We start from the raw sequence: 72,089 nt of genomic DNA, 5'->3' as shown, positions 1-72,089 counted from the left end.
AAACTGGGACGAACACAAATATGCTCCTTGATTGTTTGTTCTTTGTTGCCACAGACTATGCATCACCCCTTCATACATCGGTAGATGCACATGGTGCTGGTGCGTCCATTGTCCCGTGCAACTCTATATCTATTGTTAATCTAAGGCCCTATTTTGTTAAAAACTCCCTAGTCACTACCTGCTTGGTTCCAGGGACTAAACATGGACTAGAGGTTATTAAATGACATGCTAAAAGACCATGTTACCCCTAGTAATGAACTAATAGAGACAAGGTGCGATGCGGGGCAGGGGCAACTATTGGAAAAAGTCCCAAAAACACTCTCCCTTGGGGTCTTATTTCTTTAGTCCCAAATGCCCACTTTTATTTTTAGTCCCTAAAAGTCCCTCAGGTTTGGTTTAGATGGGACTGACACGGAGTTTTTTAGTCCCTACACCAAAATGTCCCTATAAACAAACACCCTCTAATAATGTCGTTGGAAAATTGATGCAATGCCATAGTTAAACGCAGATTACATGTATAACAAATTTTATTGTTAATATAATCTCTCTGTTAATATTAATCAATGCCACCATTTCAGAAATGCTACTGTCTTTCTTTCTTTCCCATTTAGATAAGTTAGATGCTTCTTTTTGTTGGCTTCTATGTCATCCACCATTATTAACCACTAGTTGTTTCCTTTGCACCTCTGTGTAAACAGGGTTATCTACTTCACCTTGTTGCTATTGTGACCTTTTATTGCACTGCACAAAACACTTTTCTGTTAAGAGTCTTTTGTGCAGTTCAATCAAAATGTCACACCGACAATGTTGCTTGATTGCTTGATCTTAGTGGAACTACACAAGAGGAGATCTTACTTCCTATCTGTGTTGGCAAATTTGGTTCAGATCTTCTTCTTGTGAGTTGTTTGAATTCCGCGTCATGAGAGGTCAGTACTAGCCTTCTTTCACATGATTATGCAGTGTGCTTTCATATGTTGTGCTACTTGTACGGTAATGTTGTTGGATTTTAGTGAACTGCACAAATGGAGACAAGACTTCCAATCTATATGTGCACCGTAATATCCCATTGAGGTAAGATAAGGATATTTCACAACTGTTGGCCTGTATTTTGCCACTTTCATCAGAAAATTAATGTCATTGTTTAGTGCTATACTTGTGCTCCCTAATTGACATGCCAAAGTGATGAAGGGGAAGAACAAGCGGAAGAAAAACAAAAATCAACTCCTGGTGCTGTAATGAAGCACTGGAACTGTGATGACACAAGTAATGATATAGTTTTGCATCTTAATTTATTGCTATGGCTGGAATGAGCAATTGTTTTGCCACTGATTTTATGCCACTCTTAATGTAATATATAATTATCTTTACTTGTGCAAACAGGGATCTTCTTTGAAGATACCATATTTTAGCAGAACTGCACAATAAGATGTTGGAAATAGTAAACTAATCGAGGAGTATATAGTAAGCATGGCAACCACAGTAGATAGCAATAGATGGTTCCGGAGAAGTGCTTGATCTGTATGCTCTACACAATAAGCCTCCTGACAAAGGTTGGTACTCGCCCACGGATTTCATCCATATGATTGAGCTTTGTCATCTCTATTGGTGTTGTGCTACTGTTTAGATACTGTCATGAGAAAGTGGTATTGTCCTTGAGAAGTGCTTCATCTGTGCTGTTTTAAATATTTTCTTTCCTTTTTTCGAGCAAACATGGATGCTAGCATTTAGTTGTCCTCTTGTCTTTGCACAATAGGATCATCCTTTTCTGAAGAAGAATATGGAGTACGTGAAGTGACTAGTTCTAATTATGCCAGGATGAAGAAGCCATGTCTATATTCTCATCAGAAGGAGCAGTTGAAGGATGGTTACATTACTCCCCACAAGACCAAACTAACTTGAGCTCAGAAGGACTGACAGATCTCCATTTTTTTGGTGTGATGCGCAAGTACAATATTGTTCTAGGATTCTTTTCGGTGAGTTCCATTTTTTAGAAGTGTGATGTACATGGACCATGTAGGTGCCTGTTTAAACTATCAATTCCTAGTACAATTTCTTTTATACTGATCAATTTTTTGTATTTGTGCAAACAGGAGTGCTCAACTTGATTTCAATGGGAACTGCACAAAATGTTCATGAATACATCAAATCATTCATTTCCACCACAATAAAGGAGGTGCCGATAAGTTCAAGGCGTTGCAACATATAAGGGCGAAATCATACAAGCTACGCGCGAATTTGGTTGATTTTGGTGGAACTACACAAAAAGAACAGTTGCTTTATTTGGCACGAGGTGCCATGTCAATGTTCGAACTGATGGCAAACCCTGCCCATTCCACAATCATAGGCATTTGATATTTTGGAATGGGAAAACTTTGTCAAAGTTTGCTCATTGATGTACACAAAACAACAAGCATTTGACATTTTGGAATGTGACAACCTTGTGAAATTTTGCTCATTGATGTTAGCAAGAAGACATGTGTTTGATATTTTCTAATGGGACGCCCTTTGCTGTCAGCAGCGTCGATCGATTTTTATTTGTTCTTTAGTTGTGAAGTAAATATTGACTCTGACATGTGAATATCTGAGATGCATAATAATTGATTGTTTTGAATGTTCTCTATGAATTTCTAGGCCTGTGTGTTTAATTGCAATGTACAGGAACGCTAAAAAGCAGCTCAAACTCTTTGTACTCCCTTTGTTCCTTTTTACTTCGCACATTGTGAAAGTTCATACTTTTTTCTAAAAGATTGGTCAAAGTAGAGATACTTTGACTGCAAACAAAACTTGTATGCAGACTAAAAAGGACCCGAGGGAGTACATGTGAAACTGCTGCAAACAAGGTGATCACCCTGGGAATTATGCTAGTACGTATTGTTTTGCATGTTCATCCAATGCCAGTGATACAAGAATTCAAACTAATCGAACTAAATTCATTCATACATTTCATATAAACATGCCGGATTTCATTACATTTCATACATTCTTCAACTAAAAAGGGGTGCACTAGAGGTATAACTAATTAACTGAAGCTACCCACCTGTGTGTGGCTGAGCCGAATAGAACCTTCTTCTCCAGCAGACTAAGCTTCAGTGACTTAACTGCAGGTGCAGTTGCATAACTGACATGTGGCCCAGATGCCTATTGGGCCCACTTGTTAGTCAGCCAACTGCACGAGCAGTTTAGTAGAAGCAGCGTCCTTCTCCAACATAGCTCTCCGACTCCATGTCTCCGCCAAGAAGCTAATCGGCCGTCAATGGTCAACCTGCCTAGCTTGGCTTCAACCGGAGGGTAGTAGTGGTGGCCTTACTTGGACCTGAGCGGTGGCGACCTACCGTGTTCTACTCTTCTTCGTTTTATGTGTGGCGCGGCGTTGTTGGCAGCGGGGCGGGGCCTCAACCTAGCCAGCGATATCCTCTATCTCATTGCCGGTGGGGCGGCGCCTCGGCAGAGCGGGGTCCTCCCGCTCATTGCCGGCAGGGTGAGGCCTCGACTCAGCCGGCGATGTCCTCTACTTCGTTGTTGGCGGGGCGGGGCCTCGGCGGATTAGGGCCTCTGCCTCGGTGCTGGCGGGGCAGGGCCTCGACAGAGATGGCGGTGTCCTCTGCCTTGTTATTGGTGCCGCGGGGCCTTGACGGAGCCGGCGATATCCTCTATCTCGTTGCTGGCAGGGTGGCGCCTCGGCTGAGCAGGAGAAATCCCCCCCTCGTTGCCGGCAGGGTGGGGCATCAGCTGAGCCGGCGATGTCCTCTGCCTCGTTGTTAGCAGGGCGAGGCCTCGGCGGAGTAGGGCCTCCGCCTCGGTGCCGACGGGTTGGGGAGGCGGAGCCGGTGGTGTCCTATGCCTCGTTGTTGGCATCGCGGTGCCTCGGCGGAGCAGGGCCTCATTGACGCAAGCGGAGCGGGGACTCGTCAGAGCCGGCATTGTCCTCTGCCTCGTCCTCGGTCTCACCAAACAGCGCCTCGCCAGCTTCATCACCCTCTTTGTAGGCAGCCGCAGCCTCCGCCACCCGCATGCGGTACCGCCAGAGCTCGAGGCGTCCCTCACGAGCGGAGTGGTATGAGTCGAGCAACGCCTCCCGCTCCGCCCGCTCCACAGCGATGTGCTCCTCCGCCTGCAGGTGCTCCAAGAGGAGATGGTGGTTGTAGGCGGCGTCGGCCAACGCCTCCCAGAACTGCTCCTCACATTTCTGCCTCACCGTGTCCATGTATTGGGCATGGGCCTCGCTGATGGTCATGGTGCAATGCACCGGCAAGGATGGAACGGAGGAGGGGTTGGCATTGGATCGTCGACTACCATGTTCTCCATTGGGACGTCATCGTCCTCCGGCTGCCTGCCGGCCAGCCAGTCAGCATCAATGGCTGCCATCTCCTTGTGGTCCGTCATCCGCCCGTCCCGAAGAGCGCTGAGCGCGAGGAAGCCATGGTGGGCAGTAGTGGTGTGGACAGTACAAAGGGAACGGAGGCGGATGACTGTGGCTATGGCCGGCGCAACAGTTTATATAGCAATGGTGGGCGGTGGAGGGACGGACGTGTGGCGCCGGAATAGCCGCCTCGGCAACCGCATATCATTAATGTGGGCGGCAGACAGACGGACAGACGGCACTTGTGTCATTTGAAGGTGGAGCAATCGCTTGCACCGGGAAGCGGGGTGGGCGGCATTGACCGTTTTGGGCGGAAAGCGCACACGGGTGAGGGAAGTGGTCCGGGTGGGCCAGGGTAATCAGACTCATGCTTGGCAGCGGGCCAGTCCAGCAGCCAGACATGCTGGCTCTCCAGCGAGCTCGCCGAGCTGAGCGACGACAATCAGACAATGGACGTAGCTTCCGACCAGGAGCCGACGCCACTGTCCAAGCCGGTTCATGCCGTGTTCACCATAGAGCAGGTGCGGCTGTCGTGGTTCTTAGCCTGACAGTAGAAAGGGGGTAGGTATGGAGAGGCAAGATCTTAGCTATGATGAAGGTGTACACACGATGTTTACGAGTTCAGGCCCTTCTCGGAGGAAGTAATAGCCCTACGTCTTGGTGCCATGAGGCGGTCGATTGGATTATATGTGTTGGATTGCAGAGGGTGCGAACCCTTGTGCCAGAGGGGGGTGGCTTATATAGAGTGCGCCAGGACCCCAGCCCCACTCCATTACAGGGGAACTAATGTACATAATGTAGAGGCGTTATTGGTAACGCCAGCATTAAGTACTCTTAGTGCTCATGAAGACTAAGTAATAAATATCTAGCCGTTGCGTGCTCTCCTGAATACTGGTCTTTGATATGGTCGAGTGATCTTCCTTGTGGTCGAGTGGCGATAGGTAACCACTATCGAGTGATCGGACTGTAGAGTGGATTGCACTCGACATATGAGACTGGTGCTCTTCTGTCGACTCTTAGTCTTTTCATCTTCCATGGTAGTGACCTTGGGTAGGACGTATAGGTCGAGCCTATGACCCTACCCCAGGTCTGTATCCTCGTCAGTAGCCCCCGAATGGATTAAGGTGTGAGAGGAAAGAAAGACAATGTTGGACCTGTCTCGTGTCTCCGCGAGTGCTTTCTGTTAGACTGAACGCCTGCGTTGGTACTTCGGGGACGAATCAGTTGCCTTGATCCATTCAGTGATTAGCCGACTGAATTGATGACATCATGTGTCGAGTGTCGCGTGGGGGTGCGAGATCTCGGGCGCGATTGCTTGTGGGGAGATCCCGGATTCGCGGGATATGAAATTTCGGGGGCGCGCGCGAACAGAGGGGCGCCGAAAAAAGGGGGACCCGGATAAGCAGCGACGCCTTGATCATCACACTGCCTTTTTCGCCACATTCGCTATGCGCACAACTGTAGCAGGATTTGACGGGATTGCCCGGCCCCACGCGTCAGTCACTCGGAAGTGAGCCTTTATAAGGCGACGGGGCCGGGGTGCTTGCACTGTGCACTCCTTCCTCTACTTCTTTCTCCTCTGCTCCTCCACCACACCAAGCGCCTCCGCCTCCACCGCCGCCGTCCTCAAGCCATGGTGAAGGACAAGACAGCGGCACTGGAGCGCGCCAAAAAAGCAATAGGGGCGGTGAAGGGCAAGAAAACAAGTCGCGGATCATCGTCGTGCTCAGAGCTGCCGCCGGGCTGGATCCAAGGCGATTGGATCCGGTCTTCGATCTGGCAAGACGATCTGATCGATCTTCAGGAGTCCGGGCTGATTGCGGCAGGGGCGGAGAGGCTACCGAAGGGAGAGACGGAGCCACAACCTCGACCGGGTGAGTGCGTCTTGCTCGCCACTCATGTCGACCGGGGGTTCTCGCTTCCTCCGCACCCTTTCTTCCGAGGGTTTCTAAACTTCTTCAGGGCACAACTCCACCACTTTCCCCCCAATACCATTATGTATCTAGCCGCTTTCGTGTCGATGTGCGAGAACTTCTTAGGGTGTCGACCGCACTGGGGGCTCTTCAAACATATCTTCACTATTAGATCTCAGTCGGTTAAGAAGGCGAAGTCGAGTGACTCGAAAACCCATGTTATCCAGATGTGCGCGGGCTTAGGCATTCAAAAGAGAAATAGGAGCGCTTTTCCGGTCAGGACCCTTCCTGAATCCGTTAGGGGTTGGCAATCGTCCTGGTTCTACTGTCAGGACATTGGGACTCCAGGTCATTCAACCGGTCTTCCTCCTTTTTCATTCGACCTTGTCCAAACTCCTGCTCCACTGAAGGTTACTGCCACCGAGACCATGGAGACGAGGATGTTAGTGGACTGAGTGGTCCAGCTCATCAATGACGGAGTCACTGGCCTGGACTTGTTAGAGGTATTTCTCGCTAGGCGTATCCAACCTCTCCAGGCCCGTGACCATTAGATGTGGTTGTATTCTGGGTCGAGCGACACCACTCGGGTCCACCCGGAAGAAGTGCCGCTCGACAACCTGGCCTTGTGGTTGAAGAGCATTACGGGTACTCAAGATAGGGACAATTCCATTTCTCCCCCTAACTTGAGACACCACCTGGCATTTGCCCCTAATTTCCAGGTATGCTCAAATTTACCCCTCTGCCGTTAGATGGTGTTATAATAATACCCTTCCGCTCTGTTACCGTCTGGTCAAAGGCCATTGACTGTGACCGAGGCATTCCGTGGACATTTTTGCCCTTCCCGACAAGTGGACCCATGCAAGAAATAAAGAGATAGGAATAAAATAAAAATGGAAACACACACACACACACACTCTGTCCCTGCTAGCACGACCCCACCATGCCCAATCCCCTTCTTCCTCCTCCCAGCCCTGTTCACCTAATCCGGCAGGAACCACCGCTGGGCGCACAACCACACACGGTGGTGAGCACGCGAGTGCATGGGGGGGGGGAGGGTCCAGGAGCTTCTCATCCACGTCCGGTTGCCGAGGAACGCGAGGAGGGAAGCCGGAGCTCGCTGGAGCAGGAGATTCGGGCGCGAATGTGGCCACCCAGAGGCGAAGAAGACGACCATGGCGTGGCTGAACGGAGGCTCCCCGCGTCAATTCGTTCCATTGGGAGGGAAAGGAGATACTGGCGGAGCTCCTAGACATGGGGGATGGTCACGAGGAGGTCGTTGGCCTCGCGGTAACAAAGGAAGCGGCGACAGATCTTTTTTTGTGCGGCGCGGGAGGCGATCTAGAGCAGCACCTCGTCCCTGTCTCAGTGAAGCCCTTGCAAAGCTTCCTCCGTGGTCCCCAATCAGTGCCTCATCCCGGAGCTGGTGCCCCCATGTTAACTTGCTCTGGCCGCTGGCTGAGAAACTTGTCGCCGGCGAGCTTCCTGGTCGCCCCGTGCGTGCTCACCACTCCAGGACGGTGCCAACTCACACCAGCAAGCCCCTGCGTCCTGCATAGCTGCCTGCCTCTGCTCGTCACCGGCGTTCCAACTTAGGGCCGTGCGTGCGCTCGTCGCCGGCGTTTAAATTGCCGCTGAGACATGTGGGGCCTGTCATTAGCCCTTATCCTTTTTAGTGTATAGGTGACTAGTGGGCCCTTCTTTGGCAATAGATCTAATTATAGTGCTCAAAACATAGCTAATTATTACGGGAAACAACTAATGAGTCACTAACATGTGGGCCACATCCTCTCTTGACCTAGTCAATGTTGACTACTTTGACTTGGGATAGTTTTTTATTTTTATTTGAATGGGTCCCACCTGTAAGTGGCATGCACAAAGAGGGGCAAAATTGTCTAGAAAATGTATGTGGATGGTCAAAGGCCTTTGACCAGACGGTAACAGAGCAGAAGGGTATTTTTATGACACCACCTAACGGCAGAGGGGTAAATTTGAGCATACTTAAAAATTAAGGGCAAATGCCAGGTGGTGGCTCAAGTTAGGGGGAGAAATGGAATTGTCCCCTCAAGATAACCCCTAGAGGATCCAGGCGAGTCATCCCTTTCGGAAGCGACAACCCACCCGACAAGGTACAATCTTTGTTCCGACTGTTTCCGCCTGCATTCCGACTGAACTCGACATTGGCTGACTCTTGTCCTGCCCAATTTGCTTCGCGGGTATTCACTGAGATTTACTCCATTCCCAATGGTGAACAGGATTTGGTGCAGGACCAGGAGGGGGAGGACAGCGCCGAGGAGAGTGGCGAGTGGGAGTCTCCGGAAGTTGAGAGGAGGAGGAGAGTGAGGAGTCAGACGAGGAGGAAGAGGTCGACTCGCCGCCACGCTCTGAGCATCGATCCAAGCAGCAACACGATCCATCTGGTGGTCGTGCGAAGAGTGCAGCTCCAAGTGCCACCGCCTAGAAGCGCGCTCGGACGTCGACTCTGGAGCCAACGGAGAAGGTGGCTAAACAGCCAAAAGTCGCTCCCTCCAAGACCCCAAAGACATTGCCGCGAATCACGATGGACGTCCCCGTTGCCTCAGGGTGAGTATCTCATTTGAGTTTCTTTGAGTCGACTGAAAGTTCTCTTGATCCGATTGATCAGTCTTTGTGCCTTTTCAGCCCCGCCTCTCCTGCAACTAGGGATGCAGAGCGGACGGGTTTGCGGGCTACACCGTAGTATAAATCAATCTCTAGTTTAGTGTTAATTTTCCGGCCATTTGGGAACTAATTTGTTCGTTTCGAGGGTTATGCGGGGCGCCGCTTGCATCCCTAGCTGCCACTGACATGGACGTTGATAAGGGACCAGAAGGTGAAGAAGCCACCTCACGAGCTGGTAAGTTTGTTCAACTCGGTTCTATTTAACTGAGTGAGTGGTCGATTGACTGAAAATTTCATATTACTCTTCTGGTGTAGCTCCACAAGATGTCGTTGTGCTCCCCGATGACGAAGAAGAAGAAGCGCCTCCGCTGGAGAGGAAGAAGAAGAGCGGGGGTTCGACCAGAAGGAGACTTGAAGTCCAAATCCCTCAGTAGACACCGGCACCGGAGGCGATAGCTCGGACGAACGTCACATTTGCTGACCCGTTGATGACTGATCGTCCGTCGGGGTCGACTGCACAGACGCCCGCCGCACCAATACAACTCCACTCGTCTGACCCGGCGTCTGCTTTGACTCCTTTGGAGCCATCTCTCTTTGCTGCATATCAGACTCCAGATGACTCACCGAGTGCCGCTGGGGAAGCCCTTCGCCAGGCGAATCTTGTCATGGAGTAAGTGAAAGTGATGCATGAAGCTAGTCAGGTAGCTTACAATGCCGGCACTGCCCTTCAGACGAATGTTCAGGTCAGTACTTCCAACTGAATTTTTGAACGTTGCTTTATATCTGATCACCCACTGGGTGTTCTTCCATTTAGGACTTCAGAAATCTCTGATTTTGCACTTTCTGAATCAGTGGGGGCACGTCGAGTGCACCCACTGGGTGTAGTCCCCGAGACCACGGTCGGCTGCTGGCAGTCGACTGGGGTCTGATGAGTGCTTTTTTAAGCTCTTTTGCTGAGTGTTCGTCTGATCCAGTGGGGGCACGCTGAGTGCACCCACTGGGTGTAGTCCCCGAGACTACTGTTGAATATTTGATTTGGTAGTAGTCTGAGAATAAATCTTTCCCTTCACTATTACTTGTATGTGTCGACTGACATGCCTGTCTTTCTGGCTGCAGAGGTCTTGTGATCTTGGAGGTCGTCTCACCGAATTAAAGAAGAAGCATATCAGTGTTGAACTTGATCTTGAACTGGCGAAGAAGAACCTAAAGAAAGCTCAAGAAGAAACAGCCATCATGGGAGGTAACCACTCGGTCATTCTGTCTGCTTTGTAGCTTCACACTTGGTGCTGGCTTTTCTTTTAGTCTCTTGAACCGAGTGAATTCGCAAAAGCAGATGTGCGTAGTGAAAATCGCCAACTTCAGTCTCGTCTGAAGAGTGTTGTTTCTTTAGAGAGGATGAAGGAAGCTCTGGAGCAGAAGGACCTGGACTTGGCAGCTGCTCAGAACGAAGCGCGCGAGAAGACGAAGCTTGTAGACGAGAAGCTGGCTTCAGTCGGCAAGTTGGAGGATGAGAACGCAACACTGAAGACGGCTATCTCGGACGCTAACCGCAAAGTCGAGCGGCTGAGGAAGGACAAGGAGAACTTGACCGCTGAAGTTGAAGGTCTCAAGACCAGGACCGGCAAGCTAGAGTCTCATTTAGAACAACTTGCAGCAAAGCTTGTCCTAAAGCTTGAAGGTATGTCCATCCAGTTAAATAACCATTGTCGACTGGGTTTTGTAATTCTGTCGACTCATTGTTCGTTGTGATGAAGCAGAATTCTGTCACGACTTCGAGGCTGAAACTAGACGGGTCGAGATAGGTCTCGACCCTATCAATTGCCCCATGAGAGATGAAGTTGCGATGAACTTGCTTCGACTGGAGTCTCGCTTGGATGGTGCAGTCGACTATCTGGCTCGGCTGAAGGTGGCGATGATCCGAGTGGACACCGAGCTCTGGCCCCAGGCGGAGATGTCTCGAGATCTCGAGTCTTTGGTGACTCAGCTGAACCAGATCGCGGACCGAGTGCAATAATGGCAGAAACCCAACTGCTAGGTCCCTGATCGTCCCAACTGGGCTCCACTATTGATCAATCGGGAAAAAACATAGCAACGACCAAGATCTTCGTTGAGCTCCCATCTGAGCTCGGTTACAACACCTGCACTGGTATCATCGGCACCTGCAACTGTTGTGATAGTATCTGGTGATTCACGAGGACTCAACAATCTCAAAACCCGCGAGATCAAGACTATTTAAGATTATGGGTAGGAAGTAGTAATGAGGTGGAGTTGCAGCAAGAACTGAGCAAATATGGTGGCTAACATACGCAAGTAAGAGCGAGAAGAGAAACAACGGAACGGTCGTGAAGCTAGAAGTGATCAAGAAGTGATCCTGAAACTACTTACGCACAATCATAACACAAAGACCGTGTTCACTTCCCGGACTCCGCCGAAAAGAGATCATCATGGCTACACACGCGATTGATGCATTTTAATTCATATCTGGTGTCAAGTTATCTACAACCGGACGTTAACAAATTCCCGTCTGCCACATAACCGCGGACACAGCTTTCGAAAGCTTATACCCTGCAGGGGTGTCCCAACTTGGCCCATCATAAGCTCTCACGGTCAACGAAGGATATTCCTTCTCCCAGGAAGACCCGATCAAACTCAGAATCCCGGTTTACAAGACATTTCGACAATGGTAAAACAAGACCAGCAAGACCACCCGACTGTGCCGATAAATCCCGATAGGAGCTGCACATATCTCGTTCTCAGGGCACACCGGATAAGCGAAGCATACAGGTACTGACGTAATCCAAGTTGCCAAGGAATGGTCCCGCACGGTGCTCTAGTTTGGACCAACACTCTGAGGAGCATTGTCCCGGGGGGTAAAATAAAGATGACCCTTGAGTCTGCAGAACCCAAGGGAAAAAGGCTTAGGTGGCAAATGTTAAAACCAATGTTGGGCCTTGCTTGAGGAGTTTTATTCAAAGCGAACTGTTAAGGGGGTCCCATAAATCACCCAACCGCGTAAGGAACGCAAAATCAAGGAACATAACACCGGTATGATAGAAACTAGGGCGGCAAGAGTGGAACAAAACACCAGGCATAAGGCCGAGCCTTCCACCCTTTACCAAATATATAGATGCATTAATTAAATAAGAGATATTGTGATATCCCAACATAAACCTGTCCATCATGGAGCAATCTTCAACTTCACCTGCAACTAACAATGCTATAAGAGGGGCTGAGCAAAGTGGTAACATAGCCAAGCAATGGTTTGCTAGGAAGGGTGAAAAATGTTAGAGGCTGGCATGGCAATTTGGGAGGCTTGGTAAACAAGTGATAGGTAGCGCAGCATAGCGATAGAACGAAGCAACTAGTAAGCAAAGATAGAAGTGATGTCGAGGGTAATGGTCATCTTGCCTGAAATCCCGCTAGGAAGAAGAACGAGTCCATGAAGAAGACAAACGGACGTAGTTGAACGAATCCTCACAACTCCGGAATGAAACCGAAGCTAATGAGAGAAGCAGACCGGAAAGAAGCAAGCAACATGGTAAACACACAAGAATAAACATGGCATTATGCACAATCAAGTATGATGCATGTCCGGTTTAAAAAGGCATGTCATGGCAAAGTACGCAAACAATACTACAAGATAAGTGGAGCTCAATATGCAACTCGTTGCATATTGATGAAACACCACAATCAATCATTTAGTTCGCTCTCGTTTATGCTACTCATCAATATTAAATGTTATTAAACATGGCAAGGGGTGAAGCATAATTAAACTACCCATCTAGGCAAGTTTAAGTGAGGCCGGAAACAAGAAACAACAATTCCGGTAAATCCCCACATGCCAATTAGCAATTTTAAAGCAAACAACAATTTTAAGCATTTAAAAGTTGTTATCATGATGCGGATGACATATGCAAGTTTTATGCAATTTTTATGAAGATGCTGACATGAGCATGTTATGAAGCATTTGGTCACCATGGCGTAACGAAACGGGTGCCACGGCAATGAATCCGAAAATGATGCCACGACAACATTCCGATGATCCAACAACTCAACAGGATGTCGATGCAAAAGAAAGTGTGGAATTATGGGACATGCAAAAGATGGTGGGGTGATCCCGGATACCAGGTTCCCACGTGTCGGTGGCATGGCAAACGAGGAGCGTGCAAAGACCTCTCTCGGATACGGTGCAAACACGAGCATCTCATACAACAAAGCATTCGGTCCAGGGTGATCATCTCATTGGTTATACCTTCAAAGCGTGCATTCGGGGCGGAACACGTTTCGTAGAGGGAAGTAGACATTCTCGCGATGTAGTTGAAGTAGTTGTTCTTGCGACGGTAGTGGAAGTAGTCGTACACTTCGACGGTAGTTGTACATCTTGTAGTGGAACTTGGGCGTAGTGGTACATGTTTCATAGAGGAACTTGACGCCCACGGGGTCGACGGTAGAGGTACTTGACGCATCACCGGGTGTAGTCGTACATGAGGGTCTTGACAAATCCGAAGGGGTACTTGACGGGTCCGGTCTTGGCGATTCAGGTTTCCGTAGTGTCCTGGTACTTGACGCTTGGGATTGATTTCAGGGTTGCATGCGTCAACGGCAACACAGCGCAGATGCAAAGAGGCAGCGACTTGGCATGGTTCCGGTGGTCGAACAAGGCAGGGGCAGCTCGGTCACACGTGCTGCGGGCGACAGAGGATGAAGCAGAGGAGCAGCAGTGTGAGGGAAGGCAGCTATGCAAGCGAGGAGCAGCCCCAGTGGTGGAGCTCCATGGGAGGCGACAGGCGAAGCAGTAAGGAGGAGGCGCTCGGGGACGGCTCGGGTGCGGGACGAGGAAGGGAGATGCGAGGACGCAGCGGGTCGACGGGGCGGCATGGTGCAGAGGCGAAGCAGGGTCAAGGCAGGGGTGGCGTGGGGTGGCCCTCCTGGTGGTCGCCAATGGCGGCAGGTGGCGATGGGTCACCAGAGCGGGCGGTGGCCGGACGGGTCATAGCGGAGATGGCCTGGAGGTTGAGGCCGAACAGAGGGAGGAGGAGGCATGGGCGCTAACGAGGCTGGGGGCGCCGGATCACGGGATGGACAGCGCGGAGGCGAAGAAGCACGACGATGGCGGTTTCAGGACGGATCGAGGAGGAGGGAGGCAAGGGGATTGGGCGCAGGGAGCTCCTCTCCCTGGCTCGATGCGTGTGTGTGTGTGGCGGCGGGCGGAGGGAACGAGAGGGATAGGTATCGAGCAGTGGGGTCGGGCTAGGGTTAGATAGGGTTGGGCCTCAAGGGGTTTGGTGGGCCGGCCTGGCCTAGTGGCATGCTGCTACTAGAAGGTGCAGCTGGGCTGGGCTCTCTCCTCTCTCTCTTTAATTTCTATAACAGAAAAACATTAGAGAGAAGGAAAATGAAGAGGGGGTTAGGGAAAGAATATGCGCATAGGGTTAATTTTTTCGGACTCCTAAAAATGAGCTTGATCCGAGAAAATAAAAAAGGCCATGATTGAAAGATTTAAATTCAAACTCATTTGATTTAAATTCAAATGATTTTAATAGGAAGTGAGGGTTGGGAAGGTCCAAAAATGTTCGGATTTTTGGTGGAGCTCCGGAATATGATGAAAGAATATATGGCAAGGTTGGAGACCAAGAGTTAAGATAACAAAGGCATTGGGATAATTTGCAAGTGTGTTATGGTGATTTCAAAATTAAAGAAATATTTAATATAGCTCCCTAATATTGGGACGATATGTTATAAAGAGAAGTCAACCTTCCCTCGATTTAAATAGATCAACCATCTATGCAATTTATCAGTTGAGTTGAGATGCAAAGGTTAATGACATGATGGCATGATGACATGATGCAATGCAAAAATAAAAGAGCAAGCACAAAAGAAACACACGGCAAAACTCGAAATAGCTGGAAGTCTTCTGGAGCGTCGGTCTCGGGGCGTTACAACACTCCACCACTACAAGAGGATCTCGTCCCGAGATCTAGGATGGCACCGGAGAGAAACGGAAAAGGAAGAGAAGAGGTAAAACTAAGTTGCTTCTTCGAAACGAGTGAAACCATGAACCTTGAGAGGTTGAACAAATTGAAAGAAAGAATACAAAGGAGATGAACGAGATTGCAAACAATCCGTTAGAAAAGAGGAACAAGGAACATTACAAGAACTTGAAGGTTGCAAAGACATGAATCAAGAGTTTAATGGACAAGATAGAATTCGAAACCACTCTGGTTAAAACAAGATGAGAGAGGAAGAATTCGGGCAACACTCCGGTTGAAAATGGAAGGGATAGAATATGAACTTGGCAAAATGAAAGCACTTGGATGAGGCTCCGATTAAAAGAGGAATGATAGACACAACACTCCAGTTAAATGGATAAGCAAGAAAAGAACACGATCCTCACAATTCGAGATGATGAGTGAAGAGAGCAGCATTACCATGCCTCCGAAAGAAAGAATAGAAGATAGATCATTGGAATAAAGGAATGGAGAAGAAAATGCCAACTTCTACCACAAATGATCTTGGAAAGCACCCTTCCAAGAAGGTTAGAACGGAGTTGTTGGAAAACCAACAACGAAACGAATAAGCTTGTTGTGGGCTTATGGAAAACTTCTCAAAATTGAGGCGAAATTCTGCCACTACAGAAACAAATAATATAATTGATAACACCAACGAGATGGAAAAAAAACTTCTTCCAACAAGATGATAGTGAGATAACTTGGATCATTGATAAGCACCACAATAGCAACATTCCTTAGGGAAGGCTTTAGGTGAAATATAACCCAAGGCAACTCCAATGAAGAGATTGATGGGTTGCAAAGGATCTCCTGAACGAAGAGAAAATGATGGGTTTAAATATCTCATTCTTAACAACTTGCGAATCATGAAACACGAAGTGAAATTGTCAAGAATGACATAAGACCACCTCAAAAGGTAGAAAGAATTGCACTTCGGGATGCACGATGAAGAATGCTTGAACTCGTCAAAATAAGACATGTGTTGAACACCATGTTTAATTTTGAGTATAGCTTGGCAGATCATAACTTCGAGAGAAATGTTGAAGAATGAAAAGAATCCTTGACGAACCACCATGTATATCCTCCAAGAAAAACTCTAGTAATAAAAGGATGATAAAAATAAAGAGAGGTTGAAAACACAAGGTGAAGCCTTGCAATGATTTAGATGGAGCTTCACGACAAGATAATGCGGAAAACTTGGAACTCCGGAAAAGAAAAGATGAAGCATCTCGAACCGAGAAAAATGACATGATGAACAACTCTGGAAAGAAGAAACTAGATTACCTCGATGAAACAATAATAAGAATTACGTTATGCGTATCCCTCACCATTTTAAATTGATGACAAGCAACGGATTTGGCATACTACTTATTCTCGTAGAAAGGATTAAGAGGGATATAGCGTAAACTTGAGAAGGTCTTCAACGAACCACTGGTAGGATTGAAACAACGAATGAATTGATATGATAACAAAGGAAGAGAAATCTTGAATGAACCACAGTAAGAATTGAAAATGAAAGTAACAAAGGCACAATTCACCGGGAAGAATTGGGAAAACGAATGAAGATGCTTGAGAGAATTTAGATACAAGAGAACGAAGAGATCATGAACTGATTAGAGGATATTTGAATGATTCACCGGTAAGATTTGGAGAATGAGAGTTGAATGCTAAGAATGAATAATTCTGAGATGATGGGCTCTGGAGAATCAAACTGAAGAGACTCCTGAATTGCTCTGGATGGGTGAAAAGAACTCTCACAATCGAAAAAACAATTATGAGAGGATGGCGGCAAGCTTGAACTATGCATCTTTGGAAGAAAGGGTAAGGACTGAAGAGAAACTCTTCTTCGGTCTTCAAATGCAGAGAAAGACAAGGAGAAACACCACCATGACTTGTTGAGGTACTCCGGAAGGAAGAGCAGAAAGGTTGAACCAGCGATGAAAAGAATATGAAAGCGAATTTGGAGGATACATTTGACTGTTGAGAAATCATTCTTATGTCAAACTTTGAAATAATTTGAGAATCGCTCCGGATAAGTTAGAAGAGTCAGGTAAGATCTTGGAAAAAAGACCTGTGGGTTAGGGCCCACTAAAAGATACACCATTGAATGATTGATTGAAAGGGGGGATTGCACTAGTTGAATTAAATGGCTTGAATGAGATAACAACCTCAAAATAACTTGAACGGATTGAGAATGGAAATACGAATCTTCCAAGATATCTTCAACACTCCGAATAAGAACTGGGCAAGGTGAATAAATAAGAGAGCCTTGGATAAGAAATTCACATGGTAAGATATGTGAAACAAAAGGAAGAGACATGATCAACACCAAAACTTGAAATTAATCCACCGGAGAAGAAGATAGATGAAGAGTAATGAACTTGAAGCTCCATTAGTATCTTCGTGAGAATCACCGGATAAGAACATTGGTTGAAAAGAGTGAAGAGACTTCACATGAATAAATGGATACTTGATTAAGAAATCTGAGTCCTTGAAGGAAAAAAGGGCGGGAGGGCGGGAAAACAAAGGCAACTTGGGGCAGATGGAATGGATACCATTGAGAAAAACTTAGGATTGATCTTGTGGATGTTGAAATGATCTAATTCACTTGAAGAGAAGCACATAGGTCGGAAAGAATTGACATGACAATCTCGATGATCAAGAAGGATTAGTATTCACATAGCCATAAGAGAACAACGTTTAGGAAAGGTATGGATTCAACATTTGACTTCGAAGCAACTCGAATACCACATATAACACAAAACAAAGGATTTGGCTTGCAGAATAAGTCGGAACAAACATATGATAGAGATTTCGTCCGAAGTTTTCGTGGTGGGGCCCACACGGGCTCGATCGTACAACATCATCATGTACAAGGTAGTGCACATGACATACGAAGTGTCCCCGAACCAGCATAGCCAAGGGTTCTTTAAGACACAACAAGACCACTGTAAAAACGACTGTGGATAGGCAGACCACTAGACGTCGAACCCGAATCTCATATCATGCATCTGTCAGAAAGAAAAAACTAGAGCTACTTGAATTCCCACCTATAAAACTCCCGGAACTTTCTGGTTATGCAATCTGGTGTTGGGGATACAGGGGAAGCAATATATATCTCACCCAAAACTAAAAATCCCTACATCCAAGCTGTATCCATCCGTCAACACATAACCAAGAAAACTCCGGAAATCGTGTACCTCAACCTGTGAAAAGCATTCGTTATACGAGTTATGGCAATACTCCCGAACTCCCCAGTATTGGGTGACGTCGAGGTTATCTCACCAACAACTGCATAAAAGAGATTTTCGATGTCGGCAAAACTCAGGTATTCCAGAACTACAACGATAAAATTATGACGACAACACCTCGGAGCTCAACTCCCCGGGACACTGCCACAGCCCCTAAATGTCAGGAGGCACCAAGAACAATGTTCTCCTCATAAGAATATCGGAACGATTCCAAGATACCCACGTGATCCTAAATTTTTTTAGTGAAATTTGAGGAGAGGAAAGTCAAAACATCTACGTCAGGAGACCTCACCAGAGCGACGAAGGGACTGAGGAGTAAAAAGAATCCTACTCTCTGATATATATAATCCTAAGACTCAAAACATTTTTGTTCTAGACTCAACAACGCCAGCGATTCGATCAAGCAGGGGGCTCCTAAGTCAGGGATGGCTTTGATTACCAACTTGTAACACCCACGATGCGGCTATATCTCCCACATTTCGAAGCACGACTTAGAGGCATAACCGCATGGTGGTTTTGTCGCAACAAGGGTCATCTTCACACAATCCCATGTAATGAACAAGAATGGGATAAAGAGTTGGCTTACAATCGCCAATTCACACAATGAACATATAATTCATACATCATTCAGAGTACACACATAGTCCGACTACGGACGAAGCTAAAAGAAAAGAAGATAACCCAACTGCTAGATCCCTGATCATCCCAACTGGGCTCCACTACTGATCAACCAGAAACAAACATAGCTACGACCAAGATATTCGTTGAGCTCCCATCTGAGCTCGGTTGCAACACCTGCACTGGTATCATCGGCACCTGCAACTGTTGTGATAATATCTGGTGAGTCACGAGGACTCAGCAATCTCAAAACCCGCGAGATCAATACTATTTAAGCTTATGGGTAGGAAGTGGTAATGAGGTGGAGTTGCAGCAAGCACTAAGCAAATATGGTGGCTAACATACGCAAGTAAGAGCGAGAAGAGAAGCAACAGAACGGTCGTGAAGCTAGAAGTGATCAAGAAGTGATCCTGAAACTACTTACGCACAATCATAACACAAAGACTGTGTTCACTTCCCGGACTCCGCCGAAAAGTGACCATCACGGCTACACACGCGGTTGATGCGTTTTAATTTGTATCTGGTGTCAAGTTATGTACAACTGGATGTTAACAAATTCCCGTCTGCCACATAATCGCGGGCACGGCTTTCGAAAGCTTATACCCTACAGGGGTCTCCCAACTTAGCCCATCATAAGCTCTCACAGTCAACGAAGGATATTCCTTCTCCCAGGAAGACCCGATCAAACTCGGAATCCCGGTTTATAAGACATTTCGACAATGGTAAAACAAGACCAGCAAGACCACCCGACTGTGCCGACAAATCCCGATAGGAGCTGCACATATCTCGTTCTCAGGGCACACCGAATAAGCGAAGCGTACAGGTACCGACGTAATCCAAGTTGCCAAGGAATGGTCCCGCACGGTGCTCTAGTTTGGACCAACACTCGGAGGAGCACTGGCCCGGGGGGTAAAATAAAGATGACCCTTGAGTCTGCAGAACCCAAGGGAAAAGGCTTAGGTGGCAAATGTTAAAACCAATGTTGGGCCTTGCTGGAGGAGTTTTATTCAAAGCGAACTGTTAAGGGGGTCCCATAAATCACCCAACCGCGTAAGGAACGCAAAATCAAGGAACATAACACTGGTATGACGGAAACTAGGGCGGCAAGAGTGGAATAAAACACCAGACATAAGGCCGAGCCTTCCACCCTTTACCAAATATATAGATGCATTAATTAATTAAGAGATATTGTGATATCCCAACATAATCCTGTCCATCATGGAGCAATCTTGAACTTCACCTGCAACTAACAACGCTATAAGAGGGGCTGAGCAAAGTGGTAACATAGCCAAGCAATGGTTTGCTAGGAAGGGTGGAAAAGGTTAGAGGCTGGCATGGCAATTTGGGAGGCTTGGTAAACAAGTGATAGGTAGCGCAGCATAGCGATAGAACGAAGCAACTAGTAAGCAAAGATAGAAGTGATATCGAGGGTAATGGTCATCTTGCCTGAAATCCCACTAGGAAGAAGAACGAGTCCATGAAGAGGACAAACGGACGTAGTCAAACAAATCCTCACAACTCCGAAACGAAACCGAAGCTAACGAGAGAAGTAGACCGGAAAGAAGCAAGCAACATGGTAAACACACAAGCATAAACATGGCATGATGCACAATCAAGTATGATGCATGTACGGTTTAAAAAGGCCTAGCATGGCAAAGTACACAAACAATACTACAAGTTAAGTGGAGCTCAATATGCAACTCATTGCATATTGATGAAACACCACAATCAATCATTTAGTTCGCTCTCGTTTATGCTACTCAGCAATATTAAATGTTGTTAAACATGCCAAGGGGTGAAGCATAATTAAACTACCTATCTAGGCAAGTTTAAGTGAGGCCAGAAACAACAATTCCGGTAAATCCCCACATGTCAATTAGCAATTTTAAAGCAAACAACAATTTTAAGCATTTAAAAGTTGTTATCATGATGCGGATGACATATGCAAGTTTTATGCAATTTTTATGAAAATGCTGACATGAGCATGTTATGAAGCATTTGGTCACCATGGCGGAACGAAACGGGTGCCACGGCAACGAATCCGAAAATGATGCTGCGGTAACATTCCGATGATCCGACAACTCATCGGGATGTCGGTGCAAAAGAAAGTGTGGATTTATGGGACATGCAAAAGATGGTGGGCTGATCCCGGATACCAGGTTCCCACGTGTCGGTGGCATGGCAAACAAGGAGCGTGCAAAGACCTCTCTCGGATACGGTGCAAACACGAGCATCTCATACAACAAAGCATTCGGTCTAGGGTGATCGTCTCGTTGGTTATACCTTCGAAGCGTGCATTCAGGGCGGAACGCGTTTCATAGAGGGAAGTAGACGTTCTTGCGATGTAGTGGAAGTAGTTGTTCTCGCGACGGTAGTGGAAGTAGTCGTACACGGCGATAATAGTTGTACATCTTGTAGTGGAACTTGGGCGTAGTGGTACACGTTTCATAGAGGAACTTGACGCCCATGGGGTCGATGGTAGAGGTACTTGACGCATCACCGGGTGTAGTCGTACATGAGGGTCTTGACGAATCCGAAGGGGTACTTGATGGGTCCGGTCTTGGAGATTCAGGTTTCCGTAGTGTCCTGGTACTTGACGCTTGGGATTGATTTCAGGGTTGCATGTGTCCACGGCAACACAGTGCAGATGCAAAGAGGCAATGACTTGGAGCGGTTCCGGTGGTCGAACAAGGCAGGGGCAGCTTGGTCACGCGCGCTGCGGGCGGCAGAGGACGACGCAGAGGAGCAGCAGCGCGAGGGAAGGTAGCGATGCAGGCGAGGAGTAGCCCCAGTGGCGGAGCTCCATGGGAGGCGACAGGCGAAGCAGCAAGGAGGAGGCGCTCGGGGACGGCTCGGGTGTGGGACGAGGAAGGGAGACGCGAGGACGCAGCGGGTCGACGGGGCGGCACAGTGCAGAGGAGAAGCAGGGTCGAGGCAGGGGTGGCACGGGGTGGCCCTCCTGGTGGTCGCCGACGGCGGCGGGTGGCGATGGGTCACCGGAGCGGGCGGTGGCCGGACGGGTCACAGCGGAGATGGCCTGGAGGTTGAGGCCGAATGGAGGGAGGAGGAGGCACGGGCGCTGACGAGGCTGGGGGCGCCGGATCACGGGATGGATAGCGCGGAGGCGAAGAGGCATGACGACGGCGGTTTCGGGACGGATCGAGGAGGAGGGAGGCGAGGGGATCGGGCGCAGGGAGCTCCTCTCCCTGGCTCGATGTATGTGTGTGTGTGTGTGTGTGTGGCGGCGGGCAGAGGGAACGAGAGGGATAGGTATCGAGCAGGGGGGTCGGGCTAGGGTTAGATAGGGTTGGGCCGCAAGGGGTTTGGTGGGCCGGCCTGGCCTAGTGGCATGCTGCTACTAGAAGGTGCACCTGGGCTGGGCTCTCTCCTCGCTCTCTCTCTCTTTAATTTCTATAATAGAAAAACATTAGAGAGAAGGAAAATGAAGAGGGGGTTAGGGAAAGAATATGCGCATAGGGTTAATTTTTTTGGACTCCTAAAAATGAGCTTGATCCGAGAAAATAGAAAAGGCCATGATTGAAAGATTTAAATTCAAACTCATTTGATTTAAATTCAAATGATTTTAATAGGAAGTGAGGGTTGGGGAGGTCCAAAAATGTTCGGATTTTTGGTGGAGCTCCTGAATAAGATGAAAGAATATATGGCAAGGTTGGAGACCAAGAGTTAAGATAACAAAGGCATTGGAATAATTTGCAAGTGTGTTATGGTGATTTCCAAATTAAAGAAATATTTAATATAGCTCCCTAATATTGGGACGATATGTTATAAAGAGAAGTCACCCTTCCTTCGATTTAAATAGATCAACCATCTATGCAATTTATTAGTTGAGTTGAGATGCAAAGGTTAATGACATGATGGCATGATGGCATGATGCAAAGCAGAAATAAAAGAGCAAGCACAAAGGAAACACACGGCGAAACTCGGAATAGCTGGAAGTCTTCTAGAGCATCGGTCTCAGGGCGTTACACTCAAAGTGGCAAACACCAAGAAGCACTCCTTCCAGGACTTTATGGCTACTTTCCTTGAGGTAGCCACTCGCATCGCCGACAACATCGACCTCGACAGCTTCTGCGACCCGGCCAGTCCTTCTCCCGCTGAGTGATTTCAAAAACATTATGCCACCACCTCGATTTTCCTTGGAATGCCGAGTGGATTTGTAATCGATAAAACTCCTTGGGGCCTGGCGCCCGAGCACTTTATTTTGCAGTTAGGAAACTTCGGATTTATCGCCTCACATATTGCGTCTGTCTTCGAATGAAGTTTGCCTTTCCCTTGAATTATTGTCTGTTTGCTTAATGCAGCTTCTGGAGAAGGAAAGCCAGTCGACCGGTCTGGGGATACTCGAGTAGCATCGTTCAGCTCACCAGCAAGGCGCTCAGCAATGGTCTTGACGTTCCAGTCGACCGGTCTGGGGATACTCGAGTAGCATCGTTCAGCTCACCAGCAAGGCGCTCAGCAATGGTCTTGACGTTCCAGTCGACCGGTTGGGTGATCCTTGAGTAGCATTGATCAGCTCATCAGCAAGGCACTCAGTAATGGTCTTGATGTTCCAGTCGACCGGTTGGGTGATCCTTGAGTAGCATTGATCAGATCATCAGCAAGGCACGTAACAATGGTCTTGACGTTCCAGTCGACCGGTTGGGTGATCCTTGAGTAGCATTGATCAGCTCATCAGCAAGGCACTTCAACAATGGTCTTGACGTTCCAGTCGACCGGTCGGGTGATCTTTGAGTAGCATTGATCGGCTCATCAGCAAGGCACTCAGCAATGGTCCTCACGTTACAGTCGACCGGTTGGGTAGGATTTTTAAGACTTAGGCGAGCACTGGGCTGCAGCTAAGCCCCCGAGCGGGAGGATCACTCTCCACTCGGTATGATTTTTAACACTTAGGCGAGCACTGGGCCGCAGCTAAGCCCCCGAGCGGGAGGATCGCTCTCCACTCAATAGGATTTTTAACACTTAGGCGAGCATTGGGCCGCAGCTAAGCCCCCGAGCGGGAGGATCGCTCTCCACTCGGTAGGATTTTTAACACTTAGGCGAGCACTGGGCCGCAGCTAAGCCCCCGAGCGGGAGGATCGCTCTCCACTCGGTAGGATTTTTAACACTTAGGCGAGCACTGGGCTGCAGCTAAGCCCCGAGCGGGAGGATCGCTCTCCACTCGGTAGGATTTTTAACACTTAGGCGAGCACTGGGCTGCAGCTAAGCCCCCGAGCGGTAGGACCTCTCTCTACTCGGTAGGATTTTTAACACTTAGGCGAGCACTGGGCTGCAGCTAAGCCCCCGAGCGGGATGATCGCTCTCCACTCGGTAGGATTTTTAACACTTAGGCGAGCACTGGGCCGTAGCTAAGCCCCCGAGTGGGAGGATCGCTCTCCACTTGGTAGGATTTTTAACACTTAGGCGAGCACTGGTCTGCAGCTAAGCCCCCGAGCGGGAGGATCGCTCTCCACTCGGTAGGATTTTTTACACTTAGGCAAGCACTGGGCCACAGCTAAGCCCCCGAGCGGGAGGATCGCTCTCCACTCGGTAGGATTTTTAACACTTAGGCGAGCACTGGGCTGTAGCTAAGCCCCCGAGCGGGAGGATCGCTCTCCACTCGGTAGGATTTTTAACACTTAGGCGAGCACTGGGCTGCAGCTAAGCCCCCGAGCAGGAAGACCTCTCTCCACTCGGTAGGATTTTTAACACTTAGGCGAGCACTGGGCTGCAGCTAAGCCCCCGAGCGGGATGATCGCTCTCCACTCGGTAGGATTTTTAACACTTTGGCGAGCACTGGGCTGCACCTAAGCTCCCGAGCGGGAGGACCGCTCTCCACTCGGTAGGATTTTTAACACTTAGGCGAGCACTGGGCTGCAGCTAAGCTTCCGAGCGGGAGGATCGCTCTCCACTCGGTAGGATTTTTAACACTTAGGTGAGCACTGGGCTGCAGCTAAGCCCCCGAGTGAGAGGCAGACTCATAACTCGGCAGGATTTTTAACACTTAGGCGAGCACTGGGCTGCAGCTAAGCCTCCGAGTGAGAGGCAGACTCGTCACTCGGTAGGATTTTTTAACACTTAGGCCAGCACTGGGCTGCAGCTAAGCCCCCGAGTGAGAGGCAGACTCATCACTCGGTAGGATTTTTAACACTCAGGCGAGCACTGGGCTGCAGCTAAGCCCCCGAGTGAGAGGCAGACTCATCACTCGGAAGGATTTTTAACACTTAGGCGAGCACTGGGCTGCAGCTAAGCCTCCGAGTGAGAGGCAGACTCATCACTCGCTAGGATTTTTAACACTTAGGCGAGCACTGGGCTGCATCTAAACCCCCGAGTGAGAGGCAGACTCATCACTCGGTAGGATTTTTAATACTTAGGCGAGCACTGGGCTGCAGCTAAGCTCCCGAGTGAGAGGCTGACTCATCACTCGGTAGGATTTTTTAATACTTAGGCGAGCACTGGACTACAGCTAAGCCCTCGAGTGAGAGGCAGGCTCGTCACTCTGTAGGATTTTTAACGATTTGCTTCCAGAGAAACAGATTCGTGGCTAAGGTAATGTACACAAAAGAAACAAGCAACAACCATTCGAAAGGAGTAAATTATGTCTTTTGATAGTCACGCTAAAAGTTATTCCTTATTACATATGATCGGTCTAAAACATCTAAGAATAGAAAGGGCGGAGCAGATCCGCATTCCAGGCGCGCGGCTCATCTTTATTGTGTTCGACGTTCAAGAGGCGGTATGCTCCGTGTGGAGCAGCTTGGTGATGACGAAAGGGCCTTCCCAAGCGGGGGCAAGCTTGTGTGGCTTTTGCTGATCCACTCGGAGGACCAAGTCCCCCTCCTGGAATGCACGACCCCTCACGTTCTTGGCGTGGAATCGACGTAATTCTTGCTGATAAATGGTCGACCGGATCAAGGCCATCTCTCTTTCTTCCTCCAAGAGGTCGACTGCATCTTGTCGAGCCTGCTCTGCCTCTTCTTTTGAGAAGAGTTCGACTCGGGGAGCGTTGTGGAGCAAATCGCTTGGCAAAATGGCTTCGGCTCCATAGACTAGAAAGAATGGAGTCCGACCAGTTGACCGATTGGGGGTTGTCCTCAGTCCCCAAAGCACCGATGGAAGTTCGTCGACCCAAGCCCCTGCCGCGTGCTTGAGGTCACGCATTAACCGAGGCTTCAGTCCTTTGAGAGTCAATCTATTCACTCGTTCTGCCTGTCCATTCGACTGGGGATGGGCGACTGACGCATAATCGACCCTTGTGCCTTGGGAGGCACAAAAAGCTTTGAATTCTTCTGAATCGAAGTTCGAGCCATTATCTGTGATGATGATGTGTGGGATGCCATATCTGAATATAAGTTCTCTGATGAAACTCATGGCTGTGCTTGCTTCAAGGCTCTTGATGGGCTTGGCTTCGATCCATTTGGTGAACTTGTCGACTGCTACCAGCACATGAGTAAATCCACTTCTGCCTGTCCTCAGAGGTCCAACCATGTCCAGTCCCCAAATGGCGAAAGGTCAGATGAGTGGAATAGTCTTCAGAGCTGATGCAAGTTTGTGGGACATGTTGGAATAAAACTGACAGCCTTCACACTTGTCCACTATTTCTTTTGCCATCTCATTGGCATGTGGCCAGTAAAACCGAGCTCGGTATCTTTGGCTACGATGGTCCGAGAGGACGCATGGTGACCACAGGTTCCCGAGTGAATATCGTTGAGGATCATACGGCCTTCTTCTAGCGTGATGCACTTCTGGCAGGCTCCAGTCACACTTTCTCTGAACAATTGTCCCCTTATCACAGTGAAGGCTTTAGACCGTCGGGCGATCTGTCGAGCCTCTTCTTCATCCTCTGGGAGTTCCTTCCTAAGGATGTATGCAATGTATGGCACTATCCAGTCGGGCGTAATGACCAAAGCCTCCATGATTAAGTCGACCACGGCTGGGACTTCGACTTCAGTCGGATCTGTGGTACTCTTTGGTTGTGGTGACTCTTCGGTGAAAGGGTCTTCCTGAACCGAAGGTGAATGGATATGTTCCAGAAACACATTTCGGGGAATAGCCTCTCTCTTGGAACCTATCTTGGCCAGCTCATCTGCAGCTTGATTTTTCAGTCGGGGCACATGATGGAGCTCCAAACCTTCAAACCACTTCTCTAGCTTTCTCACTGCATTGTAATAACCTGCCATGGCTGGACTCCTGACATCCCATTCCTTCATCACTTGATTAACCACCAAATCCGAGTCGTCGTAGACCATAAGGCGAAAGACGCCGAGTGAAATGGCCATACGCAACCCGTATAGAAGTGCTTCATATTCGGCTTCATTATTGGAGGAATGGAAATGAATCTGGAGAGCGTAATTAAGCCTGTCTCCACGGGGGGATACCAAAACTACCCCAGCACCTGAACCATTCAGCATCTTGGAGCCATCAAAAAACATAGTCCAATGCTCTGAGTGAACTTGAGTCGGCAATTGCTGCTCAATCCACTCGGCCAGAAAATCTGCAATTGCTTGGAACTTGATGGCCTTCTTTGTCTCGAACTTGATATCCAAAGGGAGGAGTTCAATCGCCCATTTGGCCACTCGACCAGTTGCATCTCTGTTCTTCAGAATTTTGGACAGTGGCGCATCACTGACAACTGTGATGGAGTGGTCAGAGAAGTAATGTGCAAGCTTCTTCATGGTCATGTATATTCCATAGACAAGCTTCTGATAATGCGGGTATCGCTGCTTGGACGGAGTCAAGACTTTAGAGAGATAATAGACTGGGCGTTGAACCTTGTAGGCCTTTCCTTCTTCCTCCCGTTCGACTGTGAGTACTTTACTGACAACTTGTCCAGTGGCTGCAATGTAGAGAAGTAAAGGCTCTTTGCTGATTGGCACAGCGAGCACCGGCTGGGTGGAAAGCAAGGTTTTGAGCTCTGCAAACGCTGCATCAGCTTCATCAGTCCACTCGAACTTATCAGACTTCTTCATCAATCGGTAAAGAGGCAAGGCCTTTTCACCAAGACAAGAAATGAATTGACTCAGGGCGGCCAAACAACCAGTCAGCTTCTGAACATCATGCACTCGCATGGGGCATTTCATTCGGAGGATGGTATCAACTTTCTATGGGTTGGTGTCGATCCCTCATTCGGAAACAAGAAAACCGAGTAACTTTCCCCCTGGAACTCCGAACGTGCATTTTGACGGATTAAGCTTGATATCATACCTTCTCAGGTTGGCAAAGGTTTCTGCAAGGTCAGTCAATAGGTCGGAACCTTTGCGAGACTTGACGACGATGTCATCCATGTACGCTTCCACATTCCGACTGATTTGAGTGAGCATGCACTTCTGAATCATTCTCATAAATGTGGCTCCGGCATTTTTCAAAACAAAAGGCATGGTGACATAGCAAAAGCACCCGAACGGGGTGATGAAGGCTGTTTTTATTTCATCGGGACCATACAGTCGGATCTGATGGTATCCGTAATTTGCATCTAAGAAAGACAATCGCTCACACCCCGTAGTCGAATCAACAATCTGATCGATGGGAGGGAAAGGGAAATGATCTTTCGGGCAGGCCTGATTGATATGCTTGAAATCAATGCACATACAAAGTGAATCATGCTTTTTAGGAACCATGACTACATTGGCTAACCACTCAGAGTGGTAGATTTCACAGATGAACTCTGCTGCCAACAGTCGAGCTACTTCCTCACTGATTGCTTTCCTCTTCTGCACGGCGGACCGGCGAAGGTGCTCTTTGACGGGTTTCACTTTGGGGTCGACACGCAAACGGTGCTCGGCCAGTCCACTGGGCACACCTGGCATGTCAGAAGGTTTCCATGCAAAGATGTCCCAGTTCTCACAGAGGAACTGGACGAGCGCTTCTTCCTATTTGCTGTCGAGCGTCGTTGATATATGAGTCGGCGCAGCATTGGGATCCGTCGGGTGAATATGGATTGGTTTCGTCTCACTAGTCGATTGGAATGCAGAATCTATGGCAGGCTTCTTGGCTCTCAGCAAATCAATCGGATCTGCACTCTTCTGATATTCTTGGAATTCAACCACTGCCATTTGTTCGTCGGTGATCTTCTAACCTTTATGGAAACATTCCTCAGCCTTCTGCCAATTGCCTGTAATCGTGATCACACCTTTGGGCCCGGGCATTTTCAGTTTGAGATACACATAACATGGTCGAGCCATGAAGCGGGCATAGGCTGGCCTGCCCAAAATGGCATGATAGGCACTCTAGAAATCCACGACTTCAAATGTCAACTTCTCCTTTCGGTAATGCCTTGACTCACCGAAAACCATGTCGAGGGCGATCTGGCCAAGTGACTCGGCTTTCTTTCCAGGAATGCCCATCCCTTTCAAGGTCTCAGCGTAGAGGATGTTCAAACCACTGCCACGATCCATCAATACTTTGGTCAGTCGAGTGCCCCCAACCACAGGGTCGACCACCAGTGCTTGCCTCCCAGGGGTGGCCAAACGAGCGGGATGGTCCGATTGGTCGAATGTGATGGCCGTCTGAGACCACCTTAGATAGGCAGTCTTGTCGGCAGGGGCGACCATGTTTACTTCTCTATTGATGACCTTAAATCGACTCTTGTTTTCAACATCAGCAAAAATCATCAGAGTGGAATTGACCTTGGGATAACCATCGTCTTCCTCCTCATTTTCCTCTTTGTCCGACTCGTTTTCTTTCTCATTGGGCGGTTTCTCTCGAAACTGCTGGATCAGGAGCCGACACTGCCGAGTGGTATGTTTCGGATAAATCAGATTACCTTCCTCATCTTTCTTCGTATGAATGTGGCACGGCAAATCCAGCACCTCATTTCCTTCCTTGTCCTTCACCTTCTTAGGGGGCCAGGGCCCCTTAGGTTTTCCCTTAAACTTTCCTTGGTTTACTGTCGCAATCTCTCTAGGTGCCGCTGGCTCGGCCTTACGCTTCTGTTTCCGACTGGAGTTACCTCCACCGGCCTCTTGGCCGACTGGTTTGCTCTTCCCGCTACAGAGTCGATCCTCCTCTTCCCCGTTAGCATACCGGATGGCTATCTCCATCATTCGAGCCAGAGTCATATCACTAGTCCGACCGAATTTTAAGACCAACTCTCTGTACTTGACGCCTTCCTTGAAGGCGCACACAACCTGATGCTCTGAAACATTCTCAACAGTGTGATGCAAAGTGGACCATCTCTGGATGAACTCTCTCAAAGTCTCATTCGACTTCTGCATGCAGTGCTGCAGCTCAGGCAATCCTCCGGGTCGCTTGCAAGTGCCCTCGAAAGTTCTCACGAACACTCGGGATAGCTCTTCCCAACTGTGAATACTGCTCGTAGCCAACTGAGTTCGCCATGCTCGAGCCGATCCTTCCAACATGAGTGGAAGATGCTTCATCACTATCTCGTCGTTACCAGCTCCAATCTGCACAGCCACTCGGTAATCTTCAAGTCAAGTTTCATGCTTGGATTCACCAGTGAACTCGCTGACTCCGGAAGCCAACCTGAAGTTGGGAGGTATCATTGCTGCCCTAATGGCTCTGCTGAAACACTCGGGACCAGAAACATGCACTCGACTGCCACTTGGTCGGTCTCTGCCTGGGTCCTCTCTGTGTGCCCTGTTTCGGTCGACCAGGCCTTGAACATGGATAGACCTCGCGTCAAAGCCTGGTTCCCTTGGGTCGATTGACGCTCTGCGCTCACCACTATGTCGGCGCCTGTCATCGTTCCGCCAAGGCACATACGATGCACTCCTCGGGGGAGGCGTGGGCCCTCGACGGCGATTGTCACGGTCGAGTGGATGATCATATTGCCCATGCCCCTCACGCCGCGGAGGCGATCTAGGGCTGTGAGCCGACTGAACCATGTCCGCTGCAACGGATCTGCTGTGAATTCTGTTATGCGACGGAGATACTGCTGTATTCTGCTTTCCCCCTGCCCTGAGCAGGGCCCGGATTTGCATCAACCCTCTGTCGGCCTCTGACTGGGAGGGCTGAATCGACTCTGCTATGCGGGCTGTGGCTGTGAGATTCTGAATCAGAGTGCGGTATACCTTAGGTGGAGGCAGGAAGAGTTGTCGTCGACTGGACTCATGGATCCGCTCCTGAGCGCGCTCGTCGAGAGCCCGCTGGAGGTTATCCAGTCGAGTGCGCTCAGCCAGATTAGCTAAGCGTACCTCCTCCAAGGCCCGAGCCTCGGGGGTTTCCCCTACGATGGGTGTGTGGAGTGCATCCATATTGCGGCAACGAAGTTCTTCCCTCTGCTAAGAGGAGAGGGGTTCGGGTCGGTATTCCTCATGGGCGTGCGACAGATCGCCGCCTCCATCTCTGCCGTCCTCGAGGCGGAAACCAGGTGGGCTGCGAGGCCCGTCGACCATCAAGACTTTGGCCACAGGATCGCTGCTATCGCATTCGGATGCGGTCTCCGTGGATCCAGTCGACAGGTCGAACAGGCCGTGGAGAGTTTCGTCGGGATCGATTGTCGTGACTTGATGGGTGGTCGATTGCTGAGCCACCGCATGTTTCACCCACCGCTGGAGCCGTGATCGACCGGATCGCTTGCGGCGGTGTACAGCGGGGGGGGGGGGAGAAAACTCCATTGGAGCCGACTGATATTGAGTCAATGGCTGCCGAAGAAGAACGCCACGAATGCACGCGCGGAAGTGCGTCGCCCCTCGGACGGGGAGCGCCTCGGTGTCCAGGGGAGCTTCCTGGAGCCATGCAGAGTCTTCGGCGATGAAAACGAGCGCGCCGAGATGGATCTCGTGGCCTTCAGCCAATCCGCCACCGGAAACCATGATGATGATGATCGAAAAAACTTGCAACTTCACCAATAAGTCGCTAAGACACCTGCCCCATGGTGGGCGCCAACTGTCGTGGTTCTAAGTCTGACAGTAGAAAGGGGGGTAGGTATGGAGAGGCAAGATCTTAGCTATGATGAAGGTGTACACACGATGTTTACGAGTTCAGGCCCTTCTGTCAGGAAGTAATAGCCCTACGTCTCGGTGCCCGAAGGCGGTCAATGGGATTATATGTGTTGGATTACAAAGGGTGCGAACCCTTGTGCCAAGGGGGGGGGTAGCTTATATAGAGTGCGCCAGGACCCCAGCCCAACTCCATTACAAGGGAGCTAATGTACATAAAGTAGAGGCGTTACTGGTAATGCCAGCATTAAGTACTCTTAATGCTCATGAAGGCTAAGGAATAAATATCTGGCCGTTGCGTGCTCTCCTGACTACTAGTCTTCGATATGGTCGAGTGATCTTCCTTGTGGTCGAGTGGCGATAGGTAACCACCGTCGAGTGATCTGACTGTCGAGTGGATTGCACTCGACAAATGAGACTAGTGCTCTTTTGTCGACTCTTGGTCTTTTCATCTTCCAGGGTAGTGACCTTGGGTAGGACGTATAGGTCGAGCCTATGACCCTACCCCAGGTTTGTATCCTCGTCAGCGGCCGCACTTCGACGCCCTAATGGCATAAGAGCTATCAGCGCAGGAGGACCTGTGCTGCAACCTCCATCTCCTCAACGAGCACCGGTGAACAAGCAAATGACAATGCTGTCGCGAACATGTGGCCCTATGATCCTGGCTTCCCGAATGAGCAGCGGGCGCTGTATCAGACCATCCGTAGGGCTCGCGAGGCCCTCTCCGTCGTCCTTCGAGTTTTGCGCTCGCCGTGGCGCCGTCGTCTCGTGTTGTCAACATGGACAACAGACATGAGGAATGAGGAGATGACTTTACTTGGAGAGGATGATAGTGGGGACCCACCAGGGCCGTAGCCGCACGTACGCAAGTCCCTCATTATCATATACAACTGTAATTTTGTGCTTCCTCCTAGTTTCCTGACATCACGGTCCCACACCTTTGTGAACCTATGTAGTCAATAAACGAGAGAATTGCACAAGGAGCGGCCGACAGCTCGGACCAAGCAGCTCGAGCAGTATTTGTGTTTTTGAGGTGTGAGCACTGCAAAGATTTTCTTGAGCGATGTTTTCGTTGTTGTTCCGAGGAGAGCAGGGTATTAAATGGGCCGGCTGTGGCCCGTCTAGCCCAGTCTAGATATCCAGCCCAGATATTAAATTTTTTCAAGCTGAAAATAGCTAGCCCAGCTATACTTTTTTTTGAGGAATACCCAGGCAAGGTCAACTTGTTATTCTCCGCTGGGCTGCAAATATTTCCAAGGAGGGATGCATTAGGCTTAACAAGAAAATGGGCTTTAAGAAATAATAAATGGGATGTAATTATAAAAACTGCGCAATAACTATAGAAAAATGTACCAAACACGTAATTACTTTATAAATATTATTTTTGGATTTTGAAAATTTTAATTTCATTAATTGTTGCACGCGCAATGTTTCGTTGGATTATTACATAATACAAATTTATATTGTAATTGTATTTAATCTGACTAGAAATTTCAGGATAAATATTTTGGATCCCATCAAAATGTGGGAAATTTTATTGAATTCTGTTTTGAACGGTTGATTGAAATTATTAATCGTTGTCCTAGCTAGAAAATGGGTTGTACTTTTAACAAATTGTAAATGGGTTGTAGTAAATTCCATTAGATTTCAAAAATGGGATGTACATTCTTATAAATCTCAAATGGGCTATAAGTTCTCTGCCACACACTTGTGGGCCTACTAAGTTGACATGTCCCCTCAAAAAAAAATAAGTTGACACTGCATCGCTTTGTCAACTTATAGTCAACACACGGTTCTAGCAGCAGTGGCCGTTGGATGTCCATCCAACGGATGTCATGCTTCTTCTTCAATCTCATATATTCTAGCTTCACCTGCCCAAAAAATTATTCCTCCCCCTGACATCTGGGGCGCACCATTTCGGAAGCTGACCTGTGATAACCCACAAGTATAGGGGACCACAACAGTTTTCGAGGGTAGAGTATTCAACCCAAATTTATTGATTCAACACAAGGGGAGCCAAAGAATATTCTCAAGTATTAGCAGTTGAGTTGTCAATTCAACCACACCCGAAAGACTTAATATCTCCCGCAAAGTATTTAGTAGCAAAGTAGTATGGAAGTAACGATAACGGTGGCAAATGTAACAGTAGCAGTTTTGTAGTAATCGTAATAGTGGCAATGGAGAAGTAACTAAGCAAATATCAATATGTGAAAAGCTCGTAGGCAATGGATCGGTGATGGATAATTATGTCCGATGCGATTCCTCATGCAACCGTTATAACATAGGGAGACACAGAACTAGCTCCACTTCATCAATGTAATGTAGGCATGTATGCCGAATATAGTCGTATGTCCTTATGGAAAAGAACTTGCATGACATATTTTGACATACCCTCCCATGGCAGCGGGGTCCTATTGGAAAGAGTACCAGACCAAAGCATTAACACTTAGTGAATACATGAAATCCTCAAACTACGGTTATCACCGGGAGTGGTCCCGATTATTGTCACTTTGGGGTTGCCGGATCATGACACATAGTAGGTTCTATTGACTTGCAAGATAGGATCAAGAACTCACATATATTCATGAAAACATAATAGGTTCAGATCTGAAATCATGGCACTCGGGCCCTAGTGACAAGCACTAAGCATGGCAAAGTCATAGCGACATCAATCTTAGAACATAATGGATACTAGGGATCAAACCATAACAAAACTAACTCAATTTGTCGGAGTAAATGACCATGGGTAGCCCTATCTGCTCCCCATGGCGTTTGAAGACATCAGGGTCAGATGCACCCTCAAGCTTCCAAGATGGAGGGCCGCCTTCTCGTGGTCGACTGGTCCAAGCAGCCGGCTGCGGGAAGGCGGCACGGCCCAACGAGCGGTCCTAAAGTGGACCGACTCTTAGCAGGCGGCCCACCCAAGCACCTTCAGGGTTTGCACCCACATAACGACGACGAGACAGGGCATGGCTACAGTGCAGCCTGCCACCCCCGAATCCTGGAGCGCGCGTGGCCATAGTGCAATGTACCGGGTGGCCATCCCTCGCTCGGCGCGGCACTGTTGCCACGTTGACCATGACATCATCCATGGAAGAGTAGCCATGCTCCCACGACGGGCTGTCGGTATGGCCCGTAGGCGGCAGGCCCTTCTTGCCAGTGAGACACCAGAAGACGGTCTGACCAGACCAGTCAGTATAGGGGGAGGCCGGCTCCCAGCAGTCGGCCCTCTCCTCCCCTAGAAGTCCGTGTACCATCAACCAGATAAGATGGGGTGTGGCTACAGTGATCGCCCGCCAGGCGGCGGCATTGTAGACATGCTCGCCACGACCAAGCCATCATCATCAGGGGCACGACTACAGTAACAAGCAGCCGACAGGGCCTACAGGCCGTGGGCCCAACCTGTCGGCCTAGAGCTCAGCAGCCCGCGGGACCCACCAGTCGGCGGGCCCTAGTGGCCAGCGGCCATAGACACTGACAGCCTGGGCCCATGCCCAGCCATATTACCATTGTACCCTTAGGGGGTAGGCCTATATAAACACCACAGGTCACCCATGCAAAGGGTGGATCTCTTAGAGTTCCCACACACATAGAGAGAAGTAGAGCTAGCCGTGCCCTTCTGCCTCCTCTAGCCAAACAGCTCAAGGAGCAACTTTTAACTACCTGTTGGTTTAGTGATCATGCGGAGACCCTGCAGAGCAGGACTAGGGGTGTTATCTCCTAGGAGAGCCCTGAACCTGGGTAAGATTCACCGGCGTGCATGTCTTCGCCTCATCCCGTTTCCAGGCACCGACGATGTCTTACTAGCTCCCACAATGATTAGCCATCCTTTGGCATATGTCGCACCAACCACCCGAGATTTGGCGTCCACCATGGGGCTATGTGCACCTTGTCTAGACACCTGCTCTTGACGGGAACCCTATTCCTCCCCAGCGAGCGTAGCCAGCCCAGCACACCCAATGGCACTTGCACCAATACGCTGCATGGCATCGAAGCCGCCTGCACGGCGAGGTGCCTCACTGATCTCCTCAGCGAGATCCGCCTCTCCGACAAGCTTGCACTAGGTGCGGGCCCAGCCAGCTCCGAGAGCTGCCTCATCAACCTCCTTGGAAAGCTTGACATCGCCAGCGAGCCCACCTCCGACTTGGAGTTGATCGGCTCCATGAATCGATGCTTGTCGACTCCGACACGGCATCCCTCAATGCCTTCCCCATCAACGTGGTGGTCATCGACGACCCCCTCCCCCGTGCCGACAGCAGCGGCAGCACCATCACTGAGGTGCTCGTCATCAGCCACGGCACGACATCTGGCGTAGATGCCCCCGACGCGCTGCAGGCTATGATGCGTGACCTGTCCGCACCCATCGCCAGCGACGCCGATGCCAAGACGTTGGAGGCCCACCGCCTTGCGCTCATTGAGAGCGGCAAGAAGCTCGCCTGTGTGAGACGCGTCACTGAGGCTTATCAGCGTGAGGTCGATTGTGCCTCCTGCGGCACGCCAGCTGCTGGTGGCCCCAGCTGCCTGGGCGCTGTCAAACAGTGTGGCGCCGCTATTGCCAGCATGCTGGGGGCCAACTGCCCGGTCTACGTCATGCCCATCGAGAACCTGTGTGCTGCCCAAGCGGCAACAGACGAGCTAGAGAACCTGGAGGGTGACGAGCTATGCTACATGATGGAGCACATCTAGTAGCTCATCGGCGCGGTGGTCGAGTGGCAAGAAGCCATTTCCTGCGCTGAGAATCCTCCTCCTCGCCGAGAGCACGGCGCGACCTCCCGGACGCTGACTACAGGCGGCGCCCACGAGCAAAGAGACAAAGAGCTAGCTGCTAGCCGCAGTCGGACGCGCATCATCATTGAGCGCGACGAAGACGGGCACCCACGAGCAATGGAGCGGCGAGGCGACTGCCCGCCTCCTCCGCCCCACAGGGAGATATATCCCTCCCAGCAGCCTGTTGAGCACCGGACGCTCAGCGGCTGACTGGGCCGCCACAATGGAATCGGAGAAAACGATGCCCGCCACCGGATTGACCGCCTGGCGCGATCCCTGGCTCTAGAAGAAGAGGATGCTGTCAGCCCGCCTTGTTTTGGTCCCCGCATTCGCGGCGAGCCCTTCCCCAAAGGGTTCTCACTCCCAAAGTGTTTTTTCCAGAGTGGCTAGCCAATACAGTCCTTGTACTGAAGAAGAATAACAAGTGGCGCATGTGTATTGATTATACCAGCTTGAACAAGGCTTGCCCCAAAGACCCGTTTGCTTTGCCATGGATTGATCAAGTGATAGACTCCACAGCCGGATGCGGGTTCTGAGTTTCTTGGATGCCTACTCAGGATACCACCAGATCAAGCTAGACCAAGCCGACGGGTTGAAGACCACCTTCATCACACCATTCAGAGCCTTCTGCTACCTGACTATGACATTCCTCAAGCAGCTCGGCAGAAATGCCCACGTCTATGTAGACGATATTGTGGTGAAGATGGAGAAGCTCGGCACCTTGCTGGAAGACCTCAAGGAAACGTTTGATAATCTACGCCGCTTTCAGATCAAGCTCAACCCCGAGAAATGCATCTTTGGAGTACCAGTCGGCCAGCTCCTCGGCTTCTTGGTCTCTGAACGCGGCATTGAGTGCAACCCGGTGAAGATCAAGGCCATTGATAGAATGGAGATTCCCACCCGGCTGCGAGACGTCCAGAAGTTCACCGGGTGCCTGGCTTCCATTTGCCACTTCATCAGTCGGCTGGGAGAGAAGGTTCTTCCACTGTACCAGCTCATGACGAAAACTACTCACTTTGAGTGGAATGACCAGGCGGACGAGGCCTTCCACCATCTGAAGAAGATGTTAACCACGCCGCCCGTTATGGTGGCTCCGACTCATAAAGAGCCCATGCTCCTTTACATTGCCGCAACCAGCCGGGTGGTTAGCGCACTCATCATGGTTTAGCGCCCGGAGGATGGCAAGGCACAACCTATCCAGAGACTTGTGTATTATCTGAGTGAGGTGTTGTCGGCCTCAAAGTAGAACTACCTCCACTACCAGAAGATGTGATGTGGTGTGTACTTCGCCGCGAAGAAGTTGAATCCATACTTTCAAGAGCACCCCATCACAATTCTCTGTACTACTCTGCTTGCCGAGATCATAGACAACCAGGATGCATCAGGCAGAGTGGCCAAATGGGCCATCGAGCTAGCGCCATATACCATTTTCTACCAGCCCCGCACCGCCATCAAGTCCCAAGTACTGGCCGACTTCCTCGTCGACTGGGCCGAGACTCAATACCTGCCGCCAGCTCCGGACTCCACCCATTGGCGGATGCACTTTGATGGCTCAAAGATGTGCACCGGTTTGGGAGCCGGCATCGTCCTCACCTCTCCCAAAGGCGACAAGCTCAGATACACATTGCAAATCCACTTGGCCGCCTCCAACAATGTGTCCGAGTACGAGGCGCTCGTACATGGGCTCCGGCTGGCCAAAGAGCTCGGCATCCGCTAGATCCAAAGGGATGGCAGGCTGGTTCGGCCGGCTGGTGCCGCATGGCGCACGGACAGCGAGCGGCCGACTCGTCGCCTGACGCATGCGCCACCTGGCTCCCGCCTTCACGTTTGGAAATCATCAAGACGACGAGCCTGCTCAAGGCCGACTCCTAGCTGACGGCTCTTCATAGTAGGAAGCTACTGAGGCCTCTCGCCTTTTCAGCCACGACGCCCCATCAGCTTCTGGGACTACTGTCAGAGTAAATGACCATGGGTAGTCCTATCTACTCCCCATGGCGTTTCAAGACATCAGGGCCGGTTGCTCCCCTCAAGCTTCCAAGACGGAGGGTCGCCTTCTCGTGGCTGGCTAGTCCAAGCAGCCGGCTGCGGGAAGGCGGCACGGCCCAATGAGCGGTCCTGAAGTGGACCGACTCCTAGCAGGCGGCCCACCCAAGCACCCTTAGAGTTTGCACCCACATAACGGCAACGAGATGGGGTGTGGCTACAGTGCTGCCTGCCACCCCCAAATCCTGGAGCGGGCATGGCGATAGTGCAACGTACTGGGCGGCCATCCCTCGCCCGATGCGGCACTATTGCCACGTTGACCATGACATCATCCATGGCAAAGCAGCCATGCTCCCATGACGGGCTATTGGTACGGTCCGCGGGCGGCAGTCCCTACTCCCCAGTGAGATACCAGAAGACGGTCTGACCATACCAGTCGATATAGGGGGAGGCCGGCTCCCAGCAGTCGGCCCTCCCTAGAAGTTCGTGTACCATCAACCAGATAAGATGGGGTGTGGCTACAGTGAACGCCCGCCAGAAGGCAGCTCTGTAGCCACGCTCGCCCCGACCAAGCCATCGTCATCGGGGGCGCGGCTACAGTAACAAGCAGCCGACAGGACCTACAGGCGGTGGGCCCAACTTGTCGGCCTAGAACTCGGTAGCCGGCGGGACCCACCAGTCAGCGGGCCCTAGTGGCTGGCGGAGAAGCCGACGTCCATAGACACTGACGGCCTGGGCCCACGCCCAGCCGGATTACCATTGTACCCCTGGGGGATAGGCCTGTATAAACCCCCAGGGCACCCATGCAAAGAGTGGATCTCTTAGAGTTTCCCACACACATAGAGAGAACTAGAGCTAGTCGTGCCCTTCTTCCTCCTCTAGCCAAACAGCTCAAGGAGCAACTTGTAGCTACCTGTTGGTTTAGTGTTCATGCGGAGACCCCGTAGAGCAGGACTAGGGGTGTTATCTCCTAGGAGAGCCCCGAACCTGGGTATGATTCGCCAGCGTGCATGTCTTTGCCTCATCCTGTTTCCAGGCACCGACAATGTCTTACTAGCTCGCACAATGATTAGCCATCCTTTGGCATATGTTGCACCAACCACCAAGCATGATTACATGATAAATCTCATCCAACCCATCACCATCCAGCAAGCCTATGATGGGATTACTCACGCACATCGGTGAGCATCATGAAATTGATGATGGAGGATGGTTGATGATGATGATGGCAGCGGATTCCCCTCTCCGGAGCCCCAAACGGACTCCAGATCAGCCCTCTCGAGGAAGATTAGGGCTTGGCGGCGGCTCCGTATCATAAAACGTGATGAATCCTTCTCTCTTACTTTTTTCTCCCCGAAAGTGAATATATGGAGTTGGGGTTGAGGTTGGTGGAGTCCCAGGGGCCCCACGAGAAGGGGGTGCGCCCTATGGGGTGCGTCCTGCACCCTCGTGGACAGGGTGTGGGCCCCTGATGTTGATTCTTTCGCCAATATCTTTTATTAATTCCAAAAAGCTGCTCCATGGATTTCAGGTCATTTCGAGAACTTTTATTTCTGCACAAAAATAACACCATGGCAATTCTACTAAAAACAGCGTTAGTCCGGGTTAGTTCTATTCAAATCATGTAAGTTAGAGTCCAAAACAAGGGCAAAAGTGTTTGAAAAAGTAGATACATTGGAGACGTATCTACCCCCCCCCCAAGCTTAAACCTTTGCATGTCCTCAAGCAATTCAGTTGACAAACTGAAAGTGATAAAGAAAAACTTTTACAAACTCTGTTTGACCTTGTTGTTGCAAATATGTAAAGCCAACATTCAAGTTTTCAGCAAAAATTATGAACTAACCATATTCACAATAACTTTTAGGTCTCAAGTTTACTCATATTAATGACATAATCAACTAGCGAGCAATAATAATAAATCTCGGATGACAACACTTTCCAAAACAATCATAATATGATATAACAAGATGGTATCTCGCTATCCCTTTCTGAGACCGCAAAACATAAATGCAGAGCACCTTTGAAGATCAAGGACTCACTAGACATTGTAATTCATGGTAAAAGAGATCCAGTCACAGTCATACTCAATGTAAATTAATAGCAATACATGCAAATGACAGTTGTGCTCTCCAACTGGTGCTTTTTAATAAGAGGATGATGACTCAACATAAAAGTAAATAGATAGGCCCTTCGCAGAGGGAAGCAAGGATTTGCAGAGGTGCTAGTGCTTGAGTTTTGAAATAGAGATAAATAATATTTTGAGCGGCATACTTTCATTGTCAACATAACAAATAGGAGATATCGATATCTTCCATGCTACACACATTATAGGCGGTTCCCAAACAGAATGGTAAAGTTTATACTCCCCCACTACCAACAAACATCAATCCATGGCTTGTCCGAAACAACGGGCGTCGTCCAACTAACAACAATCCTAGGGGAGTTTTGTTTGCAATTATTTAGATCTGATTTAAGCATGGGACTAGGCATCCTGGTTACCGGCCACTTTCTCGTGAATGATGAGAGGAGTCCACTCATTGTGAGAATAACCCACCTAGCATGGAAGATATAGACAGCCCTAGTTGATACATGAGCTATTCGACCATACAAAATAGAATTTCATTTGAAGGTTTAGAGTTTGGCACATACAAATTTACTTGGAACGGAAGGTATGGTGGACTCATATGGCATAAGCTTGAGGTTTATGGAAGTGGATGCACCAGCAGTATTCCCTCTTAGTACAAGTGAAGGCTAGAAAAAGACTAGGAAGCAACCAACTAGAGAGCGACATCAGTCATGAACATGCATTAAGATTAATCAACAATGAGTGCAAGCATGAGTAGGATATAAATCACCATGAACATAAATATCATGGAGGCTATGTTGATTTTATTTCAACTACATGCGTGAACATGTGCCAAGTCAACCACGTGAATCATTCAAAGGAGGATACCACCCTATCATGCCACATCACAACCATTTTAATAGCATTTTGGCACGCAAGGTAAACCATTATAAACTCCTAGCTAATTAGGCATGGGATGAGCAACTATCATCTCTAATTGTCATTGCAAACATGTTTCATCCATAATAGGCTGAATCAGGAACGGTGGACTAATCATATTTACAAAAACAAGATAGGTTGAGTTCATACCAGCTTCTCTCATCTCAATCAGTCCATCATATATCATCATTATTGCCTTTCACTCGCACGACCGAACAGTGTGGATAATATTAATAGTGCACGTGCATTGGACTAAGCTGGAATCTGCAAGCATTTAATACAAAGGAGAAGACAAGGTAATATGGGCTCTTGGTTAGATCAACAATAATGCATATGAGAGCCACTCAACATTTTCATCGTGGTTGTCACCTCTTGACCCCCAAAGAAAAGAAAAGGAATAAAACTATTTACACGGGAAAGCTCCCAACAAGCAAAAGAAGAACGAGAAATCTTTTTGGGTTTTTTTTAATTACTACTACTACAAGCATGGAAAGTAAGCTAGCTAAAAATCTACAACTATTTTTTTGTTTTTCTTAAGGTTTTTCAAACACACAAGAAGAAAACAAGAAAAAGAAATAAACTAGCATGGATAGTACAATGAAAAAGTATGATCACTGACAACTAGCATGAGTGTGTGAACGTGAATGTAATGTCGGTGAGAAATACGTACTCCCCCAAGCTTAGGCTTTTGGCCTAAGTTGTTCTATGGCCACAGCTCGAAGCTACTCTCTCCGGTCTACTGAGGAGGATCCTCCGGGGCCATTGGTTAGCGATCTCCTCCGGATCCCACTGATAAACAGACTGCTATTCGCACTGGTCATGGAGGAAGTGGGTGAGGCCTGCATTCTCGACCAAGTAATAAAAGTCATTGTGAATTCCGGCAGCGCTCAAGAACACATCGCAAGTCCATTCACACGGTCGGACTTCCGCGGTGCGAGGAAGATTGTACTTGGGCTTTTTGTTCTCCTCGTTCTGCTTATTCTTCGAGCTTTGGCTCGAAGAGCCCCTCAACAATCTCTTCATCATTTTCTCAGGGAACAAACCCCCAAAACAGTTTTGTGAATGGAGCTTTGAGCAAGGAGATCGAAAATGGCAGCAAGATGAGCTAGAACACGGGTTTGAGCTATGGGAGGATTTTTTTTGGAGGAAGACGAAGTGAGTGGGTGCTGGAATAAGTGGAGGGGGTCCACATGGGGCCCACGAGGCAGGGGGTGCGCCCTAGGGGGTGGGCGCACCATGTGCCCTCATGGCAAAATGGTGGCCCCCCTTGGTGTGTTCTTAGTGCCGGAAATTCTTAAATATTTTATAAAAAATCATACTTCATTTTCACGACATTTGGAGAACTTTTATTTTCGGGGTATTTTTTATTGCATGGATAATTCAGAAAACAGACAGAAAATAATATTTTTGCTTTATTTAAACTAAATAACAGATAGTAAAAGGAGGGTACAGAGAGTTGTTCTTTCTAACTTCATCCATCTCATGCTCATCAAAAAAGGAATCCACTAATAGGGTTGATCATGTGTTGTTAACAAACTTCTTCCGAATAACACGAAACCGGAGAATTTTCGAATAACACTAGGTTACCTCAACGGGGATATGTATGTCCCCAACAATAAGAATATCATATTTCTTTTTGACAGTAGGAAGAGGAAATTCAGAACCTCCAATAATAATCGTTGAAAATTTTCCAATAGAATTGATAGTGGGGACTTGAGGTTGTTTCCTCGGAAAGTGTACCATATGCTCATTACCATTAACATGAAAAGTGACATTGCGTTTGTTGCAATCAATGACAGCCCCTGCAGTATTTAAGAAGGGTCTACCAAGGATGATCGACATACTATCGTCCTCGGGAATATCAAGAATAACAAAGTCGTTAAAATAGTAACGTTTGCAACCACAACAGGCACATCCTCACAAATGCCGACAAGTATAGCAGTTGATTTATCGGCCATTTGCAAAGAGATTTTAGTAGGTGTCAACTTATTCAAATCAAGTCTACGATATAAAGAGAGAGACATACCACTAACACCGGCTCCAATATCACATAGAGAAGTTTTAACATAGTTTCTTTTAATGGAGCATGGTATAGTTGGTACTCCTGGATCTCCATGTTTCTTTGGTATTCCACCCTTAAAAGTATAATTAGCAAGCATGGTGGAAATTTCATCTTCCGGTATTTTTCTTTTATTTGTAACAATATCTTTCATGTACTTAGCATAAGGGTTCATTTTAAGCATATCAGTCAAATGCATACGCAAAAAGATAGGTTTGATCATTTCAGCAAAAAGCTCGAAATCCTCATCATCCTTTTTCTTGGATGGCTTAGGAGGAAAAGGCATGGGTTTCTGAACCCATGGTTCTCTTTCTTTACCGTGCTTCCTAGAAACGAAGTCTCTCTTATCATAACATTGATTCTTTGATTATGGGTTAGCAAGATCAATAGCAGGTTCAATCTCTACATCATTATTATTACTAGGTTGAGCATCAACATTAGCATCATCATTAACATTATCACTAGGTTCATGTTCATTACCAGATTGGGTTTCAGCATCAGAAATAGAAATATCATTGGGATTCTCAGGTGTGTCTATAACAGTTTCACTAAAAGCATGCAAGGTCCTATAATTTTTCTTTTTCTTTTTCTTAGAAGGACTAGGTGCATTATTATTACTTCTCTGAGAATCTTTCTCAACTCTCTTAGGCTGGCCCTCAGGATACAAAGGTTCCTGAGTCATTCTACCACCTCTAGTCATAACTCTAACAGCCTTATCATTTTTCTCATTGTTTAATTCATTGAGCAAATCATCTTGTGCTTTAAGCACTTGTTCTACTTGAGTGGTAACCATGGATGCATGTTTACTAATAAGTTTAAGGTCTCCTTTAACTCTAGACATATAATCACTCAAGTGTTCAATCATATAAGCATTATGCTTCAATTGTCCACCAACATAAGCATTGAAGTTTTCGTGTTTAACAATAAAATTATCAAACTCATCCAAGCATTGGCTAGCAGACTTATAACGAGGAATATCACCTTCATCAACTCCATTTACCTTTACTACCTATGTCGGGTTATCAAGACCATGTATTTGTTCAATAGGTGGTAAATTCTTAACATCTTCAGCTTTAGTACCTTTTTCTTTCATAGATTTTTTTGCCTCTTGCATATCTTTAGGACTGAGAAATAGAATACCCCTTTTCTTCGGAGTTGGGTTAGGAGTTGGTTCAGGAAGTGTCCAATCATTATCATTGCTCAATATATTATTCAATAGCAACTCAGCTTTCTCAATAGTTCTTTCCCTGAAAACACAACCAACACAACTATCCAGGTGGTCTCTGGAAGCATCGGTTAGTCCATTATAAAAGATATCAAGTATTTCATTTTTCTTGAGAGTATGATCAGGCAAAGCATTAAGTAATTGGAGAAGCCTCTCCCAAGCTTGTGGGAGACTCCCTTCTTCAATTTTCACAAAATTATATATTTCCCTTAAGGCAGCTTGTATCTTATGAGAGGGGAAATATTTAGCAGAGAAGTAATAAATCATATCCTGGGGACTACGCACACAACCACGAGCAAGAGAATTAAACCAAATTTTAGCATCACCCTTTAGTGAGAATGGAAATAACTTAAGGATATAGTAATAACGAAATTTTTCCTCATGAGTAAACAGGGTGGCTATATCATTCAATTTAGTAAGATGTGCCACAACAGTTTCAGATTCATAGCCATAAAAAGGAACAGATTCAACCAAAGTAATCAACTCAGGATCGAGAGAGAAATAATAATCCTTATCAGAAATACAGATAGGTGAAGTAGCAAAAGCAGGGTCATATTTCATTCTAGCATTCAAAGATTTTTCTTTCAGCTTAGCTAACAGTTTCTTAAGACCATATCTATCTTTGCAAGCAGAAAGGTCTCTAGCAGTTTCTTCATCCATAACATAACCCTCAGGTACATCAGGCAATTCATATCTAGGGGGAGAATCTTCATCATCACTTTCATCAATATTATCAGTTTCAATAATTTCATTCTCTCTAACCCTAGCAAGTTGTTCATCAAGAAATTCTACTAATGGCACAATATTATCAAGCATAGAAGTAGTTTCATCATAAGCATCATGCATAGAAGAAGTGGCATCATCAATAACATGCGACATATCAGAATCAATAGCAGGTGTAGGTGTCGCAAGTTTACTCAAAACAGAAGGTGAATCAAGTGCAAAGCTAGATGGCAGTTCCTTACCTCCCCTCATAGTTGAGGGAAAAATCTTGGTTCCTTCATCTTTCAAGTTCCTCATAGTGATCAGCAGATATAAATCCAAAGTGACTCAAAGAATAGAGCTATTCTCCCCGGCAACGGCGCTAAAAATTGTCTTGATAACCCACAAGTATAGGGGATCGCAATAGTTTTCAAGTGTAGAGTATTCAACCCAAATTTATTGATTCGACACAAGGGGAGCCAAAGAATATTCTCAAGTATTAGAAGTTGAGTTGTCAATTAAAACACACCTGAAAGACTTAATATATGCCGCAAAGTATTTAGTAGCAAAGTAGTATGGAAGTAACGGTAACGGTGGCAAAGGTAACTGTAGAAGTTTTGTAGTAATAGTAATAGTGGCAGCGGAGAAGTAACTAAGCAAAGATCAATATGTGAAAAGCTCGTAGGCAATGGATCAATGATGGATAATTATGTCGGATGTGATTCCTCATGCAACAGTTATAACATAGGGTGACACAGAACTAGCTCCAGTTCATCAATGTAATGTAGGTATGTATTCCGAATATAGTCATACATGCTTATGGAAAAGAACTTGCATGACATCTTTTGGCCTACCCTCCCGTGGCAGCGGGGTCCTATTGGAAACTAACGGATATTAAGGCCTCCTTTTAATAGTGTATCGGACGAAAGCATTAACACTTAGTGAATACATGAACTCCTCAAACTACGGTTATCACCGGGAGTGATCCCAATTATTGTCACTTCGGGGTTGCCAGATCATAACACATAGTAGGTGACTATTGACTTGCAAGATAGGATCAAGAACTCACATATATTCATGAAAACATAATAGGTTCAGATCTGAAATCATGGCACTCGGGCCCAAGTGACAAGCATTAAGCATGGCAAAGTCATAGCAACATCAATCTTAGAACATAATGGATACTAGGGATCAAATCCTATCAAAACTAACTCGATTACATGGTAAATCTCATCGAACCCATCACCGTCCAGCATGCCTATGATGGGATTACTCACGCACGGCGGTGAGCAACATGAAATTGGTGATGGAGGATGGTTGATGATGATGATGGCGACGGATTCCCCTCTCCGGAGCCCCGAACGGACTCCAGATCAGCCCTCCTGAGGAAGATTAGGGCTTGGCGGCTGCTCCTTATCGTAAAACGCGATGAATCCTTCTCTCTCATTTTTTTTCTCCTTGAAAGTGAATATATGGAGTTGGGGTTGAGGTCAGTGGAGTCCCAAGGGGCCCACGAGGCAGGGGGCGCGCCCTAGGGGGGCATGCCCTGCACCCTTGTGGATAGGGTGTGGGCCCCGTGACGTTGATTCTTTCGCCAATATTTTTTATTAATTCCAAAAAGTTGTTCCATGGATTTTCAGGTCATTCTGAGAACTTTTATTTCTGCACAAAAATAACACCATTGCAATTCTGCTGAAAACAGCGTCAGTTTGGGTTAGTCTTCAAGCGGGTCTATCTATATGGTCTTGTTTTTGTTAAGTTGCAACTCTCGCTCTTCCGAAGTGTTTGTTGGTTGAGTTGTAAACTTAAGTCCGATGGTGACTTGATATTTTTGCTCTATTTTTCTACATGCTATTTCCTCATATATGCTATGCACGCATGCTGAATTACATCAGTCACCATATTTCATCATGCATTTCAAATTCTTCATTCAATATGTTAAATGTGTGTATGAATTACAAGATATAGGGGGAGATCTCCATGATTCGACTCTTCAAATGTGCATTGCTTCAAAAGCAAATTCCTCACTATGCACATCTTCAAGGGGAGTTCTTCTGTATCTTGCATCAAATTCCTCAATATTGAGCACTTTCGATTCATATGTTTATCCCCATTGAGAACTTAACCTATATTTTCATCAATCACCAAAAAGGGGGAGATTGTAAGTGCATCTGCTGCCCCTTAGTGATTTTGGTGTATTAAAGACTTATAGGTTAAGGGACTAATATGATTGTGAGTGTACACAGGCTCTATAAGTCGATGAGGAGTTTAATATTTATAGTGAAAGTCGACCCCTAAAAATGAATGTCTTCAGCTGAACACTTTGGTTCTCCTAAAGACTTTGAAAGTGGTGAAATTGGTGCGACCTTGAAGACATGGATATTCATGCGAGGATTATGAAGCGTGAAGACTTTTGTTTTCGTAGTTTCATTTTCTCTTTCTTGAGTCATAGGAAACACTAAACTGTTAAAGGGGGTCGAGATAATACTAAGGAAAGTGATTTCCAAGTGATGCTCATCTCAAAATCCTACACCTACCCAATCCTTTTGACTGAAGCCATTGGAAATCTCATATCAGTTTAGTCAATTTCTTCACTGACAGAGACAAAGATCTTCTGGTCTATGAGGAATTTGTCCTGACTGAGGAGTTAGGAATTCGCCAGTGCGGATTGCCTACACAGTGAGGAACATGATAGCCCTAAGGAATTTGAACCTCAAATCCGACCGTTGTTGTGCTACGCGCCAGCTGTCCAAAATATCCTGCCACCTAACGGTCAAATCCTTGAAGGGCATTTATGTCTTATCATGTCGGGCTGCTCCCTAGGCTATAAATAGTCGCCCCCTACAACCACTAGCTGGTTGGCTGCTCCGAGAGAAACTGACACTTGTCAATTGAGAGTATCCAATCCTCCAAGGACTTTAAGCAAAAATTATCAAGTGAGGAAAACCCAAATCCCAAACCCAAACACCTACAAACCCAAAGTGATTGAGCATCACTGAAGAGATTGTTCCTGTGTGGAACCGATGCTTGTTACATTTGAGGACTGTGTATCCTCCAGACGGTTAGGCGTCATGGTCTGAGCATCCAAGAGGAATTGTGGATAACCGAGTGACCAAGTATGTGAAGGTTTGGAAGTCACCTGTGAAGACTTACCACGAGTGTTGGGAGAGATCTGTGTGATAATAACTCAAGGAGAATACGGTGAGGACTATGTGTCCGGGACTGTGTGTCCTCGAGTTTAAATACACAGCCGCTCCAACCAGACGTACAACTGTCACAACAATTGGAACTGGTCTACCAAATCATTATATTCACCAACCAGACGTACTAGTTCTATTTCCTCAACCCTTTCATTTGCTCATTCATATGTTGATGAACCTGAGCATTACTGTTTGAAGACTTTGACTGAAGACTTTCTCCATTTCCTCAATCCGATTTCTTCAGTCACACTGTCTTCAGCCTGCTTATCATGTGTTTACGCTTTCTCTACTATGTGTTTGTCTTTCATTTCATCATGATGACTATGTTATTGCTCTGTTATGCTTATACCTGAGTACTTATTCTGCTGCTAGTTGTTCGTGACTTAGGAATTACCTCACACTGAAATTTCTCAGTGACGAATTTTATAAAATCGCCTATTCACCCCCCCTCTAGTCGACTTAACGCACTTTCATTATACATGGGGAGCTGGGGAGTAGTCGCATAGAAGAAAACCCGCATGCAACGATCTGGGGAGCTGGACCAGTATAAGAAGTTATACCTTAGGTGGGTGAGATGTCGCTTAGGCGGGCGGGCAGGATCTGCCCACACAATAGCAGCGAACAAGGGTGCGGAGGACCTTCGTCCGTGCCAGTGCCGGCTTCAAGAGGATGGTGTGCATCGGCTTCCTCCATCACCGACGGCGACAATGTCAACGCTGCACCTCTTCACCTCCCGCAGCGGATGGTATTCAGCCGGATCTTTGACCACTGGTGAGGAGAGAGATAGAGTGGACACTGTCATCTTGTTTTGATATGGAGAGGCTGAGAGAGCGAGACATGAGAATCCCTATCAAACAAGAGGCTATAATGGAATAAAAAAATCGCTCCATAGCAGGGGTTTTAAGTAGAATACGCACGTTCCCGGAAAAAAGAAACGAAAACCGGCGGACAATTTTTTAATGTACCAAGAAAGAAAACTCGATCAAAAACACGCCACCGCTTCCAGGTCGCCAGAGTCGTCGCGCACACACACATAGACATAGACATAGACATGCATATCCTTTTTTACGTAAAATTCCATCTCCATCTCCATCTCCAATCATATTTGTCCAACTAGCACATTATTTACGTTGTTAATTATATACGTAGCAGTACTAACATACAACATCTCTTGTTTGCGGGCGTCCGGACCGCCGCCACGCCCGCTCCTGACCAAGCCGAACCTCTTCATCACCCGCGCGTGCTTCCCGCATGAAACGGTCAGTGCCGCATTCATGCCCAGCCAGAGCGGATGCGACCTCTCACTGATGCCGGCATTGAAGCGGCACGCCGGCCGAGAGAGTGTCACCTACACCGCTTCCTGGTGCACGCGACTGCTCCGCGTTCAAAGGTCGCAATAGCCGGCCACAACATGCATGTAAAAAGTTCTTGGGAGTCCGTGCTACAACTAGCTGTCCTCCCCCAACTTGTCAATCTCTTCCAGTAGTGCTAGTACTCCATGGCGCGATCCATCGACAAGCAGGCGGGAAAGTTGTCGTATACTCGGTTTGCGGTAAATGGCATGCCGAGCGACCGTGTGGGGTCGAGCCATGGAGGAGGGTGAGACACGAACGCGACAGATGTGATTTAAACATTGCTTTTGCTCAATGGCGCGATCCAACGAAACGAAACGTTGGTTTCTCTCCATTTCCATTTTTCTCCAGAAATACGGAAACTTTATCCATTTTCATTCCTACTCCAAGGTTGCCCCGTTACAACATTCCATCAAATACAAAGGAAAACTAACACGCATGCTGATGTATCTCAATGATTCACATATCGTAGCCAATATTTACTTCACAACTAAAAACAAAAGTTGTGAGAGCGTGTACGAAAGAAAAACTACTGATGGGCTCACTATGACTTAAACCCTAAACCCTAAATAGGATTTAATTTCCTGGATAGGTAGAACCTGTCGAAGGAAATATGACTGGCACCCATCATACGATGCTTTTGTGCAGTTCCACTAAAATCGAGCTGAGCATCCCTGATGGCAAAGATATTGAAGAAGTGTGATTAGAATAATAATACTAGAACTAGTTCATGAGACATAAACTCATCACAAATAGAAGCCGGTAGAAGTAGAAAAATATCGACATGGAGATGGAGCTACGTGGGGAGCTGCGGTAGTGGAGGAAGCCGTCTCCAAAAGGAAGATGTACTACCTAGGACGTCAGGATGTAGCTAGAAGGGCGGTTGGGACGCGGCATTAGCCCATACCACAGGGACCCCCTATTGGGACACACCAACTGTGAGTTTTCTCCCTCGCTGATGTTGATCGCGTCTACGCAGAACATTGTTCCCTTCCACCAGCTACGGGATCAGGCCGGATATGTGACTAGTGGTGTGGCCACCGTCGTTCTATGCTTGTGAAGAGAGAAACCCTAGCAAGAAGGCTTGTAGCTTAGGCTCCTGCTAGTGTATATATAGTGGTTTTCTTTTTCTCTCCATATCAACCATCTTATATTGCATACGTGTCATTGAAGAGTGAAATGATGGTTACTTCTTCCGACTAACTTACTGTGTGATTTGACCGCTCCTTAGTGGCCCCTACACGTACTCCCCCTACGTGTATGACCGTTCCTAAATCTCACTTGTACTTATCTCTATTTTCTTGCATGACACGTAGACAGGATGCGCATAGAGGAATTTTGTTACTGCACATTATTACGTAGTAGTACTATACTACTAGTCCCTACTCCCTCCTTCCGGTTCACTATTGGTACTCCCTCCGTCCTGGCTTATTGGTTCCCTTTGTACTCAATTCATGGGCTTGTTTTCCTCAAGATAATTGTCTTTACCAACGTATTAATATCGAGAATACATGCATGAACAACGAATGATTAAACCTTGCATGCAACATTTTGACAAAGGATTGACTTATGAACATGTGAATGTAAGGGACTACAACCTCGTGTATGCGTGCAATAGTCACACGTACACATGGACGCAAAAACGCGCATGACGCCCTAATTCATGCATGTACAAGCACACGACGGAACACACACGGTTGCGCTCAAGTGCTCAACCTACACGTGCATGCACACACATACTCAGTCAGGGTGAGCTAGTGACCATATAAACACCGGAAAATGTATATTTTGAGCGCAATGAGCATATTATGAAGTCCACTGACCGTGTTTTTACAAATATATAGTGACAGACAGTGTATTTATCTCGTTTCAAATTAAGCCATATTAACTGGAGAGGAGGCAGTATGGACTAGCATTACTTTGTTGTGTCTCGTACACTTGCCGAACGAGGAGAAGCTTGCAGGACGGGAGAAGCTTGCGCGCGGTGGCTCATAGGACAAGGAGAAACTTTTGACTAATGCAAGCTCTCCCTCGCTCAGGGGGTGGACATGCAACAGTTAATTCGGTGTCAGATTGCCAGAAGCATACACTATACTAGTACTATTATTGTTCGACTTCCCGAAGAGGCGAACAATCAAGCGCAAAGTTTACTAGTACTAGTACTACTAGTATAGTATATAGAGGTATGTATTATACTATTAGGAATCGGATGGAGGAGCGTCTGCACTCTTATTATATTTTAAAAATGTGATAAAGCAATCTTCAACACATTTGGTTCTCTTCGAGGGTTCTTGCATGTGATAATGGAAGTTGATTGCATGGAACACTCACCACAATTCTCGCTTAATTCTGGCTCATATCCTGTTACAAATAGGAGCACTCGGTAATATTTCCTCTTTTTTTGTTATTCAGCATGTAAACATGTCAGCAAACCTTGCGGCGCATCTTTGTGCGAACCGTGCTTGCTGCACTTTTAATGTGGCCGAGAGCTGGCTTGATGAAACACCTTGCTTCCTTCTTCTTTTTTGCGGGGTACCTCGCTTTCTAGTGACTAGTGTCTTGGCTGATCGTCCTAAGAATGCTTATATATGAATAAAGCTCTCTCATACCCGCAAAAAAGATTAAGCCATATAAACCAGAAAGGAGGGAGTATGGACTAGCACTACCTTTTGGTGTGTCCCGTCAACTCGCAGAATGAGGAGAAGCTTGCAGGACAAGGTGAAGCTCGCTTACGCCTTTTGACTAATGCAACCTACCCTCGCCCAAGCGGTGGACATGCATCATTTCATTCGGTGTCAGATTGCTAGAGGCATACACTGAAGTACCCAACATGCGGAGTACCCTCATTGTTCGACTTCACGAAGAGGCGAAGAGCCAAGCGCAAGGTTTAGTAGTACGAGTAGTACTACTACTAGAACCGCATGGTGGAGCGTCTGTACTCTTATTTTTTTAATCTCTCATAAAGTACACATTTATTCGGGAGAAGGGCGGAAAACGGCAACCCAATAGTATAGTATTAAAAAACATCGAACATGTAATGATGATATCGATCAACCATGCTCGAATATATCTTGGCCTCTGTGCGAGCATGTCTGTGTGTTCTCGCTCCTCGTCTCTCTCAAGGAACGGCGGGTTGGCCATTTTGCTGTCAATTGAGATCAGTTTGCTCAGACTCCTGTCCCACATGTCAGCGATATGCCAAGAGGAGGTGCGTTGACCGACTGGCCATACGCGTACTTAATTTTGCTCCTTCATACTAGTCCTCCCTCCGTCAGAGTTTATAGGGCGCGCTTCATTATGATGCATTTCTCTCAATGCATTTCCACCACCAGAGAGACTTTAGACGTGTTTGGTTTAATGCTCAATTAATTAGGGCGTGGTAACCGCAATCAAGTCCACAATTTTCTCTCGATGTACTACGGAGTAGAGTAAGTGCATGCATGTGTGCCCCCGGGGTGGAAGCACTATATGCATGTGTGTATGCATTATTTCCTCTAGTAATAGACTCCGTGCTAAAACTACCAATGCTATTTTTCAGGCCGATCGCTAGTCGCATTGGTCCCAGATATTGTTTTTTGAAGCACGCTCTATAAACAGTGACGGATGTAGTATGAGCGGATTCAAAGAAGAGCATATTGATGGTCTCTTCTTCCGAGAAACTTATAGTGGGAAAGGTGGGGCTTATGATTTGACTGTTCATTACTCACTATTAATGCGGCGCAACGACCGGGCTGAGTCTCCCATGCGGTTGTGCACTACTCCCTCAGTTCTTAAATATACTCCGGAGTATTTGTCTTTCTAGAGATTTCAACGAGTGACTACATACGAAGCAAAATGAGTGAATATACACTCTAAAATATGCCCATTTGAAATTTTTAAAAAGACAAATATTTAGGAACAGAGGAGTATAATTTTGTGCATGGCACATGGACTCGGATGCTGAAGAGGCTTCTGGCAATGCTATCAAGCTTCTAGCATTTGTTTACATAATTGACATACTATACAAATAATTTTCCAGCAACATGAAATTGTACAATGCTTTGAGCTTTCAGCTTTTGTTTCGTGTGTCTTGCCATCGATGATCTTTCGGAAACAATAAAAACTAACTTCCTTGCTAATGCATCTCAATGATTAGCAGATCAAAGCTAATATTAACATCACAACTGAAGACAAAGTTATGAGTAGGTGTTAAATTAAAATTGATCCATGCTTTCATTTGCAGCAACGTCCCCCCAGCTCTTTCTAAATCAACAAGGCATGTTGGGGAAAAATTAGTCGTCTGGAGCATGCAGCATTTCGATCATTTTGTGCAGTTCCACTAAAATAGAGATGAGCGTCCCTATTCCAAAGATATCAAGTGTGATTACGATAATAGAGGACTGCTGATGAAATAATAAACACACAGATAGAAGCCGGTCACCTTTGCAGTCTCTCTTAAGACTAACTAGTTGGAGAAGATTAGGCTCGGAGTTGGATGAGGAGGATAGAGCAAAACAAATCTCCCTTTGTGCAGTCGCACTGAAATGTAGAGACGTTGCCCGTGTGACATTTTAGTACAACTACACAAAACACTCATAAGAAAAAAAATGATTTGTGCAGTTCACCAAAAGGTCGCAATAGCAACAAGGTGAAATGGATAGCCCTATTTGCAAAAAAGAGGTAGAAAGGAAACAACTACTGGCCAATAACAGTTGATGACACATGCGACGACAAAAAAGAACATATTCCTTGTCCTATGGGAAGATAACAACACGGTTGTGTTTGTCTAAAACGGTGTGAGGACGAGATTGCAATATGGGAAGTACGCCGGACGAGCTATGTTTTGGGCAAAGAACTATGGAAGATCCACATGCAAGATTTTCCACATGCAGCGACGTGGGAAGACGGGTAGTGGAACAAGGCCAGAGGGGAAACCTGGAGGTCAGCAGGATGTAACTAGGTGAGTGGTGGCGGGCGGACTCTGCCCTGGTGAAGGCCCTACCGTGCTGGAGCTTGGTCATAGAGAACGGCATGTACCGCAGATCGGGCCGTGCTGCCTCGGCGCCATCAAATGGAGAAACGATGCACATCCTCCCTTTCCGCCAGCGGACGGGATGCGGCCGGATCAGTGACCAACAGTGAGTGAGAGAGAGAGAGGCCACCACAGCCTTGTGTGAGATACTCTGAAGAGAGACAAACCCAAGCAGGCAGGCTCCATTGTATATAGTGGAACTGACTACCTTTTTCTCCATAAAAATCGTTTTATATTCTGTGTACATGCCATTGGGCGATATAACTTTATTTAAAAATAACGCGCCAATGCATCAAGTCGAACTTTGTTTCGTGCACGCGTGGTACACGACCTCCGTAGGTAAACAACCGCTACACGCGTTCAAATTAGCACGTGGTCTGCCATTTCATACAGAAATGAGCTCCACCGTGTACCTGTGCGGGTGTGGCTGGGCATGCAGCGTGAGTACGTGCACCTATTCTCTTCTTGAATACGTACACCACCTACATGAGGTTGTGTGAGAGAGATACAAACATAGAGAGATATAGTGTGTGGGTTCGTGAGTGTTTTTGGGGGGGGGGGTCAATCGAAAAATGTAACATATGTAATGTGTGAGAAATAGAGTCCTAGATATATCATATATATAGAGGGGGCGATCCACGAGAAGAGAGTGGAGGTATCATCGGCTTGAGGTATCCATAGAATCAAAGAGAGGGATGATGATGATGTGTGTGTGCGCGCACGCGATCGATAAAGAGTGCCATCGAATTTGTGTGTGCCCACGTCAAAGATATAGAGTGGCTGGCCTACTGGAACGTGAGAGGGGACATGTGCAGTTTGTCTCTATGTCATGGATACCTACCTACAATGCTCGACTATCGACGTGTGGTGGGGGGAGGCCTAATTAACTATAGAGGTACAATGGCTAGTATATGTGTGGAGGAAGAGAGAGGTCTACCTCATATATTAAGGGAGATCGATCGGTATCCATGCATATGTGTTGGAGGGGAATAAGGTTGGGAGAGAGACAGAGCTAGAGTGTTGGAGGGGTGGTAGTGGAGTTGCTTCTAACAAATGGTGGGAGAGGCTTGCTAGACAAATGGAGGGCACACCTACAATAGCAATAATAGAGGGGATGGCTGCCTGTCTATGCACGTGTGTGTGAGAGACGGGTCAGGAGGCATGCACAAATGATGAGGGGGGGGGCGATATGGTTGTGGTAAGCAGACATAACTACATAAGAAGATCAATCGTCCTTTGTCAGTGAAAGGAAAGACATAACTTGTGAGGTACGTCGATCGATGGGTGGGGGGGAAATAGTTAAAGTCGACCTAGGTATATGTTGGGAGATCGATTGGTATACATGCATGTATGTTTTAGAAGAAAATAAGGCACAAAGAGGGATGCATCTAGGAGGTGGTGCGAGAGGCATACTATATCGAGGAGGAAAGAGTGTGCGAGTACGAGATCGATGAAAAGAGTGGTGGGAGTGAGGCATGGACGGTGATAAGAGAGGAGGGGAAGCTTGTGTTTGTGCTAGGCACACCTGGCTAGAGAGGCATATCGATTGATGTGTGTTGTAAAGAAGGAGCTGGGGGGCCTACACACGCCATGCGTGAACGACCTAAAGTGAAAAGACGAATTTGCGCGATGGAGCTAGAGAATGTTGAGGGAGGGTGAGAGGGATGCGGGCGTGTGCATTCACGAGAGAAAGTTAGCACTAGCTACAAAGATTAGAGGATTGTGTGGGTGTAAAAGACAAATAGATATCATAATTCACTATAAAAAGCAAATGAATATTTGAAGAATTTATCATACTGTTTTAAACCGACGCATGTGTGAATATATATAACGGTGATATACATGGTGTGGTTATGGACATAGTATACTACATATAATATATTTTATCTCTACTCTTATAAAAAAACAGAGTTGTTGATGATGGCGTGCCTGCCATCATGCAATATAGGCCGTATGATTTATATCTTACGGATAGGAAGGAAACTATGGCAATTTTTAAAAAAGATACCCACACCCCACTCCATATTTACAAATAAGGCCTCCCCTTGATCATGTTGATGTTCCATGGAACGCATGGGCATGTTGCTAGTACTAAATATAATATGTAGAACATTGATTATAATTTGGGCTAATGTGTGGCTTTTGCAGCTCAAGGCTAAATACTTGTCATAATGTAGGGGCCGGGGCACTATACTTTGTGTGATAAACACGGTGTACATGTGGAACATGGTTTAGATTATGAATATATAATTAGTACATCAAATGTACTATTATTTGGAATCAACATCAAGTGTATTCAAAAAATAGAATTCGAGTTCATATAGTACACATAGTTCATATCTATCTCTATAGTAATCATGTGGTGTGTTATTAAGGTAATACGTGAATGATGGTTGAAGTTGGCAACAACCATGATTGTAGATTCTTATTGAAATAGAGAAACAAATTCAAATTCAGTTTGAATTGCAGCGGTAGTATAGACATTTGGAATGCACTAAAATGTTGGTATGAGTAGGTTACATCCATTATACAGCCAGCGAAAAAATTTAATTGGACATAACATGGATTCATACTCCCTCCTTCCATCTATATAGGGCGTAATGTGTTTTTTAAGACCGCCTTTGACTATTGATAAGATTAATAGCACATGACATGCGCAATGTGAAAATTATATCATTGAAAGCTCCTTCCACACACGAATTTAACGGTGTGCTTTGTGTAAGTTGCATGTCATATATTATTGCTCTAATATTTGGTCAAAGTTAGCATCGAAAAACGCATTAGGCCCTATATAGAAGGAAGGAGGGAGTAGCTTTGAATAGCATTTGTATAGTAAAATGGGGCAAGACTCTCTCTTTGTGTGGTGTGAATAGTTTTTTTTGTTTTTTTGTTGAAGGAAGTGTGAATTGATTTGGTACGTACAAGTACAATATTACACATTAGGCTTGTCCCTAAAATTCAACCCTCGCCTTGTTATATCCCGAAAATTCGGATATTGTGCTCCCAAAACCGGCGCCTTCACAACCCGTGCCTTGCTATCCCAAAATTACAACGCGCGCGAAAACTCCCTCCAGCTGCCAAATCCCGACACGCAAAATCCCCCTTCTAACGCTAAGCCAAAAGGGCCACTAGTTCAAATCGGTGGGGGTACTTTTGTAACACACCCTACATTTTGGACAAGCGCGTCCCTAAGTCATGGTTCACCCCCTCCCATCGCCTCCTTTTCGCCATTCGAAATCCCAGGCCGCCATAACCTCTCCGCTCCAGCCGCGAAACCCCACCCTCCTCCGTCCGCCACCTCACCGCTGCCCAGCCAAAGCCTCTTCCCCGACAACATCGCCCATCGGAACAGCTCGACGTACTACGTCCACCTCCCCGGATGAGGATCCGTCGTCCATCTCATCGTCCCGCCAGTTCAGCCGCCCCATCCTCCACCTCCGAGGAGCTGCTTCGATGATCGTCTCGTCTATCGCGGCTGCTCCATCCCCACAGCGCCGCCTTAACCTGCTCCATCGGAACCGCATCATCCTCACCGACTCCTCGAACGAAGCCGAGGCCTACTCGGCGCCACCAAAGAGGTTGTACACTCATCGCATTGCACCTTCTCCTTAACATGACCTCCCAGCGCCGATGATGCTCCATCCCACACCCCCATGGAGCGGCTACCTTCAAGTCAGCACTGCGGGCGACATCTCCACGATGGCTCTCCCCCAGTGCGAGGCCCCTTCAGCAGCGACGTCCATACCAGCCGGATCTGCTGTTGTTGCTCCGGCTCTCACTCGCTCGCACAGCTGCTGCTGCTCCGGCTCTCGCTCACGCTGCTTCTACTGCTCCGGTTCTCGCTCGCTCGCTCGCGCTGCTGCTGCTGCTGTTCTCCCCCTCGCTCGTGCTGCTGCTATGCTCTGATTTAGCTACACTTCAGTCGACTGAATCGACTTTTGGGTCAGTCGATTTTCAGGGGGGGCTCACCGGAGTTAAGGAAGAACCACCCGCAGCGGGGTGGGGGCTCACTCGAGAGGTACCTCACTATCTATCTTAGGTTTCAGGGTGGGGGCAGGGGGGCTAGAGGCTGGCCGGGGCGTCGGGGCAGCGGCGGATCGGCGGTGGGGAGTTGTTTCGGGGCGGCGAGGCGGCGCTGGGGCCGGCGGTTCGGGGGGTGGTGGCTGGTGGCTCAGGAGGGTGCAAGTTGAAGATGAACTACAGGCCCTTCCTAAACTACATGTCAAGTGCCTCTCTGCTACCATTGCGTTCAGTTTCAATAGTAACATTCAGATTCCATAGTAAATTTCAGTTTCAACAGTTAAGTTCAGAGTCAACGGTTTTTACCTCATCTGTTGTAGTCAGGTGGTTTTTGGTGATGTAAATTTTACATCTATTTTACATCATCTATTGGAGATGCTATTAGAATCCCACTTGAGATTAACAATGTCTGTCTTGTGCTGCTTCAGCCTTGACGTCTTACGGCTCACCAGAGCTGCTCCAGCGACAGAATGATCCATCACAACAGAGTAGTGCCCTGGACACCGTCTATAGATTCCTCAGATCTTTCTCCACACCTTCGACAGCCACCTCTGCCTCAACTTCTTCAGCGACCAACCCAATGATGCTGAGGTCGACATGGCTACGGCAAAGAGGTTGTACACTTGTTGGATCACTTATTACTCTACATTCATGTCAATCCATTAGGGTTACTTTGGTTCAGTGGAGAAACATAGCAAAAGGGAATTTTCCTATGGCACTCTACTATTCAATTATTCATGCATTTTATTGAAAGGAATGGAGCAAAACATCCACTTGGACCTACTTTTCAGAATCCTATGCATGGAAACAAGACCCAGTGCATTAGTGGCAGAATAACATTCTAACTATACACGCTTTCATATGGTTTCACTTTATTTTGGCCATGTTTCTTTGCATTCCTCTGCTCTTCCAATTCATGTGAACCAAACACCCAAGTTGACAAAATCATGTGTTTACAAATGCTCCGTTTACCATGTGCATTCCTATCCTATTCCGGTGTTTTTCCTATCCCTGCATTTTTAGAATCATGCAAGCCAAATGAGCCCTTATAGAATTACTTCAGTTACAGGTAGGTGTCGAATGGAACTTTGTGTGGTTTGTCCTGCTCTTGTCGCGACGTCGTCCACCTCACCTGAGCTGCTCATCGAGAATCATCCAACAAACCAGACATCACGACTCCTGATCGTCTTTCGCAACCTCAGATCTCCTTCCCTGGCGCCGACACTCACCACAACGGCATCACCATCACCGACTCAGCAGATGAACCTGAGGAGTACATGGGTCCACAAGAGAGGTCGCACTCTTTTGTTTCTGCTTATGTTATGCATTGCTTAAAATTACCTGCTACTTTATCATCCTGTTCACCTCTTAGACTCCAAGTCAGGTCCAAATTAATGTTCAAACTTGAGTTCTAAATTAGTTGTGGGGCACATATCGAGGCAGCAATGAATAATCTATGTCTAATATCTGGTTCACCTAGGGTATGCCTATGTTGTTCATCTTGGGTGGGAAACAAATAGTAAAGCAATCATCAACTATATTTTTATTAAATTAAAGCAATCATCAGCCTGCTATCATTATTTTTGGATCCATCCATGTTACCATCACTCTAAATTTCTGCATGCTCTCTTTACATAATATCATCATATTTTTTTCGTATGCATGTCAGATATTGTACACAGTCATGTTGAACATGTAGAGAAAAAGAGAAGAGTTTTGCGTGGCAATACAATGTCATGCAGACATCAATCCATGGTGGGTTCAATGGCAAACCCCCCCCTCTCCAGATTGTAATCCAGAGGAAGATATCTGTTCCAAGGCAGATTCAGATGCAGATGACCACTTCTATTTACCACCCAAGGTGTTTGTTCTACCTTGGCATGATGATGTTAGTCATATCATGCATATGTTGCCTTGCAGTGCCTACTTTTGACATCATATATGTCATTTGCTTAGTTTAGACATGTTCTATAATGCCACCTGTTTAGTTTCTGTCAGCGTCCTGGATATGGGGGTATCCAGACTTGCTTGCCCGCGGCATGCGACGTGGCTTAGTAGTGGCCCAGTACGACCCATCTTCATCAACCAAAGTTCAAGACCCTCGCAAGGGGCCAAGCCTTGCGGGGCGGATAATGCAGGGCCTCCTCAGGGGCGGCCTCACCAAGCAGGCTCGCAAGGAGGTGGAGAGATCAAGGTGCGGGGTACCTCACGAGGTGCACAAGATACAAGCCATGACGATCAAGACCAGGTGGGCGTCGGCCAGCGCAGTGTCCTTGTTTCCTCTTTGGTGCAAAGGGGGCAAGCACAGGCGCGGGGTACCGAAGCATCAAGCAAAGGTTTCCATATCAGTGCAACAAGACCAAGACCAGCAAGACAGCGTCATCGCCAGTGCCTTTGGCAGTCGAAGACCACCTTTAGTCAGGATAGCTTGTACTGGTTGTCCCCCCTCAAATCCTGCCGCTATGGAATCCCTTCCCGCTCAATATTTGGGAAGAGGACCAAGGCCTCTATAAATAAGACTAGCCACTACCGTAGCCAGGGAGATCATTCAGTTCATCCACACCACACCAGCACAAGAACACCTCTCCTCACGAGGCAGTTCTTCCCCTTGTACTATTCATCATCATCCCAAGAGGCAATCCACACACCACACACTGGAGTAGCGTATTAAACCACAATGGTGGCCAGAACCAGTACAAACATCATGTCCCTTGTGTTTTTCATCTTGTTAGCTTAGAATCGCGGCAAGGTTGTGGGCGTAGATCGGTAGGGAGGAGATCTTCGTGTGCACCCTAGAGTTTGAACCTTAAGGGTTTTGCCGGAACCCGATATCCGACATTTCGCGCGCCAGGTAGGGGTGCGCCAGAATCTTCCCTCCGCCAATCTATGTTCCACTGCCTCGTCGCATCCATGTCCGATGATCCAAAGGCTAACACCGACTGCTGGGTGGCATGGCCTGCCCATGCCGTGCCGCCTGCCCAAGGTGACCTCAACCCCGCGCCTCAAGCAGCTCGCGCTCCGCAAAACGTTGCAGGGCGCGGGCGACGCAGTCAAGCGCCACGTGCCCTCACCCTGCGGTAGGTGCGATCAGCAGCAAGGGCTTCAAATCACGCCACGGGCACAACACCGCACACCCGGCGAGAGCAAGCAAACACGAGGGCCGCGCTCACGGTGGTTCGGGAGCTGCTGCGGTGCAGGCCGCAGGAGAGCGGCAGAGACGTGCTGATGGAGCGCGTTGCCGAGCTCCTGGATGTCGCAGCTTCGGGGGCGCCTCCCTTCTGCGTCCAGCTTCCACCCCAGGCCCCGGGCAAATCAAGCGGCGGGACCATCCGCGCCCGTGCACCCTCAAGCATGCCCCAAGGCTTCATCAACACCGGCTCAACCATCAACGTCGGGCGTCAGGCTGCACCACCACCACCCCCGGTGAGCGAGGGCATGCACATTGCCGCCTATAGCCCAGGCGGGCCGCTGCCCTATCATCCCCAAGACGGCTGGCTGGGCCAAGCCGCATGGAGCGTGGCTCACTACGGCGAAGCCTTCGGGATGGCGACCTCGTAGACTTACGTGCCCCATATGGTGGACCGGGAGTACGCGCTGGAAGACGACCATGGCTCGTTCCTCGGGCCAGGCTGGGAAGAAGAGACGCCAGAATCCAAGCCTTTTCAGGGGCCTCAAGGAAGCCTCACCAAGCGCGCTGGCAGCAGCAGCTATCGGGTACCGCTAATTCCTCAGGAGCAAGCTTATGCTAACCATGGGTCGCAGGAAGTTCATGTTACTGCAGCGGAAGGCTGCCCCAGCTCAGCAGCCCCCCTCCCGCTAGGAGGGGCGCACTAGAGACGCTAGAGAGGGGCCGGGAGCCAGGCCCCTCCCCACGGCGCACAGAGCAAGGTGTTTCCCGGAGATAGGCCCTCTTCCGGGGTGGTGCTGCAAAGCCTGCCCCCGACAGAGGACTCGTGGGCATCGGGGGAACCGCTGGCGTCCGATTGACCCCATTGGCATCGTCCTTGGTTTCCAGTCGCCGTCAATGGCGATCGAGCATGGGCAAGGCAGGGCCCTCGTCTGGCGATATGAAGCAAGGCCGGTACCTGTGAAGAAGGCCCAGTGCCTGTGAAGCTCACCGCCTGTGACACTCTCACGTAATAATGAGTTGGGGCTGTACATGCCCCGGAGTCTCCGGAGAGCCGCCCTCGGGCCGCGAGGGATCCCGCCCAGGCCTAGTGGCAGCACTTAGCTCTGCGCTGGTGAGAAGACGTCGAAGACTAGACTAGGTGCCGGACGTGGCCTTTTGCTTTTTGCCTCCTTTTCTGTGGTCGAGCTTCCCTGCTTTAGATTTAAGTTGAAATTGAATTTGCGTTTGCGTGTGTTCGGGGGGGGGGGGTCTTGTCTCATTCGTGTGATTTCTCGTGTTCTGGTTTCTGCCCTAGTTCGAAGTTCGCGTCGATTGTCTCCCTCTCGCGAGCCTCTCGTGGGCGGGGCTGGGCCAAGCACGCGCACACACCGGCCCGCGGATATCACTTGCTCTCACGAGGCTCTCACCACATGTTCGGCGGATCCCCCAGAGGTGCCTCGGAGGACTGCGGGCCCGCAAGCTTACTCGAGGATTGTCCGGGATAAAGGTAAACCACAGAAACTAACTCATCACGGGGCCTGTAACCTCATGCAGGCGCACATTCAGGGTCGCCCCTACAAGCATGCAGACGACGGTCTTTTTACATGAGGGGCTTCCCCTCCCAAAATGCTCTCACATACTTCAGGGCCGCGCCCGAGCTTTTTGTGTGCAAGGAAAAGCAGCAGGGAGACACAGGATCAGTCAGACATATCACTCACCGCGTCCTCTAAGTCGCCTCCAAAGGCGTCCCTAGCGCCGCTGTCACCGTCACTAGCATCACCATCACTGTCTTTGGCGCCACCTTCGACACCATTCACCACCTCACCTTCATTCGCGGCCACTACCACCCCGTCATCATCAGAAGCGAAGGCCCTAACAAGAGCATCCACGTTGTCCTCTACCCAGTGCGCCAGGTCGCCTCGAATGGCCACGGGCACCGGAGCAATGACGACGTCGAAGTCGACGTGGGGATCTTTGTCCTGAAGATGGCTGAAGACGCGGGAGAATGCACGCCCAAGAAGGATGCGGCTCCTCTCCTTGACAAGTTGGCGAGCTCTCTGATACGTCTCCAATGTATCTATAATTTATGAAGCATTCATGCTATTATATTATATGTTTTGGATGTTTATGGGCTTTATTATACACTTTTATATTATTTTTGGGACTAACCTATTAACCGGAGGCCCAGCCCATATTGTTGTTTTCTTGCCTATTTCAGTGTTTCAAAGAAAAGGAATATCAAACGGAGTCCAAATGGAATGAAACCTTTAGGAGCGTGATTTTTGGAAAGAACGTGATCCAGGAGATGTGGAGCTGAAGTCAGGGAAGCTTCAAGGAGGCCATGAGGCAGGGGGCGCGCCCCCCTGGCGCGCCCTCCACCCTCGTGGGCCCCTTGAGGCTCCCCTGACCGACTTCTTTCGCCTATATAAGTCCATATACCCTAAAACCTTCAAGGAGCACACAATAGATCGGGAGTTCCGCCGCTGCAAACCTCTGTAGCCACCAAAAACAAATTGGGACCCTGTTCCGGCACCCTGCCGGAGGGGGGATCCCTCACCGGTGGCCATCTTCATCATCCCGACGTTCTCCATGACGAGGAGGGAGTAGTTCACCCTCGGGGCTGAGGGTATGTACCAATAGCTGTGTGTTTGATCTGTCTCTCTCGTGTTCTTGATTTGGCACAATCTTGATGTATTGCGAGCTTTGCTATTATAGTTGGATCTTATGATGTTTCTCCCCCTCTACTCTCTTGTAATGGATTGAGTTTTCCCTTTGAAGTTATCTCATCGGATTGAGTCTTTAAGGATTTGAGAACACTTGATGTATGTCTTGCCATGCTTATCTATGGTGACAATGGGATATTCACGTGATTCACTTGATGTATGTTTCGGTGATCAACTTGCGGGTTCCGTGACCTTGGGAATCTATGCATAGGGGTTGGCACACGTTTTTGTCTTGATTCTCCGGTAGAAACTTTGGGGCACTCTTTGAAGTACTTTGTGTTGGTTGAATAGATGAATCTGAGATTGTGTGATGCATATCGTATAATCATGCCCACGGATACTTGAGGTGACAATGGAGTATGTAGGTGACATTAGGGTTTTGGTTGATTTGTATCTTAAGGTGTTATTCTAGTATGAACTCTATGATAGATTGAACGGAAAGAATAGCTTCATGTTATTTTACTACGGACTCTTGAATAGATCGTTTAGAAAGGATAACTTTGAGGTGGTTTCGTACCCTACCATAATCTCTTCGTTTGTTCTCCGCTATTAGTGGCTTTGGAGTGACTCTTTGTTGCATGTTGAGGGATAGTTATATGATCCAATTATGTTATTATTGTTGAGAGAACTTGCACTAGTGAAAGTATGAACCTTAGGCCTTGTTTCCTACCATTGCAATACCGTTTATGCTCACTTTTACCACTTGTTACCTTACTGTTTTTATAATTTCAGATTACAAAAACCTATATCTACCATCCATATTGCACTTGTATCACCATCTCTTCACCGAACTAGTGGACCTATACAATTTACCATTGTATTGGGTGTGTTGGGGACACAAGAGACTCTTTGTTATTTGGCTGCAGGGTTGTTTGATAGAGGCCATCTTCATCCTACGCCTCCCATGGATTAATAAACCTTAGGTCATCCACTTGAGGGAAATTTGCTACTGTCCTACAAACCTCTGCACTTGGAGGCCCAACAACGTCTACAAGAAGAAGGTTGCGTAGTAGACATCGCTCTCTCGGAGCGATTCTCCAGATGCGTCACCACGTCAGTGAAGAACTGGAGATGGTCGGCATAGTTTGTCACGTGAGGGTATGGAGCATTCGCATCACAGACATTACCCAGGGCCGTGTTGGCCCTGTCCCTGAGCTCTTGGAGCATGGGGCCATGCATGTGCTCCAGCGTCTGCCGCTGGAGAATTTCTTCTCTGTACTGCCGCGCAACAGACTCAGTGTCGTCAACTCGCCGTTGAAGAAGAAGCAGCTCGGCGCGGGAGGAGTCCAACTCGGTCTGCGCCGAGACCAAGGCGACTGTAGTGGCCTCCGCGCGATGCATCGCTTCGGCCAGCTTGGACCTGAGGGCGGCGGTCGTGCCCGCACCCTCAACTTCAATCAACCCCATCCTCTGGCCATACTCATGCACAAGATCCGCACGAACTTCTGCCACGCGGCAGTCGACCTCTTCTTGGAACCGAGCCTCCCGCATGCCAACATCGTCCTCCACCTAGGTGACCTGGAGCTACCTCGTCTCCAACCGCTCGAAGTCGAGGTTGCGCTCGGCAACCTCCAGCATCAGTGCTTCCTCATGCCTCTGGAGCTCCTCTTCCTCGGCGGGAATCCCCTTCAGCGATGCAAGGGCGGCCTGACGCTGCTCCACCTGCTGCTCCAGGGAAGCGCTCTAGGCTTAGATCTCCCATGCGCGCTTCTCCGCGACCTCGTGCCATTGGTCTGCTTCCCGAGCCTCCCCAATAGCTCGGGATCAGGCCTCTCGCGAGGCTGCAAGAGATGCTTCGGCCTTCGCGTTGTCAAGATCCCGCTGATGACGTGCGAGGCTCACCGCCACCTTCAGCTTGCGCCGCTCCTCAATCAGCCGCAGGCCTTCAGCTTCAAGACACGCATCCACGTCTGCGAGCTCTCCACCGAGCTATCCCATCACGTCCATCGCCTTCCGGAGGAACCCCTGGCGGACGATGCTGCGCTTTCGCGCTCGCCTGAGCATGTCGTAGATATCATCTTCTGCCGCCAGCATTGGCGGCAGTCCCTAGAGCGGTACGCCCCCTCTCGAAAGGGGGTTGGGGGTTGGCGCCCCCACCATCGCCGGACGGGCTCTGGAAGGGACCCAGGCCGGTGCAGATCCACCCCCAGAAGAAGAGCGAAGGACCAACCTCAACCATTCACCGTCCACGATTAGAGAAGGAGCCCTAGGGAGGCTGGTCACGCCCCGGGCGAGGTTGCGAAGGAAGCGAGGCAAGGGCGCAAATTCAAGGAACTCTGTGGGCCGGATTGCTTCTCTGTCCGAACTCGTGTCAGGGATAGCGCGCAACCTTGGGACGCACAAGGCCAGCTATGGAGGCGAGGCTGGAAGAACTCCTTTGGCAAACTCCGTAGGCTTGGAAGGAGGGATCCTGAAGGGCCACAATCAGAAAAGGGAGCAACGACTGAGGAATTGCAAGAATGAGGTACTTACTCATCTATGGCAAGGTACTTTCTATGCTTCAATGGTCGGAAGGGACGCCCGCAGCTACTCGAAGACTCCTTCCTCTTGCTGAAGGCGTCGAAGTCCACGCGGAACCGACCCAAGCGCGCAACGTGGGGATCGGCGCGCGACGCAGATGAAGAGGCACTCAGGCATCCAACCTCATGGGCGCCAAGCTGTGAGGCGCGATCAGACACCACTTTCTGATGACCCGCCGAGGCCTCGGGGGCTCCGGCCTCGGGAGTCGCGGGTCGCGTCCCCCCATCAACAACCACCTCGGGGCGGGCTTCACGGGCTCCAGAGGATGATGCCTTGGGAGCCCCGTGCGGCATCGGCACCGCGACACCAGAGCCTCCAGCTTCACACGATGCTTGCCCCCTGCACCCGCTCTTGGGGCAACATCAGTGTCAGCGGCAGGGAAGGGAACCACGGCGACGGGATTCTCGCGAGGCCCCACGAGGCCAGCCGGGTGCAGCCCCCATTCGTCAAAATGAGGCATCTGCCTCGTGAACTCGGCCTTGCCTGAGCAGAGATACGGGAGGCTGCCCCCGTGCCGAATATCGTTCGGTGAAGGATCGCCTGTCAAGACCTCCAGCACCTTCTTCAGCGTCTTAGGCGCCATCTCCATCTCCCGGAGCCTCATGCGGTCCTGGTGTCTGGTCAGGGCCCACATCGGTTGGGAGTGGCGCTGGAGAGGGGCAATGCGGCACTGGAGGAACTCCTGCACCACCCGGGGTGCGGTCACGTCGAGCTCTCTCAACCTCCCCAGTCGGCGCCAGACAAAGGAGAGCCGGGGGCTCACGAGCCTCTCATGGGCCCAACCCGGATTGGGGACAGCAGGCAATGTCGGATGCGAGAGCAGGGAGCTGTGCACTCCGACATCCACATACAGCCACCGCGTCCCGAACCCGCTCGTGGAAGGTGGAAGGCCAAAGTCAATCCCCGAGGCGGCTGTCTCTGCCACGGCCTGGAAGCTCACGCACCCCAAGCACTGCAGAGGGTCGGTCAGGCGCAAAGAGAAGGAGTGGGACAAGAGGGCAATGGAAGGAGCAATGCCCACCATGGCTTCACAGACAAAGGCAAAGACAGCTAGAAGGGTAACGGATTGAGGATTAAGATGCATCATATGGATCTGATAGTGGGAAAGCACCGCATTGAAGAAGGCGGAGAAAGGAGGAACCAGGCCAGCCCACAGGGCGTCGACGAAGAATCGAACCTCCGTGATGATCCTGTCGACGGAGGCATGGGATGCAGGCCAAGCCGTCATCTTTCCACACTCGTTGAAGCTGGAGGTGAGTGTGGAGCGGACCTTGTCCAAGGCTTCCCGATTGAGCACCAGCGACCGGCCTACAGCGGGCTCGATTGCCGGAGGCGAGCTAGACGAGGGCATGGGCTTCTTCCCTTTCTCTTTGTCGGTTGGCGCCATGGCGATGGAGGGGGTAGAGCTCAAGTTAGATTGGAAGCGGAAACAGAGGTTTGAGGAAGAAAGGGGAACAGGAACCACGCAGGCGGCAAAGAGGAAATAACTATGTAAAGCTTCGTGGCCGCCTAGCCAGGCGGATATTGGGGGAGCATGGGGAAGCGGAGACGCCCACGTCCAATCAGTTGACATGCGTCAACCAAGGCCATAGGCTGTTGGGGCCCGCGGCACTTCGCACTTGCCCTTTGTCTTCACTGCTAAGACAAGTCCGAGCGCGCCTTGGGCCCGGGAGCTACTGTCGACGTCCTAGATATGGGGGTATTCAGACTTGCCTGCCTGCGGCCTGCGGCGTGGCTCAGCAGTGGCCCAGTACGGCGTGGCTCAACCCAAGTTCAAGACCCTCGCGAGGGGCCAAACCTCGTGGGGTGGACGATGCAAGGCCTCCTCAGGGGCGGCCTCACCAGGAAGGCTCGCGGGAGGCGGAGAGATCAAGGCGCGGGGTACCTCGCGAGGTGCACATGATGCAAGCCATGAGGATCAAGACCAGGCGGGCGCCGGCCAGCGCAGTGTCCTTGTTTCCTCTTTGGTGCAAAGGGGGAAAGCGTAGGCGCGGGGTACCGAAGCATCAAGCAAAGGTTTCCATATCAGTGCGACAAGACCAAGACCAGTAAGACGGCGTCATCGCCAGTGCCTTTGGCAGTCGAAGACCACCTTTAGTCAGGATAGCTTGTACTCGTTGTCCCCCCTCAAATCTCGCCATTGTGGAACCCCTTCCCGCTCAATATTTGGGAAGAGGACCAAGGCCTCTATAAATAGGACTAGCCACTACCGTAGCCAGGGAGATCATTCAGTTCATCCACACCACACCGGCACAAGAACACCTCTCCTCGCGAGGCAGTTCTTCCCCTTGTACTGTTCATCATCAGCCCAAGAGGCAATCCACACACTACACACTGGAGTAGGGTTTTACACCACAATGGTGGCCTGAACCAGTATAAACCTCGTGTCCCTCGTGTTGTTCATCTTATAAGCTTAGAATCGCAGCGAGATTGTGGGCGTAGATCGGTAGGGAGGATGTCTTTGTGCGCACCCCAGAGTTCGAACCTTAAGGGTTTTGCCGGAACCCGATATCCGACAGTTTCTATATCATATATGGGAATTATGCAATCTCATGTCTTTTAGCCAGCCATAATATATGTTAAATGTACAATGCCATCCTTTTTAACCAGGCATCATATATTTGAATGATATCTTGCCCATCCTTTTCTTCATTACATTTCCATTTGTCGACAATGTTTGTACATTAAACTACTCTTCCTGTGAATCAGCCATTTGGGTGGGAGATGGAAAAATCTAAAGTGAAAACAAGGCCTTCAGAGCAGACAGTCCTACCTGTTAAAGCAGATCTCTTGTTGGGTCCCGATAGCTCCTTAGAGATGGATTCAGAGACAGGTGACTAGTCCTATTCCCCCACCGAGGTGTATGCTCTAACTTGGAACGGTTATACTTCTCATATCATGCATATGGTGTCTTGCATTGCATAGTTTAGACATCATATACACAATATTCAACACCATGTTCTTAGTTCAGACATCATATCGAATGCCCTATGTTTAGCATATAAATCACATATGTGAATTAAATCATGCGATCTTGATTACTTAGATAACATGTAGGTGAATTATGTCATGCAATCTTGTTTAGTTATTCATCATATCTTTGAATTATGTTATGCTATGCTATCCAATTTAGATAGACATCATATATGTGAAATTAGGTCATGCTATCCGTTTTAGTTAAACAATATACATGTCAACTATTTCATGCCCTCTTTTTTCCACACTATCCATTCCATCTGTCTCTCATACAATGTCTGTACATTCAACTATGTTTCCTGTTTATCAGCCATTTGAATTGGAGCGGGTGATGCCAGTATCTAGCGGAGTAAAAACACGGTCTTCAAATGAAACAGTGCTACCTCTTTGTGGAGATAGCACCCCAGTTGTACATGCATGAGAACCAGCCCTACCACACATAACCCAGACTCTCGCAGATTGTAACCCTACTGCGATGGACAGAGAACCAGCTTCACCCAATCTAACCCCAACCCCAGCAGATAGTAACCCAGTTCCTGTTGACACAACACCATCTCCACCACAGAGCTCCCAAAAAAGAGTAGTTAGTAAGGAAGCTCCAGTGCCCAAAGGGCCAGTACTACCACGGCGAACCCCAACTCCACCAGTTAGTACGCCTATTCCTGTGAAGGACGCACAACCAGCCAGTCGTAGTTTAGCATCTATCGCATTTGATGTTGTTAAATCCTATGTGTGTATCTTCCCATCTTGGAAATATTATACTGAAGATGAAGGAAAATGCCAGTTGCAGGTGTCTGTCCAGGAGTTATGTGTAAGTAATGTTATTCATGGCAATTACTTTGCTTTGTCCAATACATCCTACCTCCATGATGGTTATAATACACCAAATTTTCCCATTTTTCTCTATAGAGAAGGACCGATTTGGAAACTTAGGATGGGGTAACCTGTGCTAATACCTCTGTTATCTTCAAGAATGCTTGGTGGCAGTATCGGAATTACCTGAAGAAAACATACTTCACTGGCAAAGAAACTCATCAAATTCCCTCATGTTCTCCTGAGACACATTTACTGGATGATGACTGGGAACGCCTTGTTTTGTACTGGTCCCAAACCAAGAATGTGGTAACGTCTATGAGCTCATTTTCTATTTTAAGTACTATATTCTTGCATCTTACTGTACTCTATTCATGTAGAACAAGTGCCTAAACCTGAAGAACAAATGTTCTAATTTAAGATTCCATTGCTATCGTGCATACTGCTTTGCTCTTATATCACTGTATTTAGTTATACAAACTTATTTTTAAATTGAACGATCCAATCGAAACTACAATGGCATAGCAGGTATGTTCACGCTTGTTTCTTTAACTGGTTTGCTCTTATCAATAGCTCTGTTGATTTCAATTTCAATTGTGTATACAGTTGACTTCTCATATCATGCACATTACTAGCATGGCAACAGAGCCAATAGTGTTGTTGTACATGTAGACCCGTGGTACCCATCTGAAATCTTGTTGTGCCGTGTAGTATCCCACGATTTGTATTCTTTCACTGCTGCTTTGTCTTGAACTGATATGATTTGAACCGTGTCTCTATTTTAATTTGGCAAGACAATGCAGTGACCATAGGACATAGATATATGTTTGTTTGATGCTTTTATTATGTACTAGTACTTGGCAATAGAAGACTTGGTAGTTTAATCATATCCACCTTACTAATGAACTAGTTCACTGGAATGAGTTTCATATACTAGTACAT

This window comes from Triticum aestivum, chromosome 1B, assembly GCF_018294505.1.
Source record: "Triticum aestivum cultivar Chinese Spring chromosome 1B, IWGSC CS RefSeq v2.1, whole genome shotgun sequence".
NCBI classification, from domain to species: Eukaryota; Viridiplantae; Streptophyta; class Magnoliopsida; order Poales; family Poaceae; genus Triticum; species Triticum aestivum.
The sequence above is the reverse complement of the archived record's forward strand: the minus strand, read 5'-3'. Positions refer to the sequence as shown.